This window comes from Notothenia rossii, assembly GCF_949606895.1.
Source record: "Notothenia rossii genome assembly, chromosome: 4".
Taxonomy (NCBI): Eukaryota; Metazoa; Chordata; class Actinopteri; order Perciformes; family Nototheniidae; genus Notothenia; species Notothenia rossii.
This window is the reverse complement of record NC_136902.1, coordinates 51957721-52029809: the sequence shown is the minus strand read 5'-3', so window position 1 is coordinate 52029809 and position 72089 is coordinate 51957721. Positions and strand designations below refer to the sequence as shown.

General features: G+C 39.9%; 1 protein-coding gene and 2 long non-coding RNA genes across 3 annotated transcripts; 2 read left to right on the top strand and 1 right to left on the bottom strand.

Moving 5' to 3' along the window:
• Nucleotides 1-20340: 20340 nt before the first annotated feature.
• Nucleotides 20341-53070, bottom strand: LOC307037022. The gene is made up of 3 exons (XR_013807562.1): nt 52892-53070; nt 21708-21797; nt 20341-21135 (listed from the first exon to the last, which is right to left on the bottom strand). It is a non-coding gene; the product is annotated as an uncharacterized lncRNA (long non-coding RNA).
• LOC307037221 (uncharacterized protein) lies at nt 33300-40826 on the top strand (the record flags this gene model as incomplete). Its single annotated transcript, XM_079678000.1, has 8 exons — nt 33300-33425; nt 35299-38047; nt 38620-38754; nt 38968-39102; nt 39470-39538; nt 39643-39737; nt 40025-40151; nt 40647-40826. Exons 2-8 carry the CDS (start codon nt 36866-36868, stop codon nt 40824-40826), a joined length of 1923 nt encoding a protein of 640 aa, XP_079534126.1. The 5' UTR covers nt 33300-33425; nt 35299-36865.
• On the top strand, nt 42647-44810 carry LOC307036789. The gene is made up of 3 exons (XR_013807454.1): nt 42647-43638; nt 43914-43961; nt 44199-44810. It is a non-coding gene; the product is annotated as an uncharacterized lncRNA (long non-coding RNA).
• Nucleotides 53071-72089: the final 19019 nt, after the last annotated feature.

The following is a 72089-nucleotide window of genomic DNA, read 5'->3' as shown; positions in this document are numbered from 1 at the left end:
GCAAATCCCTTAACGTTTGTATGTGTTATGAGTACGTTTGTGCTAAATTCAACACTGGAATCAAGCAAATATGAATATGTTTTGCATTATATTTTGATATCACTTAACTATACGTTTAATACATTTAAGTCAAGCTAAGGTACATGTGATGGTAGCTAGTTAGTGCTCTTACCTGTGAGGCCTCCTCCAAACAGCATAATAACCAGACTGTATCATTAAAACTAAGTACTAGTTATAGATCCTTGACTTTAGACAAACAATTCAAAAGACAACATGTATTTAAAGACCAATCCAATGTGCCTCTTAACCTGATATAATAGTTATACAGTAATAGTATTGACAATCTAAAAAAACTGAGCAACTCAACAGTCAACTTTATATTTCTTATTGTCTACTCTAAAGCATATATTATTTAAATTTTTCCCCTCTCATATTCAGTGTGGACGGATTGAGACAGCGTGGTGTCCAAAGAGCTGCAGAGACTTCAGGGAGAAACCTACGTGTGATGGATGTCCAGTCTGTTGGTTTGGAGAGGACTGAGGGTCTTTCCTCTGCGAGGAGGACCAGGCCTGATGGAGGAGCCCATGCTGGGCAAAGCTGATACCAACTGCACAGGCCTAGTCTGTCACTTTATTTGACTAAATGTGTTTACTTATACATTTAATAGGTTTACACCTTCTGTCCATATGTGCTTTTTATTTAAAACATTTGATTAAGTTTTGGTTCACATTTCAGTAAATTGTATTTGTATTTCACTCCTTTTGTCCATTATTCTTACTGAAAATGTTAGATTACACATTCACCTCTGAGTGAAGATTGATTGATTGATTGATTGATTGCACTTTAGGCAACGATCATCGAGAGGGGTAAAGTTTAACCACACCTCGGAGCGCGTTCTCTACGCCATCTCCTCCGTGTGTGTGTGTGTTGCTGCATGTAGCAGCTGCGTGTGTGTAAACTGCGTGTGTGTAAACTGCCCAGCCCCCTCGCACACAGACGGGAGAGAGATCGAAAATACTCAAAAATAATCATAGACGCATTTTGCATTCTTTTTGCATGTTAGAAACGGAGTTGGCGACACTAAAACTGCAATATAATGTTTAGCAATAATACACATGAGATATTTTTTACATGTCTCCAGTACCGATAAAAAGACCGCTAATGTCGGAGCTTAACGGTACCACGGTCTTTAATAATTCAGCCCCGGGGCCCGTTTAATACCGGGGCTCGGTACCCATCCCTAGGAGACAGCGAGTATCGTTAACTGTGCTTTATTCCCGCTCTGTACTACGTCATAACTGGTGTCATCATGGGCGTCGCAGCCATTATATGAGGGTGGGACAAGTCCCCCCAACTTTTTGAAATGATTAGTTTAGACCCCCCCATTTTTACCATGTGGAAAGTCCGTGAATCGGTCTATCCACTCGCCGCACTTTGTAGAGCGCTTTGTCAGTGCTTCACTATCAAATCCATTCCACTTGCTTATTGAGAGAATGCCCAAATCAATAAAACTCTGTATCATGTTTTCACTGGTACTTTGTACCAAGACAGATTCTCCCATAGTGCGCGCATGTTCAAGGAGTGTTGTCATAGTTGGACAGCTCAGATCTGTTGTATGAAGCGATGCCGGTAGCCGGTAAGGCACACACACCAAATGTTCAGGACATTGTTAATACAGCGAAAATCAAAGCTGACGATATCTTGGTTTGATATGTTTTCTCCCCCAGGCAACATGGACATAAGAAAAAAAATGTCAAAGAAGAGGAAAGTATAAGTCATCAGCTGGTAGCAGTTAATCAGTTAACAGTGATGGCGGCGGTGGCGGCAAAAGCCTCTCACTTCTGGAGAGGAATTTCGTCTTTATGTCATGATAGAGAGATACAAATACTGAAGAGTTTAGATGAGAAAAGGCATCGAAATGCCAGGTTAGTAGTGTAAGCATTGGGTTGAGAGGTCATGTGTTGTGAGCATGCGCAGTCTGTCCTGGTGTGGTGAAGGAGAGCGTGGTGTGACTGTACAATAATAAACGGAGGCGCTATCTGTGACGCTCCAAAAAGTACTAAGTTCCTGAGTTTTTGTTACACAGAAGCCTTAACACCTCGGATTTATCATGTAAACAGGAAACATGAATAACCCGATCTCTCTGTGCTCATGTAAACACCATGATGTCCATGTAGAGATGCAGTCAGTGTGAGTTCTTTAACTTCGGTACTCTCTCTCAAAATGGTAATGTGCATCATGTTTTAATTATACTTCTTATCATTCAGAAGATTTTTGTGTGTGTTTATGTTTTACTGAGTGCTTATAGGCAATTTCCATCCCAGTATTCAGTTAACTATTTATTTTCTGTGCACATTACATAGACTAGCTAATATTCTACCTACTGCTTGGGACTTTGAGTCTTCAAAATGTCCATTGTCACAGACTGGGACTTACTTTAGAGTCAGTTGCATTTATTCAGTATGACTTTTTATGATTCAATGTGAAAGAGTATACTGCTCAATAAATAATTACCACTTCACCACCTCTCTTGACATCTAGGCGCTTGAGAGTGCGTCAGAGTCAGAACACGGGGACAGTGGATGGAGGTTCATTGCTGAGGTGAGTGATGAAAGGGAAATGACAGTTTAGAGTCAATTGTGATGTGGACTCTCATCCCAGAATTTTAAGGAAATCAGTGGGGATATTGAACAGGAAACATTTCAGTCAAGGGGCATCATGTGACCAATATAGACGGAAGAGCAACATTTATTTGAACATTTAAGTCAATGATACCATTCCTAGGTGAACTTAACATCTGTATGGAGTCAGATCAGTCTCAATATTAATAAATGCTCACAGAAGGATTCACAAATGTATTTTGCGATTTATATATAAATGACTCTCCACAACAATATCTCTCAATGCACTCACAAATATGTATTGTTGTATATAAATGTACAAAAAAAGGGCATTTAAACTGCTTTTTATTAATTCAAAGACGGCTCTGATGTCACACTCCTAGGTTTATGTCACGGTGTTAGTGTTGTCTGTCTGGTTATGGGTTTTGTAAGTCTGTTCATTCTGTGTTTTGTCTTCCTCCTTGTGTTTTGTCTGGTCCTCATCCCTGTCGTTAGTTTCCCTGGTGTGTCTGATTGTCTCATTGTGTTCACCTGTTGCCCTTGTGTTTCTCCCTCCCCTGCCCAGCTGTGTCTTGTCCTGTGATTACCCTTCTGCGTATTTAGTCTAGTCTTCCCCTGTGTTCCATGTTGGTTCATTATTTCCCCTCCATGTTATTCCACGGTCTGTGTTCCTTGTGCTGCTCGTTTGTTTTGGATATTTTGGATACTGCCTTTTTTGCCACAGCTTTTATTATTTAATAAAGCTCGCTTTTCGTTAAATTCTGCATTTGAGTCCTACCTGCCTCACCCAACCGTAACAGAATGAACCGACCAAATTTGGACAAAGATTTTAATGTTTTGGCCCCACAGGCGGAATGTCTTGGGTACTCTCTGGGGTGCATTTTTTAAACCAGGAAGAACGCCTCATCTAGACGGGGTAAAGAGGCTGCTTTGAAGGAGGCACGCCGGGAGGTTGCTCGCAAGCCCTGGCTCAGGAGTTTGTTGCCCGAGTGGCTACAAACTTTTACAAGTAGCCCTGAAGACTTGTCACAAGCTTCTAACCCTTTCCTGGGATCCGACTACTGTCCTGTTGGAGGTCCACGGAGTCTCCAAAAAGCCTCTAGGAGATGCAGGGCCAGGATTCCAGCCCGTGCTCCAACAGCCATGATCCCGGCTTCAGATCCGGTTTCCACAGCCATGGATCCATGCACCAGTACCGGCCCGCAGAGCTATGTTTCCTTGCTCAATTACCTGGCCCACACAGCCATGGTCCAGGCCTCTGTTCCGGTTCCAGCGGCTCCAGTTTCAGCCTCAGACCTTTTCTCAGGAACCCGTCTGGCGTTTGGAGGTCCACGGAGCTTCCAAAAGGTCTCTGGAATATGCAAGACCAGGATTCCAGCTCGTACTCCAGCGGCTCCGGCTCCAGTGCCGGTCCCAGCAGCCATGGTCCAGCCTCAGTCCTGGCCCCAGCAGCCATGGTTCCGGCCCCAGCAGCCATGGTCCCGACTTCAGCTTCGGCTCCAGTGCTGGCTCTCCGGCCGACGCCAGCTCCCCGTGTCCTGTCGGCGTACCGGCCAACTCCAGCACCTCGTGTCCTGTTGGCGTACCGACCGTCTCAAGTCACCTCTCCAGTTCCCTCTCAAGTCCCCTCTCAAGTCCCCTCTCGAGTTTCCTCTCGAGTCTCCTCTCGAGTTCTCTCTCGAGTCTCCTCTCGAGTCCCCTCTCGAGTTCCCTCTCGAGTCATCTCTCAAGTCTCCTCTCCAGTTCCCTCTCGAGTCCCCTCTCGAGTCCCCTTTCAAGACACTTCTCAAGTCCCCTCTCGAGTTCCCTCTCGAGTCCCCTCTCAAGTCTCTTCTCAAGTCCCCTCTTGAGTCACCTCTCGAGTCCCCTCTCGAGTCCCCTTTCAAGACGCTTCTCGAGTTCCCTCTCAAGTCACCTCTCAAGTCCCCTGCCAACCCTATGTCCTGTGCCGTTGGAGGTTCCGTTGGGGGTCCTGCCGGCTCCATGTCCAGTCCCGTTGGAGGTCCCGCCAACTACTCTCCTTCCGGGGGTCCTGCCAATCCTGTGTCCTGTTCCTCTGGGGGTCCCGCCGACGACTCTTCTGCCGGGGGTCCTGCCAGCCCCTTTTCCTGTTCCGTTGGAGGCCCCGCCATCACCTGTCTCGCCGGGGGTCCTGCCAACTCCTGGTACTCTTCCGTGGGGGATCCTGCCGAAGCCTGTCCCACTGACTCCGGTTCCTGTTCGGCCAACACCGGGTCCTGCCCGGCCACCGGAGCGGTCTGGTCTTCGTCCTCGAGCCCGGCCCCCTGAGAGCCGCGGTCTTCGCCCTCGAGCCCGGTTCCCTAAGTGCCGCGGTCCTCGTCCTTGGGCCCGGCCCCCTGACTCTTCCTGCCGCTGCCTTCGCCCTCATGCTCAGCCCCCTGAGTTTGTGGTCTTCGCCCCTCCATGGACTCTACCTTGCCCCCGCGCCGTCCGCCCGAGACCCCCACCATGGACTCTGCCTTTCCCCCGGGCCGTCCGCCCGAGACCCCCTCCTTGGTCTCTGCCTTGCCCCCGGGCCGTCCGCCCGAGACCCGTCCTCCAGACCCCCTCCACCCACCCTTTCTTGGCCCTAGTTATGTGTAGTTACACCTGTGAGGTGGGATGGATTATCTCGGCAATGGAGAAGTGCTCACTATCACAGATTTTTTTCAGATTTGTGAACAATATTTGAGGGAAATGGTTATTTTGTGTATATAGAAAATGTTTTAGATCTTTGAGTTCATCTCATGAAAAATGAGTGTCCACTGCCTTGCGTATTCACATTCTCCCTCCGCTCTGTTTCTGAAGGGCGGGGCTCCGCTCCCCCCCCCCACACACACGAATGCACACACTCACAATCAGAGACAAGAGCGGAGGAAAGGAGAACAACTGTCTGCCCGTTTGTGTGTCCCCCCAGTTTCAAATTCGTTTATTATTTTTTTAACCACAAGCCGTTATCGTCACGGGAGAAGGACACAAACAGCCTGCCCAGGTGGACGCGCGCGAACGCGACAACGAACGTAGCGTGCGCATTCTAAAAATAGCTCACAGATGGTGAGCAGGTACCGTGGTTTTGAACTATTGAATTTGACAGAAAACAACAATGAAACGCCAGCAGAAGAATAGTCTAATGAGTTGGGTGAAAAAAAGACAGGAGATGTGAGTTGGTTTATTCAGTAAATTAGCTCAGGATAATTGGATGTTCTGTCTACACCTGTTGATGTGAGGCTAATGCAGGATTTGCTAGCTTGATGCTACCGGCATTTAGCGGCAGTGACTCAACAAATTAGCACTTCAAATGTGTCGTCAGCAATGTATTACAAGCAGACTGCTTGTTTAATGGTAGACTCACACCAATAGCTCAATATGATCATAACACGATTGCTTTCATATCAGAGATCAGATGAGGTGGAGCTGCCTTCAGCAATAGAGGATGAGGCAGAGAGAAGCAGCAGCAGCACAGGGTTGCAGCAGGTATATTATATGCTGTAGTCAGGTGATTTAAATGTATCAATGAAAGGAAGAAGTGTAGGCTACATGATAAGAAGGGAATATAGTTTGAATTAAAGTAATAAAGTACAGTGTAACACTGTACTTTATTACCTTTTAATGTACAAATACTTTGTTACTGTACGATATCAATAACAATAATCCACAGCTCCTCTCTCTGCTCCAGAGGATAAAAAAAATGTGGGTGCCCCGAACCTTTTTTTCGGGGTACCCAAGCAGCACCCTGCTAAGGCAGTAAACATAGGGGAAACACTGTAATATAAACGTAATCGAAGAAACCTGCCAATGAGAACTGTCCGCGCCTGTCGTTCACATTTGAAACATCCACAATCAGTTTGAGCGGGTCTCCTCCTGCTGGAGCTACAGCTGTCCGTCTGTATGTTTGCTGCAGGAGTTTATGGATTAATATCGGGATCGTTTTACATCTACACGTTAAATATGAGCATCGGGACGTCAACAAAGAACAGAAGACTTGAGATCTGGTGAGTCCTGCAACTGTAATGGAGCAGGGCTCGACATTAAGGACTGCCCGATGGCCCGGCGCCATCTGGTATTTAGCTCGGGAAATGAAGCCTCACCTGCTGGTTGCCCGATCGGGCAATCTATTATACCAGTATCATGCAGCTCGCGGATCCAGTAATGAGTGACCCGACAGTAAAACTAAACATATCTATAACTAGTTCCGGTAGTTTGAGAGGTAATTAAAATAGCTACGAGTGATATTCTAACCTGAAGTGTGTGTTTTGTTCCGCTCACCGCTGCATGTGATCATGTAGAGCTGCGTGTCGACTCGTCAGCAGCAGCTGATCTCTCTCTCCCGTCAGATTAGGTCCATATCGATCAGATCCAGCTAGTTCTAGCAAATGATATGAATACCTGCTTATTAAAAGACACCAAAGTATAGCGCAGCATTATGCATTTGTTTACATGCCCACCAGAACCCCGAGGCATTACCAACAGATCAACGCACACAATCAACCCGTACAGGACATCTCTTTCTCCACATTAAGTGTTAGACATTAGAATTGACTATTATTGTCTGTCACATACTCTTCTTCTCTGTCACAAGTGGCGCAACTGAAGCGGTATTGCGCTAAAGGGAAATTATTTTGACCGAAGAGATTTAGATTTGCCGGCTAACGGGAACTCCGGCGTCACCATTTTGTGTGCTTCGCGGATGCGCTCGGCTCCTCTCGACTGCTGCTCGGGTCTGCTCGGTCAGCTTCCGGATGAGGAAGCATTCATTCGACCAACTTACAGTCGATAACATTACAAACATTTTTAACAGTAGCCATAATAGTGTAAATAATGTTTGTTTTGGCAGTTATAACTGAATGTAATGTTTTCTACTTTTTTACATCTGGGAAGGCATTTGCCTTCATCAGATGGAAAGTGTCTTGACCAACAACTTAAAGGCCATGTAATGCATCTAACACAGGTGTTTTTTAACATGTAGTTTAGATATCACTAGAATAAAAATAAATAAAAATGTTTAAAGTTTCGTCATAATTAAATGACATATATGTTAAAAACCGATGTTGGTTCCGAAGTTTGCCGAGTACGCCCCCGATCACTCCCGAACGAGCGGTGACGTCACACGTGGCAAACATTGCCATTTGATCAAATCAGTCCAAATGGCAAGCAACGCGATAACTTCAGACAGCGACAGCGACAGCGATCATTCAAGCTCAGATTCGGTGGGTTATCTGGATTCAGTCACAGAAGTAGAGAGTGAACCAGCTAGCCTTTCACTTCAAGGCATCTTGCCTTATAAGTACGAGCCTCCTGCCCAGCAATCGAACAACGAGGCAGAAACTTTTGAAAGAGAAGCGGATTCCGCAGCCGGCGAGACTCGAGTCGGCAATACTGAATGGTAAATTCTGTTTTATTTAATTTGACCTGCACTAAATGTCGATCTTAATTTGTCATCTGTTCCTCACACGTCCGGCAGATATTGTTTTGTTTTTTAATGTTATGTACAATATTCAGGTGTACATGTCAATGCTGTGAAAGCATGCCCACTGCAGATGAATGTGTATGCTGCAGAGAGATCTGGCAGGTGATGGAACAAATAGACAGTTTGCAACCTACTGACCAGATAGCAGAGTCCTGCATCGGGTCGGGTATCCGCGGGTACCCGACGGGTGACCCGCAAAAAAGGTGATTTGCGGGTGGTATTTTTTCAAACGCTTTTTTCCGGGTTCGCTTCTGGGTAAAACAAAGATGATGCGGGTCCGGTTGCGGGTGTTGCATAATAAATATATTTAAACAATAATAATTTAGTTTAATGTTTAAATCCTCAGACCTCTCCTCCGCGGTACCGAGCATAATCATAACCTCTGCAGTGCATCTATCTGCTGCTGAGCGCACCACATTCTGAATGGCTGAGGTGAAGCTCTCTATAGCGGAGAATACAGCATTTTCAATAACTCTTCCTCAAGAGCGAAATCCAACGTCTGGGAGGCTTTTGGTGTCATCCTAGATGGAGAAAATAACCAACATCCCAGGCTTTTTGAGCCAAATATGCAACTGCGTGTGTTAATAATTGCACGTTGTCACTGCTTATATATCTATATGCGGGTTCGGGTCGGGTTGCGGATCATGTGCCGGCGGGTCGGGTCGGGTTGCGGAACTAATTGGCAATATGTGCGGGTAGCGGGGCGGGTTCGGTACTGCACGTCACGGGTGCGGGGTGGGAGCGGGTCTTGAAAATCAGACCCGTGCAGGACTCTGCCAGATAGAAGACACCGACGAGAACCCAAGGTGCATTATTAGCCACCCAGGCTTTAGAGAAGGCTGTCTCAGTGTTTGGACACTGAAAATAGCGTATCTTCAATACAAACAACAACGCAGAGCAGTTGATGGCCCACTACACCAGTAAGTAAATATTGATTGACCCAACTGCCTATTGCAGCTTTGCTTTCATATAATACTTTTAGTCGCTACAGATATGGTACACTTTTAAAGATACCATTAAACTCTTTCAAGCAGTCAAAAACAGCTTGGCTTTTATTTTTTCTGTGTATGCAAGTTCAATGTATGCTTGGGAAAAGAAACAACTACACATGTGAGGAAATATATAAGAGGTCTATGATTCTGTCAAGCAGTCATGTATAACCTCATATTTATTTTGTACAAGTAAAATACAAATATCATGTTATAAGCCAATTTGTAACCATTGCTACATAATAGTACTACATAACATTTTATTTTTCTCCAAATATATTTATAATCTGTATACTTTTTTTTCATTAGGAAGTATCGATATACAGCTTATCGACAGTTTGTACGTTGGTGCTGGGGTGTACTCGGCCCAAAAATCAGAGTCCCGCTGCCTGCATGTGCTGTAACCGAGATACGGAAGACTTTCCCTGAACCGGGAGGCCGCTATAAGGGATTTCAATGGCCAAATCTGTAATTTGACATAAGTCATGCAGCTGAACTGGTTAAAATGGTTTCGCATGATGTAAATAATTTACAAAGTACATCATTTACAATATTATTTTTCCAAAGAAACATGTAAATATAACAACATTTTCCAAATCGCAAATTTGTAAGATTGTATTAATTTACTGTTTGATAAATAAAAAAGGGTTCTTTTGTTAATTTTTCACTTGTAACATTTTATCTTTATTGCAGTGTACATTAGTCTATTTTGGTAGGCCTATATGTGCGAGCCCACAAATAATTAAAAGTGGGAAAAATAATAAAGATATTCAGACGTAATTCATTTTTGGCCTTACTTATTTCACTTCAACTTTTATATATTTCAGTCACTAGGCAAGTTCACTGTACTCTGGTGACATTTAGCTCAAGCTGGCATAACACCTGTAGTAACTTAATTCTGACCCGAGTTTTGTGCACAATCTTCCAGCACCCATGATCAATGTTTATAGCAATCAGGAAACATTCACAGCTCACAACTACACATCGCTTCCCCATCATGAATTGTTAGATAAAAAAAGTTTAGCGAGGTCCGGTTACACATATGTTGAGCGAAAATAGCGGAAGGATACAAAACAAACAATCCAGACGAGGCTGGTGTTTGCCACGTGTGACGTCACACAGCTGGGTTAATGGCTGGCAAGCTTTTCGCTACCGGAGCGGAATAACACGGGAAAGTGGCACACATTTCATGTTATTTGGGGGGTATTTATGGAAAGAATCATTGATGTTGATATGTCAAATGAAACAGTGGAAAGTGATGAAGCGATTTATTAACACAGAATAACATTTATTTTGGACATTACATGGACTTTAAGTATTTCTTATAGCTATGCAGGGCATGCAAGCGAGCAAACAAGAACAAACAAACAAGTGAAATGAAGAATAAAATTGAAATTGTACAATATAATATTTTGGTGGTTCATCTTATAATTCAGTCTAGAGAATGCACCAGACATCTACAGTAAGACCTGGAAAAATCTAAATGTTCTAGGGGGAGGCCCCCCAAACCCTTCGTGCCATTTCGTCCGTGCGCATTTTTCAGGGCAATCTCTATTGGGCTCAGGGCCATCTGTAAATTAGCTTAGATGGCCCACAGGGCCATCTCCCAAAATCCTTAATGTCATGCACTGTGGAGTGATACATGTATTTAGATAATCTTTAGTTTGTGAATGATTTATTTTTTAATTAAGGTTACGTTTCTTCTTCTACTTAGCTGAGTTTCTTCCCGTTAAGTTGGTATGCATCATTAATAGGTTGTTAAATGTTAAGAAGCCCTGGCTGAGATGCTGTTTCTTGCAAGATGTTGCGCCTGGGAAACCTAGCTCAACAGGTGGCTGCTAACGTTAGCTTACAGTTTATTGCAGTGCTACCCCCCCCCCCCCACCCACCCTCTCGTCTCCAACACAGGAGAATTACACATAGCGGAATCTAGTTTGTTAATGTTCAGTAGCCAACAGCTAGCATAGCATAAACAGCTAACCGCTAATGTTCGGCTAACTTGGTAGTTAGCTCTGCTCTATATATTACAAGCTAGCATGACTAGCTAATGTCACACTGTGAACTAACATAGTTTTTGTATTACTACATCATACATGCTTGGTCCAAATCACTGCTAAAATTAATTATTTTTGAGAATGTATAGTAAAGAAACACTCAGCCATGCATGAAATAACATAGCAAAAGAATACGGGTAATGTTTGACCCATGTTGTGCCTTAGAAGTGTAGTGATAAAAACATGATTTTTATTCAAAAAGTAAGAAAGGGAAAAATTAGAATTGGTGTTGATCCAAAACAGGTTAATTGAGGAATACCTGGAATCCTGAATGGTTAAAGTAATTTATTGCAAAGATATTTACAATTAATACTAATTCGGGTCACGTGTAACAAAGGGTTAACATGACAGCTGTGATGTTCACTCTTTTGACCAGTGGACAGTGAGGACTATGGAAGAGAAGATGTGATGGCTTTGTGTGGAAAGCTGCTGACTCCAGCCTGTGTCCCTCATCAGTCTCTCCAGGCAGCACCCAGCTATTCTTCCATCTTGCAGATGGAAAGACTTTGATATAACTAACTTGTGTCTAACATAATATTGAATGTGGTTTAGTAAAGTATTTAAAAATACCCCACATTGTACAGGACAATCAGACCTTGTTCAACAAAGATCATCAGACTTTTGTTTTGTCTTTGAGGTACAGCCGCAGGAGAGTCTGAGTTTGAAGAAAACACTAACATTTTATTTAGTGTTGTTTAATCAATCAATATTTACTGGTCTTGAATTTCCTCACTGGATTACAAAATGCTCGAATCTTATTGTGCAGGGACATTATGCAGATTTAATCACCTGAAGATGAAAATATAGATTCAGCGATATGTACCATTTTAAGGAAATAGACTGTTAGTGGTATTGACCGAAGCTCCACAGCTGTAGCTAGGGGCTGCTAATGAAAACTCAAGATCTCAATTTGTTGGTTTTTCTTTTTTATTAAGAATTGACCTAGCATATGTTCCTCTTCGAAATCCCAGTTGTACTTCGCTAACACACAGTGCCTGGGAGGGTGCGTTTGATTGTTCCCACCCTTACCTCATTTATGGACTAGGTCATGTTAGACAAGCAATCCAGTGGTTAGTTTTAGGGTAAGCTCCATTGTTTTATTTGTTATGTATTCACTTTAAGAGAAAGGGATTTCAGAAACAAGTCTAACAAATTTGGCTCGAGATAAAATTAACAAAAGCTAACTGTTGTTAGACTATGTTCCCCCCTTTTAAACTTATGAAATAATCAATGCTCTTGGGATGCTCTCAATAACGTGTGTGTGTGCGCTTCAAAGGTCCATCATACAAGATTTAGGGGATCTATTGGCAGCTTCTTATAATAACATCCATCTTTATGGTTTACTAATAGTTATTACTTCACTTCCTCCAGCACCTGGACACAGCAGGAACCTACGCCAGGATCCTGTTTGTGGACTTCAGCTCTGCCTTCAACACAACCCTCTGGCTGGAGGCTGCGCTTCATCAGGACCAAAACCTCTCTCCATCAGGACCAAAACCTCTCTCCATCAGGACCAGAACCTCTCTCCATCAGGACCAACACCTCTCTCCATCAGGACCAACACCTCTCTCCATCAGGACCAACACCTCTCTCCATCAGGACCAACACCTCTCTCCATCAGGACCAGAACCTCTCTCTCAATCAGGACCAACACCTCTCTCCATCAGGACCACCACCTCTCTCCATCAGGACCAGAACCTCTCTCCATCAGGACCAACACCTCTCTCCATCAGGACCAAAACCTCTCGCCACCTCAACAAGGCTCGCCCCCCCCCTACTGGCAGTTTACCTCAGCCACAACGCAGACTCTATGCATTACATAATGGAGATCATAGGATGGTAAATAATGCAATGTTTAAATATAGCTTACTGCACATATTTTATATTCTATAATTTATCGCATTCTATTTTGATGTAAATTACTGCTTTATTATATTTCTATCTTACTATATTTGTATTACACTGTTCTTAATATAGTTCGCTATCTGTGTACTTTTTTAAATTTTTTATTTGTATGTATGCACTAGGGCTGTCCCGAATACCATTTTTCGGGCTCCGGATATTCAGTAGTAATCAGCAGCGAATATTCGAATATTCGGTGCGGAGAGATCTTTTGTCATTTTTTTTACAAAAGGTTTCATAACACGCTCCGAATCCGAGACAACTGACAACACGCTGTTAAGCAGAAGCGCAGAAAGAGCATACTATTACGATTTATATTTATTTATTGTCTCAGTACTCGCATACATTAAAACTAAATGTGTCCTCTGCATTTAACCCAGCCTCAGTGCAGCGCCCGGGGACCAAATCTGATTCCAAATTCCGTCTATAACGTTTTACAACCCGAAGATACAAAATACATATTTCTGTTATAACAACAATACTTTTAATAACATAGCCGTAACAGTAGGCCTAACAGTGTAACACTTGTTACCAATACAGTAAACAGTATTTAAATAAATGAAGAACGAAAAATAAATGAACGAACCAATAAACGCCTTAGCCCCAGATGTTCCCACATTGCTCCTATTATTTTCACTATTCGGATAAAATTGAAAAACTAATATAAAACAATTGCTTGCAACGATTTTCCAAGCAAAGTAAGTGCACAATTTTATCAGTTACTGTTTAAACGGCGGATAAAGCAGCTTCATCATTGCAACTTGACAGCTAAGCTAAGCTAGGCTACTACTTACAGCATCCAGGTGACTTTTCAGAGTTGTTGTGCCACCGTGGTAGGCCAATTTCTTGTCGCATATTTGGCACACTGCCTTCTTCTTACCGTCGTCCAATTTAAAATGGTCCCACACAGCTGAAGTATTCGGCATTTTGTGTTCAGGTGTGTGAAGCGAGGTGAAGCGTGCCGTTTGCGTTCGTGACTGTGAGTGAACGCGATTAGTCAGGAGCACAGGCTGAGATCGTATATATTTCCGCATTTTAACAGTGCAATTCAAAAGTATAAATATAGTATAAGAATATGGCAATTCGCCTTTATTGATAGCATACGTTTAAGGAAAAAAAAAAAAAAAATTGAAAAGAAATAACAAAAACGAATATCCGAATAATGAAATTGAAACCCGAATAGTTGGCCAACAAACGAATAGTCTAATATTCGGGTACAGCCCTAGTATGCACCACGACACCTAGTCAAATTCCTCGTTCGTTTGAACCAGGGGCGTCGCCTGGGGCTGGAAACATTCGGGGCTTAGCCCACAGTGGCGGCGCTACAGTCGAATTTTCTACTGCAAGACTCCCCACACATACACCATTGCGCCATCTTGGTGTCACAAACGTGTGCCTGCATTAGCTTTGTTATCGGCAATGGATTGTGGGAGATTCTCATAGCACGTGAGGATCTCTTGAGGGTAAGGTGCCTGTATTATCTCGGTGGACAAAATGTATGTTTTTATTTTATAAGGACAATAACTTACTGATGTGTTTGTTTAGTTTAATGTTAATTGTTTAATGCTCACAGTCACAGCAACATGTTTTTTGTGTGATTGGCTATTTGTTTTATATGATTTATCAACGTGATCATCAATAGCTAATCTAAGCAACAGAACCCAGCTCACGTGTCCTTTTATGCTGTCCATTGAAATGCAGGTATGTGAGTTTTGTACACCAGTTTATTTATGTTTAATGTTTCACATTGCTCCACATGATGCCTCGACTACAAAGTCTTCCATGTTTCTATGCTTCTTCCTCTGTGTCACAGTTTCGGGAATATCAAGATCATTGCACAAGGCCTTGGTCTTGTCATAGACCTCATGTGCTTTCTCGTTACTTCGGTAACTTTTCACTGTGTTCTCAACTGCTGTTTTGTAATCTACTGCCTGCACCAAGTCAATTGTTTCTTTCTGCAGGTATTTGTGCAGGCCCTGAGTGGTTGAGAGCAGTGTCTGGAACATGACAAGCATGTAGATGGTACTGAATTTTCAAAGCTTGATTTCCAGTCCCTTTGCTAGAGGGGCTGAAAGGCTCCCTAAAGTCTTGATCAAAGCAGGGAGGTTTTTGACATGCCCAGCGAACAAGTTGTTTGTCCCCTAACTCTAGCTGTTTCTGAAATGTATGCAATCTCTGATGGTGGACAAGAGATGCAATGCAGCTCATGTGTCCTTTTTATATGCTGTCCATTGAAATGCAGGAAAGTAATCACCAGCTCTGAGTGATCTGTTGCCGAGGGGACACTACACCGGAGTTACATAAGCAGAGATAAAGTGCCATTTTGGGGTCCCCCAGGAAGTTTTTTTTTTTATATTGAAGTTAAAAGCATCAATCTTGTGCCCTTTGAGAGCAACATTAGGAGATAGGGATACATCTCTCAACACTCATATGTCAAAAAAAATAAAAAAATCAGAATCAGAAACGGGTTTATTATTTAAAACACTTCATTTTCCAATTAAATCATAAACTATGTCAAATTATTAGGAGTTTTTAGTAATCAGATTAAACAGAAAAAAGGGATGTAAGGAGGAAATAATAATCCCTCCTCACTTGCAGCTTCCTTCATCTCTTGCGGTTTCCCTCATCTCTTGCGGTTTCCCTCATCACTTGCGGCTTCCCTCATCACTTGCTGTTTGCGGTTGAAATGATCTCTTTTGCTGGCCAAACATGCTGGATGGAAAGCAGAGATGTCTCACTTGCATTGGCCCTGTATCTGCAGTCCCTAAATCAGTCATGTTACCCATTGACTCTTGTCTGTTCTGGTGTTCCTGTTCATTGTTGTCTCAATTGTCGTTCTTGTCTGTTGTATCTCCTTCTTGTGTGTCCCTTTCTCCTGTTCTCCTTTCTTCATCCTCTACTCTGTTTGGCTCATCTGTGGTGACTGTGTAGGTAAACACAAACAAGTATGTAAGTCAATCAGTTTCCAGCTCTGTCAAATAAATGAATTTCAAGATACACAAATTTGTCTTCATTAAAATGAGTGTCACCACACTGTCACAAAATGTAATACTAACCAATTGAAAATAGTTAAATTTACATTGGAAACCTTTTAACAACCTGTTAAGAGTAGTTATCTGCCAATAGGACAGAATCATTCCTATACAAATGCAGTTTGAGTAATTCACTTAATATATTTACTTAACACTTTAATATAGTCATTTTCACTTAGTAGTCATCTTTCTGCATTCAAAACTAAGGAAAGCTGTACAATTTGACATGATAATGAGGAAAAAAGGCCTCCGACAATGCAGTTAATTTTTTGATCATAACAATTTTAGGATGGGGGTCAAGGCTTAATATTCGGGAGCATAGTGTCCCGTGCCCCCTTTCAGGAGCCCCATTGGATTAGCTTTGATCTGAAATATTTGTATAAAAAACTTGTTAGCTGGCTGTCCATCTCATAATGTATTGTTCACATAGAAACTAGCTGTCAATAGGAAATATCAATCAGAAGAATTATAATTTAATGCAAAAATCTGTCACAAAAAGAGGTTGTAGCTACATTTAAATTCAGGTGTTGTTATGGCCATGTCAGTGGCCAAACAGCCACATTTAGTGCTGCAAATATGTTCAAACATGCAGTGGCAACTATGCCACCATTTCAGCTGACTTTTCCTCAGAAATACAGTCACATAACATCCATATCAGTGCTAGGTTGATGCTTAGCTAAGCTAACTCTGAAACACTTTAACTGAGAGGACTCAGGATCAACTGTGTACTGTAACGGTAGCTTCTAGCTTCATGTCGAACACTGACAGTAAGTCAACCTTTCCCAGAGAGCTTTCTTTGAAATCACCAGGTAACGCAAAAAAACACAACATTTAGATTGTATGACAAAGTGCTTATTTAATATATCGGGGTAGCTATAGCTACTTGCTAACGGTTTAGCTTACCCGCGCGATTCAAAGTAATGTCAACGTAGCTACAAGTTATGCTTTGCTTACATGTTTGCATAACTTGTAAGTTTACTGACATTTACATACCTTGTTCACCTGGCTCAGGTGGTGGCTCTGAGGTTGTTGTGTGAGCCACCACTTGAGAATTGCCGTCTTTTTTATTTAAAAAATGTCTAATGTCCATCTTCAGAAACTCCGCGTCCCCGGCTGACAGTTTAAAGTTTAAACACTCACAGAGGAGAGGTACGTACCTGTCAGCCAAAAAAACACGTTTATTTCCATGCAACTCTCTGATTGGTCTGGTGGTGTCTTGCCTCTGTTGCATTCACTGAACACGGGAAATTACAATTCTGCCGTCCTCTAGGTAAAGTACGGTTAATGTATTATATTATTGAGGGGGAATTTGTCCGGGGTTAAAGAAAAAACATCCGGGGCCCCAGGCGACGCCCATGGTGTGAACCTACCTGGCAATAAACCCGTTTCTGATTCTGATATTTTTGTCCTCTCTGTTGCACTGCCACGTCTACAGTAGCTCAGAAGGGACAGAGGAAACATGATTGGGCCTCAAGTTTTTTGCAGCCAATATACATTATCCTACAAACTTGGGACAGGAGGGTGTGTGAACAAGTTATCCATTGGTTGGAACCTACATCCCCATTGTTAGACGTACTAAATCCTGCACACTGCTCCTTCAAATTGACAATGTGAACATATGTCGCCATTTTGCAATTTCTGTTATTTTCAGTTGAGAATGTTTCCAAGTCATCTTAAAAAATTCAACTTACTTTTTGTTTCTACTGTTTATAAGTATGATGTTTAAATATTAAATGCTGTATTCATTAGTTGTACTATAATTCTACAAATATTTTTATATTTTAAGTTTTCAGAGTAATTGTTTCCTACAGAACATTTTGTGATGTCATTTTATTGAACCTGTTTGATTGGAAAATGTTAGAAAAAAAGCTGTAAAATAACAGTATTCTAGCTGTAGAACTTTAGGTTTTGTATTTATTTTAGTGTTTGATAAATCTAATTTAAAAAAAATGTGAAAGACTGTTTTTCTCATCAGAACTTTATTTAAGGTATTTTAATGTAACATTTTAAGACAATGGATTTTGAAAAGAGAGGAAAGTTTCCTCTAAAATCTTTAAGGACAATTTCTGTATACTAATTGCTTTTGCACTTTATTTCAGTTAAAGTATTTTTACTTTAATTTTATGGTTTTTGTTTGGCAGCCGCTGCTGCCAGTCATTTGACTGTTATTTTACAGTTTTTTTGCCCGTAGAATGTTTTAGTGCTGTACTTTTATTAAAGGCTATTGACTGTAAAAAGAGCAGATTAATCTGTAAAATTAGAGTATTTGCCCGTAGAAGTATTAGTGCTGTACTTATATTAAAGGTTATTGACTGTAAAAAGAGAGGCTAAATCTGTAAAATTAGAGTATTTGCCCGTAGAAGTATTAGTGCTGTACTTATATTAAAGGTTATTGACTGTAAAAAGAGCAGATAAATCTGTAAAATTACAGTGTTTTCCTGTAAAATCTTTAAGGACAATTCCCGTAAATTAATGGCTTATTCACTTTATTTCAGTCAAAGTATTTTACTTTAATTTAAGGGTTTTTGTTTGACAGCCGCTGCTGCCAGTACTTTGACCGTTTTTTTACGAGTTTTTCTTTTACAGTGTGGTTATGGGTTTTGTAAGTCTGTTCATTCGGTGTTTTGTCTTCCCTGGTGTGTCCGATTGTCTCATCGTGTTCACCTGTTACCCTTGTGTTTCTCCCTCCCCTGCCCAGCTGTGTCTTGTCCTGTGATTACCCTTCTGTGTATTTAGTCTAGTCCCTCCCTTATTTCAGATGAACATTGACTTTTGATTTTAACGAAATGTAAATAAGAATTTCAGTAAGAAAGGTCTCTTATTCTTAGTAATCAAATAAAGAAATGAATATCTCAATGTTTTAACTTAAATGACTGAGTCTCTTACCGTGTCCTTGTGTGTGGGGGGCGGTGACGGTTTGCAAAGTAACGTTGCGATCACTTCGGTTAGATAAGTTAAGTAGACCATGCTACACTATACAAATACTCTCTTACAAAAGCCCTGCATTTAAACATGTTAATGTTACTTTAGTAAAAGTATGCTAGTATAATCAGGAAAGTGTTGTTAAAGTATTTAAAGTAGACACAAGTTATACTATTATATTATATCATTTGTTTTATTTTTATTACCGTTGCAAGAGTTGACTTAACTGTTGTAGTTGGAGCTCATTTTGAACAATGAGCTAACTAATGATTACTTTCATAATGGTTTAATGTGTGGACTATTTTCTACATTAATAGATGAAGGTCTAGTTTGTTCAAACTCTCAAAACAGTAGGACATGCTGTCATAATTACCCAGAGTCCGAAGTGACACCTTTACAATGTTAAAGCTGTTAGATAAATGTAGTGATGTAAAAACTAAAATATTCAAGATAGTGTAGTGGAAAAGAGATAATGTTTTAAAAACATGTTACTAAAACAAAATCTCTTGTTTTGGACTGACAGTAATGATTCAAGAAATAGTAGATCAACAAATACACACACATCAATCTGTGTGCATTTGTTGTGGATGGAACACAACAAATGGTGCTCTTACCTGTGATGCCTCCTCCAAACATTATAACCAGACTGTCTCATTCAAACTCTAAGTAACAGTTCGAGCTACTTGACTTCAGACAAACAATTCAAAAGACAAAATCAACACAATTTATTGAAAGACCAATCTTTATTTTACGGTGCCTCTCCTTTTGTTTGTATTATTAAACCCTGTCAATCTAAACAACTGAGCAACTCAACAGTTAACTTTATATTTCTTATTGTCCAAAGCATCTATTACACTATTTCAATGAGGAGAGACTTCATTTTGAACAAGAACATTTATTGACACATGTCACGTGATAAATGTTAAGTCTTTGGCGATTAGACCCCGATCCTGAAATCGTATATCTAAAGGGGGAAATGCAGCCGTGAGCATATAGGGAACCCCCCAGGGTCTAGACACTGGTGATGATGCTAAAGATCTGGATTTGATGAGGAGATGGGATGAAGAGGAGGTGTGATGAGGTCTTTGGATTAACTCTCCTGGCACTGGGTATGATGAAAGGAGGTGGATGGGGAGGAGGCGGGCGGCAGCATGACAAACTGAAATCACAGCTGACTGCAGGAGAGAGGAGAACCATTTTAAAGTTTGGCTGCGGCACGGTGATTGGCTGCTGGAGAATGAGGTGAATGTAATAGGTTAAAGAGAACGCTCGTGATGAGCTGATTATAAGCAGCTGCGGACTGAATGTATACCAGTCTTCCTGAAAGAACTTACGCTAAGCTTAATTTGTTCCTCTCTCATATTCACAGGATGGATGATTAGAGACTTTGGGGGAAACCTCAGCTTTATGAACGTCCTGTCTGTTGGTTTGGCCAGAGAGGACTGAGGGTCTTTCCCTGCGAAGAGGACCTGAGGGAGGAAAACCTGCACCAGCTGCACCTACAGAACTTAGCCCATGCTGGGCATAGCTGTTACCACCTGCACAGGCCTAGCCTGTCACTTTATTTGACAAAATGTGTTTACTTAATCAATTAACAGATTAACATTTAGTGTAACTTATGTATATTATTTCATTTTTATTTAAAAGAAATTGTGGTGGTTCATGCTTGATAACTTTTGGTTCACATTTCAATAAATTGTATTTGTATTTGCACTCCTTTTGTCCGTTATTCTTACTGAAAAGGTTAAATTACACATTCACATCTGACTGAAGATTGGCACCATTTATTTGTGACGTTGCAAACTCTGCGGTACAAGGCACAAGTGATGTGAAGCTCATAAAGTGAGGCAAATGCATTTGATCAGCTGACTTCTTTTTTTGCTAAACTTTATAGGCCTGACAATAATCACACTGTCTCTGAGGTGCAACGTAAAACACAAAACAACACAGGAATTAAGTTCCTGTTAGACTACAAAACTATTCAGTGTGCAGGCCTTTGTGTTACAATATAAGTGTCTCTTATTGAATGTCCTGTGCTGCTCTTAAATCTCATCACATCAGCTTTTCCTTTCCCTCTTGGATGTTCTTCTGGACCCTCAGAGAAAGAGAAAATGGTGAACCAGTCCTGTCTCTCAGGCCTGTCCTTTCCTAACAGAAATATCAAAAAACATATTATTGCCGAACAAGTGTGTTATTTAAGATAGAGAGGTGTATTCGTTTGTTCAGGGGCTATAAATATAAGGATCTTTTTTATTTTAATGTGTTTTTTAAATCCAACAGTGTACTACAAAGACAATCAGATTATGAATAAACCGTTCTAAATTCATCAACATTGAAATAAATGTATTATTAAAATAATATTGAACTGTTATCAAAACTTAGTGCAACTTTAGAAGCTTGCTCTGTTCGGTTGTCTCACTGAAAGAATCACTTGTAACATGTTTTTTACAGTCAGTATGCAGAGACAAAGGGTCGTAGTTCTCACTATGTTCAATAATATTTGCCTTAAATACATTGAAATGTGAAAGTTGAACAAAAAAGTTATGTTGCTTGGTAAAATGTGAATGTAACCTTTTGCTAAAAAAGTACACTCAACATCACTGATGTAGGTGATCTAGTATTTAGTCATGTTTAATGGCAGTGTATTTGAGTCATTACTTTATTTTTCAAAACCAATAACTTTAAGCATTCTTTGTAAATTATGAAAAAGGTATATGTACCTTGGAATCCGTGCTGAAGTTCTCTGCTGGTAGGAATCCAGATCTGTCTCTCCTCCTCTGGTCCAGCCTGTCTGGATCACCTTAAGGACACTTTGAACAAACAGATGTAAAGTTACATGTGTGGGTCACAGACAAACAACTTTTTATCTTCTTTTAAAAACAGGTCATAATCTTATTGTTATACTTAAGAAATTGCTGGATATCACAGTCCTTATACTGTATCAGTTTGATTGAGTATTATTGTGTAGGTCCTTTTTATTTTACTTTGGATGAGTTTTTCATGAGTCACTCAAATTAATTTGTTTTCATATGCCATATTCATATGTATCACACACGTAAGGGTAAGACACAAACCTATTTAACAAATGCAATGTAATGGATAAGCTTAATGTTCACTGAAGTCACAGATAATGTCATATCTAATGTTTAAAGGTGACCCATCATGCAAAATGCACTTTTGTACGTCTTTTATACATGAATATGTGTCCCCGGTGTTCCAGGGAACTCACCAAGTGTCAGAAAACACAACCCTCACAACCCAAGTGTCAGAAAACACAACCCTCTTTTTACAACCCTCACGGACAGCATATGTTGTTTCTACACGGACCACTATTGCGGTAAGCATGTTGTAACTTCCGGTTGTTGTTGTCATCTCCGGGTATCCCGTGTGCCTGTTCTGTTGCTGATAGCTTATTATCTTAACTTAATCGATCGTTTTAAAACTCTTGATCACGGCAACTGCCTGACGTTGTAATCACACGTTACTACAGCTTAAGCACTCACAAACTCTCCTTCTCTTAGCGACTGTAACTCCACAGTTGCCTACACTCTTTTCGGGTTTGCTAACGGTAGCTACTTTAGCTTGATAGCTAGCCATGGCTCTTTCCCCACCCTCGGGTGCTATTTCCTGCTCTAACTGTCTCATGTTTGGTTACTCCCCTACCTCCTTTACTGGTACCGATACATGTGTTAAATGTAGTATTGTTGTTAGGTTGGAGGCGGGAATCATAGCCATAGAAGCCCGGCTCCGCATCTTAGAAAATAACTCAGCTACATTAAAGCCCATGTTAGCCGGTGCGGACCGGCAAAAGGTAGCTCCTCTTAGCCGTCCCCCGGCAACTCCCGAGCAGCAGGGAGAATGGGTGACTGTTCAGAAGGGGCATAACGCGAAACCCGCAGGTCCCCACCAACCCGTTCACATATCTAACAGATATTCCCCACTCAGCGAGACACCCGCTGAGAAGCCAACTCTGGTTATTGGTAGCTCTATTATGAGACACGTGAATTTAGAGACCGAAGCGTCCACAGTCACATGCATTCCGGGGGCCAGAGCGGGCGACGTTGAGGCGCATCTTAGACTGCTGGCTAAAAATAAACGTAAATACAGTAGGATTGTTATTCACGTCGGTGGTAATGATGTTCATTTACGCCAATCAGAATGCACCAAACTTAATGTGGCGTCGGTGTGTAGTTATGCTAAAACAATGTCGGACACCGTAATCTTCTCTGGTCCCCTCCCCAATCTGATCAATGATGACATGTATAGCCGCATGTCATCATTTCAGCGCTGGTTGTCTTGGTGGTGCCCAGCAAACAATGTGGGCTTCGTGAATAATTGGACAGCCTTCTGGGGAAAACCTGGTCTGATTAAGAGAGACGGCATTCATCCTACTTTGGAAGGTGCAAATCTCATTTCGGCAAACATTTCAGGGCTCTGTGGACTTAATCCATGACAAACTGGAGTTGAGACCAGGAGGCAGAGTCGCAGTCTTACACGCTTCTCTGCGCTCTCTCCTAGGCAGTCATCCATAGGAATCCCGAACCCAATAAAATACCCAATATTAACGGTGTGTGTGTCTGCCCAAGGACAATTTAAGGTAAAACCTAATAGAGGTGTCATACATAATAACCTAATAAAAGTAAATGTAACAACTACTACAGTGCAACAAAACAGGAAGATTAAATGTGGTCTCTTAAACATAAGATCTCTAGCATCTAAAGCAATACTGGTAAATGATTTAATATCAGATTATAATATTGATATATGCTGTCTCACTGAAACTTGGTTGAGACATGAAGAATATGTCAGCATAAATGAGGCCACTCCACCCAGCCATATCAATACTCATATTGCCCGAGGCACGGGCCGAGGAGGTGGAGTTGCAGCTATCTTTGACTCAAGTTTACTTATCAATACTAAACAAAAATTAAATTATACCTCCTTTGAAAGCCTCATTTTCAGTCTTACGCATCCGACCTGGAAAACTTTGCAGCCAATCTTATTTGTTACAGTGTACCGTGCACCAGGTCCTTATTCAGAATTCTTATCAGAATTCTCTGAGTTTTTATCAGCTTTGGTACTTAAAACAGATAAAGTAATTATCGTAGGTGACTTTAATATTCATGTTGACGATGATAAAAATAGCCTTACTGTTGCATTTAACTCTATATTAGATTCTGTTGGTTTCTGTCAGAGTGTAAATAAACCAACCCACTGCTATAATCACACTCTTGACCTTGTTCTGACTTATGGTATTGAAATTGAGCAACTATTAGTCGAACCGCATAATCCTGCTTTATCCGACCATTTCTTAGTAACTTTTGAAGTACTGTTACTAGACTACAAAGCATTAGCCAAAAGCTCCTGCAGCAGAAACCTATCTGTTAGTGCTATAGCCAAATTTAAGGAAGAGATTCCACCAATACTTAACTCGATAGCATGTCTGCATGTAGGGGAGGAAACTTATACAAAATGTACACCACCCCAAATTGATCATGTTGTTGATAGTGCTACAGATGCGCTGCGAATAAAATTAGACTCTGTTACTCCTTTGAAAAAGAAGAAAATAAAACAACATAGATTAGCTCCATGGCATAATGCCGAAACCCGCAAAATAAAGCAAAAGTCGAGACAACTTGAAAGGATATGGCGTTCCACTAAACTTGAAGAATCTCGTTTAATTTGGCAAATTACACTCAATGAATATAAGAAAGCACTGCGTAAAGCGAGAGCAGCATACTACTCTTCATTAATAGATGAGAATAGGAATAATGCAAGATTTCTTTTCAGCACTGTAGCCAGGCTGACAGAGAGCCACAGCTCGACTGAGCCTTCTATTCCCATAGCACTCAGTAGTAATGATTTTATGTGCTTTTTTAACGATAAAATTGTTACTCTTAGAAACAAAATCAATGACCTCTTGCCTTTAACCAGTATAGTGTTATCAACAGCTCCCGGAAACGTAAGTTCTAATATTACACTAGATAGTAAACTAGAATGCTTTTCAGCCATAAACCTTGAACAATTCAATTAAATGATTCTCTCTTCTAAACCATCAACGTGTATCTTAGACCCGATTCCAACTAAGCTGTTAAAATAAGTTTTTCCATTAATTAGCACTTCTTTATTAAATATTATGAATATGTCTTTATTATCAGGCTATGTTCCACAATCATTCAAAGTAGCAGTGATAAAAACCGCTTCTTAAAAAGCACAACCTCGATCCAGAGGTTTTAGCCAACTATAGACCTATTTCTAATCTTCCGTTCCTCTCAAAGATTCTTGAGAAAGCAGTCGCAAAACAGCTGTGTGATTACTTAAAAAACTATGATTTATTTGAAGATTTTCAGTCTGGCTTTAGAACACAACATAGCACAGAGACAGCTCTGGTTAAAGTCACAAATGACATTCTAATAGCCTCTGACAAGGGACTTGTCTCTATTCTTGTCTTGCTCGATCTTAGTGCTGCATTTGATACTATCGACCATGATATCCTATTGCAAAGACTAGAGCACTTAGTTGGCATACAGGGAACTGCTTTAGGCTGGTTTAGGTCCTATCTATCTGAACGCTCTCAGTTTGTACGTGTCAACGATGAATCTTCCATGCAAACCAAAGTTAGCCATGGAGTGCCACAGGGCTCAGTGCTTGGACCTATTTTGTTCACCCTATATATGCTTCCGTTAGGCAATATTATAAGGAATCATTCTGTAAACTTTCATTGTTATGCGGATGATACTCAACTATATTTATCAATCAAGCCTGATGAAATTAATCATCTAAATAAAATTCAAGACTGCCTCAAGGACTTAAAAACGTGGATGACCTTACATTTTTTGATGTTAAACACGACCAAAACTGAAGTTATTGTACTTGGCCCGAAGAATCTACGAAACAAATTATCTAAAGATATATTAACTATGGATGGCATTCATTTGGCCTCCAGTGAGACTGTAAGGAATCTTGGTGTTATATTTGATCAGGATTTATCCTTTAACGGCCACATAAAATCAATTTCAAGGACCGCCTACTTCCATCTACGTAACATTGCAAAAATCAGGCATATCTTGCCTCAAAACGATGCAGAGAAACTAGTCCATGCATTTGTTACTTCAAGGCTGGATTATTGTAACTCCTTATTATCAGGGTGTACCAAGAAGTCAGTCAAATCGCTTCAGCTGATTCAAAATGCTGCAGCTCGTGTACTAACCAGAGTTAGGAAAAGTGACCACATTACTCCTGTTCTGGCTGCCTTACACTGGCTCCCTATAGAACACAGGATAGAATTTAAAATTCTTCTTCTCGCCTACAAAGCCCTTAATGGGCAGGCGCCATCTTACCTTAAAGAACTCATTATACCCTATTGTCCTACTAGGGCATTGCGTTCCAAGAATGCAGGGTTGTTGGTTGTTCCTAGAGTCTCTAAAAGTACAATGGGAGCCAGAGCCTTTTCTTATCAAGCTCCACTTTTGTGGAATCAGCTTCCAGTTTGTGTTCGGACGGCAGACACCCTATCCGTTTTTAAGAGTGCGCTTAAGACCTTCCTTTTTGATAAAGCTTATAGTTAGGGCTGATTAGATTCAGCCCCTAGTTTTGCTGATATAGGCTTAGTTTGTCGGGGGACATCTTACTTCTTCCTTCTCTCTGTCTATACCTGTGTACTCTCATGTTCCGATTAACCCAGCTTCCCCAATTGTCTTTCTTTTTGGTGTCTATATACGCCGGGATCCGGAGTCATGGATGATCCTGCGGTCCTGTGTCATGGATTGCGAGTCCTGGATCTTGAGTCGTGGCTGTGGTCCTGGATCATAAGTCCTGGATGGATATACTCATGGATTCATCTTCCTATTATACACACATGCATTTCCAAACATTTGGACTACCTATGTTGCAAATGTATTATCTTTTCAATTTACACACGGCATCTATTGCACGTCTGTCCGTCCTGGGAGAGGGATCCCTCCTCTGTTGCTCTCCCTGAGGTTTCTCCCATTTTTCCCTTTAAACTGGGTTTTCTCTGGAAGTTTTTCCTTGTACGATGTGAGGGTCTAAGGACAGAGGGTGTCGTATTGTCATACTGATATTCTGTACAAACTGTGAAGTCCACTGAGACAAATGTAACATTTGTGATATTGGGCTATATAAATAAACATTGATTGATTGATTGATTGAACCCTCTCTATTTTCCTCCATACCCAAATCTCTTAAAAAGGGGCTGCAACGGATCTGATACAGACTGATCCAGATTTGAACACTTCTGTGACGTCACAGAAGTGGCGCTACGGCTATTGGGCTAACTCCACCAATCAGGAGGAGACACCCACGAACATTGCCGTTCAAAAGCGCTGGAGACGCTGTAGTACATATGTCAGGCCTGTAGATGGTGCTGTTCTCACAGAATCAGCCCATGAAAAGACAGTGTTAAACTGAGCTAAATGAGGAATGGCTAAAATGCATGATCTGTTTGGTATTTTGAAAAATAAAAAGTATAAATATGCCTTATATAGGTATGGTCCTACACTATATGATTCAAATATCATGATAGGTCCACTTTAAACAAACCATTTCCTTGTCACTAAAGCATTGACTACGCTATTCATCGTCCTTAAATGCAGGCATTAAAGAGCAACTTCCAGGTTAAAGACACCTGTGAATAAATGTGTAGGAAAATGATGAATACACTAGATTTTCCAAAAATATATACAGAAATATACACTACAGTGACATCTGGCATCGTTTTTGAAAGAAATGTTCACTTCCTTATAAAAAAAGCCTCGGCACGTGACCTCCCGCGTGTGACATAACACGGGGGACACAAGGGGGAGAGCGGCCGGTGTAACGTATTAATAAACATGGATCCCAATGCTAGTTTCGACACAGAAGAAGTTGAACATGAATATTCGAATGCATATGACGGACCACAACCTTATAATTATGAGCCTGCTCGGCGTCCAAGAGACCAGGAGCAGCCAAGGATTAGAAGAAATAACGGCCATCGGAGAGAAATTGAGCTGGGGTGTGAGGAGAACCAGTGGAGAACTGGGCAGCTATCTTGGTGAGTGACCGGCGTTAGCTACAGAATGTTAGCTAACGTCACATCACAACATTGTAAAGTTAGCTATCATATATCAGGCTATAACTAAAGTAGCATTGATAATATAGTAACGTTCAGTGCTTGAATTGGAATAAAAAAGGTGCCAGTACTCTAAATCAGCAACAAGTATTTCGCACAAAGTCATAGTATATCCTATAATGCTGGTGGGTTTGTCTCTTTACTGTATATTTTAGAAAGGCTCACTGTACTTAAACAAAATGACTCAGGGTGCATCTGAGATTAGAGGGGGTGCAGTGGTAAAGTGCTATTTTTATAAGTGGGGAGTGGACCTGACACCCTCTAGTCTAGGGGGGGGGAACATTTTTTTTTAAATATTGAAGTTAGATGCATCAATCTGGTGCAATTTGAGAGCAAAATGAAGAGATATATGGATACCTCTCAACATCCATAATGAAACAACTGCAAACAGATTTACTTTTTCTTTATGGATATAAAAGAAAGTAAAGCTTGACTCCTACTGGCTGGTTAAATGACTCCTCGTCCCTGAGGCCACTACCAGTTTTTTGTGCCATTTTGCTGGACTTATTTGTCAATAGCGTTGCTGCACAAAGTGATAGCCCTCTAGTTTAAATCTACGACCCAAAAAGAAACATATGGAGATGGATTACTATTTTTAAAAAAATGCAAATCTATTTGGGAACAGTGGGGCCGGGCCTCAAATCCTATAGGGGGGTCCGGGGGCATGCTCCCCCGGTAAGATTTTTTTTTAAATGTTGGACTTAAATGCATCAATCTGGTGCATTTTGAGGGGGAAATAAAGAGACTACACCCATATGAAACAAAAATGTATACATTTAAATAATCATAAAATCATAAGTATATGGCCATAACCAATAACATACAATATCCAATATGAAAAAACATTGAAACTTGTTTATTTATTTGTTTTTGGTTCATTTATAGTTGTGAGTGTGTCTGGGCTCCTGAATCGGCCTCTCCTGTCTCCCTCCTCTCCCCCCTGCTCCTCTTTGAGGCAACAGCAAAGACTAGTTTTAGCTCTCAACAAGTTTATCTTACCTTTTTTCACCTAGATAACTTTTTGACCGCGGTGAATTTAGTTTTAGGTTGGATATTCGACGGACATTCGAGGACCCGCCAGCAGCGTCAGTTTCCCGGACCCGCCGGCAGCGTCAGTTTAACGGGGAGATCTTCTCCGCGAAACGAGGCTTTCACTTAGGGACCATCAACAAATGACATTTACAATTACACAAGAAAAATGTTCTTTTTAATAAATCGACAGCTTCTCGATCGTGTGAATGTGAAGCAAATTCACCCTAGTGCATACATTTATTGAACAAACCTCTTTTTATTGCATTTTAATACTTTAAATAGGTTTTATTAATATTTTTGATGGAAACATTTGCTTATTTCTTCAATAACTTCCAGGTCATGTGACCGATTCACTCAAAATCAGTGCTGGGGCAAAGAACTACACTGGCTGCATAGGACACACCTCTTTTTATTGCATTTTAATAGTCTAAATATTTTTATATTAATATTTTTATGGAAAAATTAGCTTATTTCTTCAATACCTTCCAGGTCATGTGAACTAATCACTCAAAATCAATGCTGGGTCAAAGAACTACACTGGCCGCATAGGACACACCTCTTTTTATTGCATTTTAACACTCTAAATATTTTTTATTAATATTTTGATGGAAAAATTAGCTTATTTCTTCAATACCTTCCAGGTCATGTGACCGATTCACTCAAAATCAGTGCTGGGTCAAAGAACTACACTGGCTGCATAGGACACACCTCTTTTTATTGCATTTTAATAGTCTAAATATTTTTATATTAGTATTTTGATGGGAAAATGAGCTTATTTCTTCAATACCTTCCAGGTCATGTGACCTAATCACTCAAAATCAATGTTGGGTCAAAGAACTACACTGGTTGCATAGGACACACCTCTTTTTATTGCATTTTAACACTCTAAATATTTTATATTAATATTTTAATGGAAAAATTAGCTTATTTCTTCAATACCTTCCAGGTCATGTGACCTAATCACTCAAAATCAATGTTGGGTCAAAGAACTACACTGGCCGCATAGGACACACCTCTTTTTATTGCATTTTAACACTCTAAATATTTTTTATTAATATTTTGATGGAAAAATGAGCTTATTTCTTCAATACCTTCCAGGTCATGTGACCGATTCACTCAAAATCAGTGCTGGGTCAAAGAACTACACTGGCTGCATAGGACACACCTCTTTTTATTGCATTTTAATAGTCTAAATATTTTTATATTAGTATTTTGATGGGAAAATGAGCTTATTTCTTCAATACCTTCCAGGTCATGTGACCTAATCACTGAAAATCAATGTTGGGTCAAAGAACTACACTGGCTGCATAGGACACACCTCTTTTTATTGCATTTTAACACTCTAAATATTTTATATTAATATTTTAATGGAAAAAATTACCTTATTTCTTCAATACCTTCCAGGTCATGTGACCTAATCACTCAAAATCAATGTTGGGTCAAAGAACTACACTGGTTGCATAGGACACACCTCTTTTTATTGCATTTTAACACTCTAAATATTTTTTATTAATATTTTGATGGAAAAATGAGCTTATTTCTTCAATACCATCCAGGTCATGTGACCGATTCACTCAAAATCAGTGCTGGGTCAAAGAACTACACTGGCTGCATAGGACACACCTCTTTTTATTGCATTTTAATAGTCTAAATATTTTTATATTAGTATTTTGATGGAAAAATTAGCTTATTTCTTCAATACCTTCCAGGTCATGTGACCTAATCACTCAAAATCAATGTTGGGTCAAAGAACTACACTGGCTGCATAGGACACACCTCTTTTTATTGCATTTTAACACTCTAAATATTTTATATTAATATTTTGATGGACAAATTAGCTTATTTCTTCAATACCTTCCTGGTCATGTGACCGATCCACTCAAAATCAATGTTGTGTCAAAGAACTACACTGGCTAAATAGGACACACCTCTTTTTATTGCATTTTAATACTTAAAATATTTTTATATTAATATTTTAATGCGAAATTGAGCTTATTTCTTCAATACCTTCCAGGTCATGTGACCTAATCACTCAAAATCAATGCTGGGCCAAAGAACTACACTGGCTGAATAGGACACACCTCTTTTTATTGCATTTTAAATACTTAAATAATTTGTATATTAATATTTTGATGCAAAAATTTGCTTATTTCTTCAATACCTTCCAGGTCATGTGACCGATTCACTCAAAATCAATGTTGGGTCAAAGAACTACACTGGCTGAATAGGACACACCTCTTTTTATTCCATTTTAATACTTAAAATATTTTTATATTAATATTTGAATGCAAAATTGAGCTTATTTCTTCAATACCTTCCAGGTCATGTGACCTAATCACTCAAAATCAATGCTGGGCCAAAGAACTACACTGGCTGAATAGGACACACCTCTTTTTATTGCATTTTAATACTTAAATAATTTGTATATTAATACTTTGATGCAAAAATTAGCTTATTTCTTCAATACCTTCCAGGTCATATGACCGATTCACTCAAAATCAGTGCTGGGTCAAAGAACTACACTGGCTGCATAGGACACACCTCTTTTTATTGCATTTTAATAGTCTAAATATTTTTATATTAGTATTTTGATGGGAAAATGAGCTTATTTCTTCAATACCTTCCAGGTCATGTGACCTAATCACTGAAAATCAATGTTGGGTCAAAGAACTACACTGGCTGCATAGGACACACCTCTTTTTATTGCATTTTAACACTCTAAATATTTTATATTAATATTTTAATGGAAAAATTACCTTATTTCTTCAATACCTTCCAGGTCATGTGACCTAATCACTCAAAATCAATGTTGGGTCAAAGAACTACACTGGCTGCATAGGACACACCTCTTTTTATTGCATTTTAACACTCTAAATATTTTTTATTAATATTTTGATGGAAAAATGAGCTTATTTCTTCAATACCTTCCAGGTCATGTGACCGATTCACTCAAAATCAGTGCTGGGTCAAAGAACTACACTGGCTGCATAGGACACACCTCTTTTTATTGCATTTTAATAGTCTAAATATTTTTATATTAGTATTTTGATGGAAAAATTAGCTTATTTCTTCAAGACCTTCCAGGTCATGTGACCTAATCACTCAAAATCAATGTTGGGTCAAAGAACTACACTGGCTGCATCGGGCACACCTCTTTTTATTGCATTTTAATACTTTAAATATTTTTATATTAATATTTTGATGGAAAAATTAGCTTATTGCTTCAATGGAGGATCCTTTGACCTAAGATGTTCATCGTCATAACCACACTGTAGCTATGTTCGTATGACAAATAAAAACCTTGAACCTTGATTCATGAATTAAAGTGCTACTTGTTGTTTTGCCCGCTGACCGGCTGGTCCTGTTGCTCGTCTTTTTTTTGTAACTAGCTGATGCTCAATCTAATCCTGTTCTTCAAAGTCACTGTCGGACTCAGAATTCTCAGAAATGTGACCCACACATTCTGATACACCTTCCCCTTCCTCTACATCATCGTCAAATGGTTCTCTCTCTTCCAAAATCATTTGCAAGGCCCTCTGAGCAGAGCATAATTTGGCCATCTTGATCAGTTGTGATAAGACACACACACACAAACACACACACACACACACACACACACACACACACACACACACACACACACACACAATTTCCACATTCGTGTTAGCCCCGAACCTCCTGTTTGTAATATAAATGTGTAGTACAGTGGGTGGTCATTTTAAATGTGTTCTGATATAAGTTCTTCACAGAAAATTAGCCAACGCCATTGAGTGTGAGGTTGAACAAATAATGTATCATATCATTTTTGTTGATTTATTTATATAGATTTTTTGATTAGATCATAGATACGTCCATGAGTTAAGACCATGGTTAAGACATGATATGATGATTCACACTCATGTACAGGTGGCGGTATGCACCTTTAAAGTTGTTTGCAATACGCCAAACATCGAGAGAAGAAGAAGAAGAAGAAGAAGAAGAACACGAAGAAGACATTTTAGAAACCAGATCACATTGTTTGATCTAAAAATGGTGCGCTTCAAAAAAGGCAAGACAAAGAAAGCTTTAGACCTGTGGCAACAAGCAGGAGGTAGAGATTTCATCACCAGGTCTTTAATTTCTCATGGTTTTAGTGAAGTTAATGTTACAAGTGAGCAGTGGTCCTCAGTTACACTTACAGTGTTTAAAGGTAATAAGAAAGAGCATCTTAAGTGGTTGAGGGTCATCTGGGGTGAAGACCGACGTGGAGTCCGGACTGAGGTGCTTCAAGCAGGTACTGTTAAAAAATAATTTTGATGAGCCCCAGAGCAGAGTCCCGCCTCGGATACCCGGCGGATAACCCGCAAAATAGTTGTGTAACGGGCAGACCCGGCGGCAGACATACGTCTCTGGGCGGGCATTTGATTTGCCAGGGCGGGCCACCCCGAAACTTACATTTCCCGGCAAATCTGAATTGTCAACGGGGGTGGGGACTTGGGCAAGCACGCAGGCAAACTTGAGGAGCGTACACAGGGTGGAGTGAGGTTGAGCGATAAAGAGAAAGGGGGAGAGAGAGAGAGAGAGAGAGATTGAGCGAGGGGCAGATAGCGTGTGCAGCGGTCTGTTTGCGCACAGAACCGGAGTTTGTGAGAGAGCCGGCTTGAGAGTCAATTTCTCTGAGTTGCCATATTCCTTTCATGAACCACTTCCTGATATCCATTGTTGCAGATAAATATAAATGATAATAGACAAACTAACCTAGCAAGAGTATACTGTCAGGCTGCTGTGCCGCATCTCACTCAAACACCCACATGACTCAACCCAGCGAAAAACCAGTCTCGCGCGCAGCCTTTCATTCAGAATTTCATTGAGAATTTCATAGCAAAATAAAAAAATGATATTAAACTAATCTTTCAACATAGTTTAAAACAAAAATAAATATTAGGACAGAGCCCTACAAATAACAACCATAAACATAATAATAAAACAATTACAATGTTGTATTCAGCCCTGATTAAAACTGCGGGCCCAAATCCTGGATGGGCGGGCCCAAATCCTGGATGGGCGGGCCCGGCCCCATGGGGCTCGCCCATGACGCCGGGTCTGGTAACGGGCAAAACATACACGTAGGCCCATATCCAGGGGTGCACATAACTGGTACGCAGGTACGCATGCGCGGAAACAATCTGAATTGCGTACCGTCACTTGTGTCACAAAGTGCATTTGCGTACCGTGGTACTTGTGAAGCTTTTCCAGAAGGCGGTTCGATCACCGGACGACAGAGTCGGTCTCCGTGTGCACAGACGGGGCTAATGTTAACGTCGGTCTGTACAACGGAATTGTGCCAAAAACTACGCCAACCGGCTGCGGAGGGAGACTCACTGGAGAACTGCGCTAAAACAGCTGATCACAACGTTCACGCTCTGTGGTCACGAAGTACTCCACTAGCCCCCCCAAAAATTCACAACGGGTCGGGTCGTGGGTCTTATATCAACAGGTCGGGTCCAGATTTGACTTGAAGATAATTGCGTGTAACGGGTCGGTTCGCAGTTGCTACTGAGCTGCGAGGGTTCGGGTGGTTGCAGATTTGCAAAACTGGACCCATGCAGGACTCTGCCCCAGAGGCTTTTAAGTTGAAGCTTAACCCTTGTGAATCCCTTTTTAAAAACATTACTCTGAAAACACTAACGACAAAAATGTCTGCATCTAAAAATACTGTAATAAAGATATTATAGGCTATGTTAATAATGTTGTTCCACTTTCAATTACTTACATTTTTTAACCCAATTCAGTGCTGATCATAATTATCAAATGTTCATTCACTTTTATTTTTTTCGCTAGGGATTTGAAAGTCACTATTTTGATTACACATTATTAAGAACATGTTTCCAAAACACTAACATCTTTACCAAATGCCGTGTCATATTCTTAACGCAATCAGAATGCTCGCAAAATTAAACAGTAGCCTGGATAATACATTTCATTAGGGAGGCATAAGGGTTAATGTTCTTATTTAATTAAATACTACAGCCATCACAGTAGGATGTTAACATAATTTACTGTAATTGACCCAAGGATGGCAGATTGCTTAAAGTTGCATTGTAGTCTTGCAATAAGAGATACAGTAGTTAAATGAGATTTTTTACTTTTGTAATGTTTGTATTTAGGAAAATATGTCAGTGAAAGAGGGAGAGATGGACAGCACAGTATCAAGAAACAGTCTTACAGCGCACCTACGGGTGAGGAAGACGAGGACACAAGTCAGGATGAAAGGGAAATAAGTAACGCACAGCCACAGTCTGAGATAGACACAGAAGAGTCAGACCAACAAAGTACAGAGACAGACACCAAAACGACAACAACAATGAACAGAAAGGGACAAACAGGCAAGGACAAGAAAGGGCCAGAAAAGGATAAAAAAAGAAAAAGAAACAAACGAAAAACAGGGACAGAGCCTGTGGGGAAAGATGAAGATAAGAACGATGAAGAAAAACAGTCTTACAGCGCACCTACAGGTGAGAAAGACGAGGACACAAGTCAGGATGACAGGGAAATAAGTAACGCACAGCCACAGTCTGAGATAGACACAGAAGAGTCAGACCAACAAAGTACAGAGACAGCCACCAAAATGACAACAACAATGAACAGAAAGGGAAAAACAGGCAAGGACAAGAAAGGGCCAGAAAAGGATAAAAAAAGAAAAAGAAACAAACGAAAAACAGGGACAGAGCCTGTGGGGAAAGATGAAGATAAGAACAATGAAGAAAAACAGTCTTACAGCGCACCTACAGGTGAGAAAGACAAGGACACAAGTCAGGATGACAGGGAAATAAGTAACGCACAGCCACAGTCTGAGATAGACACAGAAGAGTCAGACCAACAAAGTACAGAGACAGCCGCCAAAATGACAACAAAAATGAACAGAAAGTGCAAAGCAGGGCCAAAAAAGTTCAAAATTGCCATGACAAGAAAACAATGGAACAAAATTAAACCTAAACATTGCAAAAAAAAACTCCGTCCCCCCTGGACTGATACATTTTATCAGGAATTTTTGAAAAATAATCCATGCTGCACACTTGCTTTCAAATACCAGCATGTTAAGACAAATGATAGCCGTAAAAAGAATTCGCCATTTTTCTGTGCCTCTGCAAAATGCACATTTAATGGATGCAACGCTGTCTACAGTTTCTCAAAAAAGAACAGGCCAAAATCAACGGATAAAAAAATATTTAAAGTCATGCGCATTGGTGAAGTTATACACCATAAAAATCAAAGGCGATTTAGACCAGCAAAATACACGAGAAGAGGAACAATTTCCAAAGCCTTAACCAGTGGTGTCAGCAATTATTATTACACTATGTTGAGACAGACACCAGTAGAGGAAATAATGGCTGGTAACATAAGCAGAAGCCTCACCAAAGACGTATTAAAGAAAATATCCTCTGAAGTGAAGAAAAGTGCAAGGCTCCACGATGACATGATGCTTGAACTCATGTTGACTCAAAAATAATCAAAGAGAGCAGCAGTCATGCATCATCAAAAGGCTATCTTCAGCACCTACAAATTGATCCGTTTGCTGTGCATTTATACACAGATGCTGGAATAAAGATATTGACTGAGCACTTGAAAAAGCCAACACCTACGGCCCTCTACCTTGATGCCACAGGCAGCGTGATACAGAAAATTCCTGATCAAAATAAGCGGGTCTTGTATTATGCTTTGGTTTTGCCCGGAATGGGTAAGGATAAGCCTCCCTTGCCTGTCACAGAACTGATCACCAATAGCCATTCCATTCCATCTATTTCCCATTGGCTCATGGAATTTAAGAGAAAGTTGTCTTACACAACAAAAAGAAAGATAGCACAGGTTGAGACAGATTATAGTTGGGCTCTGATAAACAGTGTGCTTCTGTCTTTTAACAGGGAAAATATGTCAGTGTACCTTGACAGAGCATTTGAGATAGTGTCTGGACAAACTGAACTGATTCCTAACTTCACTGTGCTGCATCTGTGCTCTGCTCATATCATGAAGGCTGTGTCACAAGCATTTGGAAAAAAAACTGTAGACAGAGGCACACAGGAATATGCAACATTCTGTTTCGCGTACATCCTGAACTGCACAAGTATGCAGGAAGCCTTTGATGTTTTTTATCATATGTGTGTGCTTTTTGATGCAGAGGAGTACACTAATTTGGTGAAACAGAGCAAAATGTACCTCGACAAGTGCATTTTGCAAACTCGGGACGTGAAACTGAAGGAAAGTGGACATGTAATGGGAGAGGAGGAAAGCAAAATGGAAAAAAATGCTCATAACATTATTGGAAAGTCCCCTTTTACACAAGCTTTTCAAATCAGACGGGACCAAGCAGAGTGTGACATTCTCTCTGACGATGCTGTTCATGTAAAAAACCACTACCTCTGTCCTGGTGCCATTGATGCACTGTTAAAAAACTACATGGGGATCTTCCCATTGTGGAGTGGTTTGTTGCTTGGGGATCTGTCGCGACATAGAAAAGGTACCTCTAAAAAAGATGGAAGTCATAAAACCAGGGATACCAACTGCCATGTTGAGCTCTGGTTTGGGTTGGTCAAACACTCCATCCTTTTAAAAAAAAAGTACCTGAGACCAGCTGAGTTTGTCTCCAAAATGTATGCCTCAATACAAGGAAGATATATAGAGCACATTGAGCAACACAATCTGCCAATGCATATTCTGGACAAAAACTTTGGACATCCTAGCAGGCCAGATGATGACCACGAGGAACAGTGGAACAAGCGGGAAAGTTCTGCTGGTCACACCAAGCCCAAGTCCAAGTACTTCAATCCACCAAAAACACTACCCAACCCCAAGAGCCCACCTGCCACAAAGGTGAAGAAAAGAAAAGTGGACCAACAGGAAAAATATGCACAGGGAAATGTGAGTTTCTCTAAGACTTACTATGTTCAGAGTGTGTAAATTGTTCTCCAGCATTTTAATTGTAACAATGGAATAAGTAAATATTGTCAGAAAGTAAAGCATGGACTAAATTGGTGAGTGAGGTGAAGGACAAAGGACATGAAGTATTATAACCCAATATGATTAGGTGCATGTTGTAGGGGGAGAATATGAAGATGAAAAATGTAAATACAGCATACAAACTTATAACAGAAACTAGATTTCTAAATCAGACTTTAAACTGCAATTACAGTTTCTGTTCCTGAGCAGCCTGTTTAATGTCATTTAGTGAAAACTCTAAAAGGGACTGAGGTTAAATGCATACACATGGACAGTTTAATTATATTTTGTGTATGTAGCTTTGATGGTGCATATACAAAAACAAGGCCTCCACCCAAACATTCAAGATTTTTAACCCTCTGGTATCATTCAAATGCACTACCCTAATTAGTCATTCGGGACAAAAATGTCCAGAGTGATACCGGAGGGTTAAAAGATTCCTCAAGTGTCCATATTAAACAGAATGCATCTATTTCCCCTCAATCTTGACTTAGTTGACCTGGCTGTGGAAAAAAAAGGACACCGAGGTGGTCGTGGCAGTGCTCCCCTCACAGATGAAAGGACGCATCTTACTTATCCGCCACTGTGAGCTATGCTCACTTCGACCCCACCAGTGGTTGACAGGGGAGGTACGTTACTACATGTTTCAAGTGTCTGAAGTTTCACTCTACACTGTGTCATTTTCTTTATCTAGCATTTAACGATTTCTGCCCAAAAAGTATCTGAAAAAAATGTCTAGATACTTTTGTCAGTCACAAGATTCTCAAAGTTGCAGGGAATGAAAGTTCAGTATAACTGGGAATATGCATTAATTGGCAAATTGTTATGATTTTTTTTGCCAGGTAATTGAAGGCGTGTTTCATGTTGCTGCCGACAAATTCGGCGTTGTGAACAAAATGTACTTGCTAAATCACTACACAGCAGGTGTCATTTTGTTCGGGGACAGAACTCAGCTAACATCTCACAGTTTACCAAAGGTAATGTGTGTGGTCTGTGTATGTTTATGTGTGTGGTGTGTTGTGTTTGTGCATGGTGATACTTTAGGGGGAAGTAGGTGTGGATTTGATTTGTGGGCTCACACTCACCCATTAGGTACATGGAGTGAAGCATTGGCTGAGATCTTAAATAGGAAATTAACTGAGATTATTTTACTGTATCCTCTCTGAAACTATAGTCATTAGTTAAATCACCTGATAAATCTACTTACTTTTGAATTTCCATACCAACACTTGTTTTAAGCACGACAAATGAATGGCACAAGAACAAAATTGTCAGACTAATGTTGTTGTTATTTTTACCTTAGCCTTCAAGTTTGTTTTAATCCTTTATTTGATGGCATTATAGGTAAAATTTGACAACTATGAAGCTGTCCTGTCCTTTGTACTTGTCAACAACAACCACTGGAAGTTGCTGGTTTGTAATTATTTTTGTTATTGTATTATTTCTGTTAAAGCACAAGACTTACATGGTGAAACCAAAAATCTTTTTTGATGAAAAGTGCTTTTACTTTTTCACAGTACATTCATGCCAAAACCAGCACCGTATTCCTGGTGGATCCAGCTCAAAGCATCGAAGAGCTTGATGACTCCGAACATGCTGCCAAAAGAATACAGTAAATCAAAATTCAATAGATATTTGAAAATTCAAGGAAAAACTATATTTAAACGTAAAAAATGTGTCACATTTAGTTACATTCATACTCACAGACAGCATTGAAAGCATTTTAAACAGTCTGATACAGTCTTTGTTCAGACAGTGATATCTATAGCTGACCTGTGGCTGCCCCTTATACAAATAAATGGTCATATGGTGAATACAAACAGTATGAATTTCTGTTACATTATCTTTAGGAGCCACATAATTAGAAATGTAAAGTGTGTTGACATTATCCTTTCTCAGGGAGTACTTCAGGATGAGGAGGACACGCCACAGCATAACAGACTGGGTGGATGTTAAGTGGAAGGGAGGCGTTATGGGTCACCCACTTCAAAAGGATGGATGTAGCTGTGGTGTCGTTGTTGTGAAGGTGAGTTGAAGAGATTCTGTTTTCATCCAGTTAACAAGCAGAGTTTTTAATGTGAAAGACAGTTTAATGCAAGGACGGATTTAAAAAAGCTGTCAAAAGTAGTGGTTGACCGATAAAGGTTTTTTAAAGGCCGATGCTGATCCCCATAATATTTAGCAGGCAGGTTGGCCAATGGACAATATATAGTATAATGCCGATATCATGTTGTTGTTTATTGTATTTTTCACAACTGACAACAATTGGATTATGACACAACATTGTTGAACTTAAATTAGTATTCACTTGAACACAGAAAGTTTAATTGACAAAACTTTGCTTCTGAATATCTCAAAATTCCAATAATAGGACCGGTCTATATCAATAATCAAAGGTTTTGGGAGGCATTCTAGTCAAGGGTGGATGTTTTCTATAATGTGTCTCATGTTTTTGTCTGTATCTGTATTACTATACAATAAAGAAGAAAAACCCTCCATAACATAAGTGTTGTTTGTTTAGATGGCAAAGGCAGTCATGGAATCCTTCCCTCTGATCCCGAATGTGAATTTCGAGTGTTCAAAGAAATACATGACACAGGAGAGGAGAGAACTGGCTCTCGAAATCCTTGAGGCACCAGGTCAGGGCCGGCCCAACCCATTAAGCGACATAAGCGGCCGCTTAGGGCCCCGCAGCCACTGAGGGGCCCCCTAGCAAAAAAATTTTTTTAATTTTTTTAAATTTTTTTTTTTTATCTCAGTACACCGTTGCTCTACTCTAAAGTCGCTTCTAAAACGCGATCTGATCTAGCTGTGTATATTTTGTTATTTTTGATTGTTATATTCAATCCAGTGTTCGAAATGGGGGGGAGCCAAGGGGGAGCTTGGCTCCCCCGAAGAGGGAGGGAGCTCCCCTGAAGGCCGACTTTGAGATAAATAGGGGGAGCTGCATATTTGTGTCACACAGATTAGAAATGTTGAGTTTCTGTAAATAAAAGTTCTTGAAATAAATAATAGTCATTGTTCATTACAGTTTCTGAATATTTGTTTTATATTTGTGAATATTTCTGGGTGTTGCCATCTGTACGTGGCGGCGCTGCATTCTTTACGCTACTTACGTTGCTATGGTTACGGCGGCGATGCCGGCGGCGTATTTGAAATGTTCATAAAAAATATGGCGAAACGAAATCAGCCAAGCCTCGCAGCTTTTGGATTCACAAGCAAAGAAGCGAAGGATTCTAAAAATGACAACGTGAACGGAACAACTTTTAGCTAGCCGGCTTTAAGCGGCGTTAGGGTCGCGTTTGACAGCTCCACACCGAGGGAGAGGCTTGCCGATGCGGAGCCTGAAGAGGCTTCAACAACGGCCACAGCCGCCGGCGCCACCTGCACTAGCAAAACTGACGATGCCCATGACCTGCCTTTTAACTGGACACAGAAAAGATGGAGTGAGTGGAATGAAAGCTATCCATGGATTTTCATTCCACTCACTCGTATATTGATCTCTCTGCCGCTCGCAGAAAAATCCACCGGAGTGCACCTTTCACAAGAAAGGATTCAGGGAAAAGTCAGCAGTGATTAAAAGAATAACCTGCGGAAAAAGATTTATAATCACCATAAGGGCCAGGCAAACGAAAAAGCGATCGAGATTTCGGAGAGGAGAAAAAAAGATGTCCTACCAAACAAGCTATTGGCGATCAATGTTGACCTAATGCAGGAAACATATAGATCTTTCAGGTCTGCCTATATGATTAGCAATAAAATAAATAAATAGGGCTCCCCCGAAAGCAAATGGGTAATTCGAACACTGATTCAATCTCATTAGCTACAGGCATTTGAAGCTTGTAAAGGGAGGATGACAGCTCTCACTCGCCACTCTGCTGTTCCGCAGCGCCGCTTCCCCTCCCTCCGCTGAAATGATGAATGTAAGGTGTATAGTAATCATAGATAACACGGCAGGGTCCGTTACAGTTTGTTTTCATCTGATTTCAAATAAACAAAGTATTGGCTTTCAGAATATTAAACTTGTTTCGGCAAATTCAGATGATAAATACAACTTTGAAGCTTGTAACGGCATAATTAAAAGCGGAGAACGGAGTAACTTGACGTCACAGCAGGCATAACAACAGCCGGTGTTTCTCGAGTGTTTTCCCACAATACACACAAATGCAAAAATACAAAAACACACACACACACACACACACACACACACACACACACACACACACACACACACACACTCGCGGGCTTCCCCCAGACCAGTAATCCAAACGAAAATATCTTCCCTCCGTACTATTTTGATAATTTGCTCTGCTAATAATCAATCAGATCGATCCAGAGAAGAGGAAACTTTGAAGGCCTTTTTCTCAAAATGATGACTCTGTAACAGTCATTATATAATGTGACATATTTTGCTTAATATTTGGAGTACAAAAACAATCGTCGTGGCGTAGGTGTTACTCTCATCTATCTCAGATAGAAGATATGATTGGAGACGACCAGCCAATCAGAACTGACCTTCTCGAGTTCTCCGATTGGTTGGTTTTGTGGCACATTTGTAACGCTGTGACAACTTGAGCGAGCAGGCAGGCAAAGCTGAGCGCTCAACTGTGGTGCCTTCAGTTTGCATGATGTCTGGCAAAAAAAGGACATACGCCTCTGGTGATCAAAAACGAAAAAATAGAAAACTTAATGAAGAAAAAAGGCAAGACAATAAAGGTATGTAACTTCATATTATGGCTCTGTCTCCTGTCCTGTGTCCCACTAACAATAGTTGGATAACTTGGATTTGGGAGTATTCTAACTTACTTACTACTACTACTTACTTTCTAGCTAATGTTACAGCTAGCTAACTAGCCAAGTTATCATTATTATCTCAGCCTTTCTGTAGAATAATGCGATGCTATTAACGTTACTGATTAATTTACTTTAGAAAAATTTAGCTCAGGCAGCAAGTCACACTCGTAGCTAATGTTAGCTAGGTATATGTGCTTGTTTCATATTTTGACCAAGTAAACCAATTTCCCCTGGGATTAATAAAGTACTATCTATCTATCTATCTATCTATCTATCTATCTATCTATCGAACTATCCAAACATCATTGTGTGGGTTCTAAGTTCATGTAAATGCAAGTATTCATTGGCTGAATATTGAATTAGCTATATAAAGCTAGTATGTTCCATTTGATGTTCCATTTCAAGTCTGTTTCCATAAAGCTTAACTCTGTAACATACTCTCCTCAGGAGCACTTCTGAAGTACTTTGGAAGCCCACAGCAGGTGCCAGCACACACCACAACGTCCACTGAGGACACTGTTGGTGAGTTCAAATGGGCCCAAAGTGAGAGCTTTCTGAATTTGGAATATTAAGTCATTACATTACGAATCATATATTTCTTTATTCCATAGCAGGTCAATCAACCTCCACCGCTGCTGTTGGTGAATGTGAAACCACAAGGTCAGCTGTTGGCACCAGTGACTCCGATGTCATCCAAGAAACCGCCTCAGACAATGCTGGTAAATGATGTGTTAAGTGTATAGATTAAGCCCATAGAGCTAGCTACAATTGCCATTTGTCGAAGTTCTATTGAGCAAGCTCGCTGTTCATTGCTTATAATAAATATCTGTCATGCATGGGGCAGGAGTTTGATGATACCTGTTTTTAAGGACTGATTCTGGATCAGCACTTTGGAGCTATCTCAAAAGCAGCGCCATAGTGGTGAAAAGACAGCTGATCTAGAGACAGTCCTATAGTCATATATTAAACAATGATATACTTCTTTATTCCATAGCAGTTCCATCAACTTCCATCACTGAAGAAACCACCTCTGACAATGCTGGTAAGTTTAGGCCTACATCAAAGAGACCTTAACTTTGTTTGTCAAGAAAAGCAAAGCACTATATGTCCAATCAATCATGGTATTATTATTATTATTATTATTATTATTATTATTATTATGAATATTATTATTACTATTGTGTTCAATCATTCAACTGTGTTGTTCATTGCCAGGAACATCAACTTGTAAACATGTCAAGTAACAAAAACTTATTTTTTTAAATTAATTTCCCTATAGGTATTTCTGTACCCATTGAAGTTGAGAGCAGTACCATTACGCCTACTACACCTACCTCTGTAACTTCTACTCCTTTTCTCTCTGGTTCACCAATGGATCCAACTGGGTGGCCATCAGTACTTAACGATCACGTACGTACAGATCTGGTGATTAGGGGGCCAGTACAGGTGGACAGAGATTTTGTATTCCCGAAAACACCAAACAACAGAAGCTTTCATTATCATTACATGTTTAGAACACTTGTAAATGGTGAGAAAGTTAAGCGAAGCTGGTTAATATACTCCAAGAACAATGATTCAGTCTACTGCTTTTGCTGCAAGTTGTTTTCCAAGAAATCATTAAAGCTCATAACAGAGGGACAACAGGACTGGGTGAATATTGGCGCATTACTGAAGCTACACGACAACAGCCCAGATCATGTGAAAAGTGTGTTGACTTGGAAGGAACTAGAGCTCCGTCTTAGAAAAGGGAAGACAATAGACAAAACAGAGTTGTACCTCCTGGAGGCAGAGAAGAAGAGGTGGAGAGAGGTGCTCATTCGGTTGGTTTCCATCATCCAATCTCTAGCAGAGAGGAACCTGGGACTTAGAGGGACTGTTGACACCCTGCATAACCACAACAATGGGAATTTCCTCAAAGAAGTTGAGCTAATTGCCAAGTTTGACTCTGTTCTGAAAGAACACATCAGACGCATTGACAGTGGAGGAAATTACACTACATACTTGGGTAAAACAATCCAAAATGAACTCATGTCCTGTATCAGTGACACAATACTTGCAGCAATGGTGGCTGAAATCAAAGAGTCCAAGTATTTTGCCATCATTTTGGATTGCACCCCAGACGTCAGCCACCAGGAGCAGATAACTGTTGTGATTCGAACAGTGAGTGTGAAGAAAAGGACTGAGATCAGGGAGCACTTTCTGGGGTTCATCATAGCCCCTGCATCCACAGGGCTTGGTTTGTCTACACTCATTTTGAACAGGCTGGAGGAGCTGAAGATCCCCTTTGAGGACTGCAGAGGACAATCCTATGACAATGGTACAAACATGAAGGGCAGAAATAAAGGGGTGCAGGCCAGGCTGTTGGAGAAGAATCCTCGAGCTCTGTATGTTCCTTGTGCAGCCCACACACTGAATTTGATGGTGGCGGATTCAGCCAAAGGATCAATAGATGCTACTTGCTTCTTTGGTAATGTTCAGAAGCTGTACACCTTGTTTTCAGGTTCTCCCCAGAGGTGGACCATCCTAAAAAAACATGTGTACATCACTCTCAAGTCCTGGAGTGAGACGCGGTGGGAGAGCAGAGTGAATAGCATCGAGCCGTTGCGCTACCAAACGAATAAGGTCAGGGAGGCTTTGCTAGAGGTGAGGGAAAACGCAAATGATCTCATGGTCAGAATTGAGGCCCAATCCCTGGCAGAAGAAATTGGATCATTTAGATTCCAAATCTGCACTGTTGTCTGGTATGATATTCTGTCAAAGATCAATACAGTTAGCAAGCTCCTTCAGTCTGTCAACATGCAGCTGGATGTTGCGGTCAGTCTCTTAGACAAAACCAAAGCATCGCTGGTAACCTACAGGGCCACTGGGTTCACAGATGCTCAGGCCACAGCAAAAGAGCTCTGTGGAAATATGAATGTTGAGGCAGTGCTGAAAGAAAAGAGGCTGCGGAGCAAAAAGAGGCATTTTGCCTACGAGGCAGCTGACGAGGCAGTGGCTGATGCCATGACGAGACTGGAAACAGGATTCTTTAATGTTGTGGTGGACTGTGGCATCCAGTCTTTGGAGGACAGATTCAAGTCCCTGGGGGAAGTAAGAGACAAGTTTGGAGTGCTTCACAACTTCCATAATCTGGATGATGAGTCACTTACAGACCAATGTGCCCTGCTGGGAAAAACATTGACCTGTGGCGAAGAGGCAGACGTTGACTGGAGAGAGCTAGCCATGGAGATGCAAAGCCTTCCAGAGCTTCCCAAAGAAGATATGACCACATTGGAGATGCTCACCTTCTTAAATGAAAACGAGCTGTGTGAGATCTATCCAAATCTTTGGATAGCGCTGAGAATAGCCTGTACCCTTCCAGTGACAGTGGCGTCCGCAGAGAGATGCTTCTCGAAGCTCAAACTGATAAAAACATACTTGAGGTCCTCCATGGCCCAGGATCGCCTGAGTGGAATGGCAATAATCAGCATAAACCACCAGATTGGCAGCCAGATCTCCTATGATCAGGTCATCAATGACTTTGCCTCCAGGAAAGCAAGAAGAGAACAATTCTGACTGTACGTACGAGAGGAACATTTGTATTTGCATTTGTTTTTTTACATTTCATTTCATTGTTAAGCAGTTTGTTTTGCACATATTATTTAATCCTTTAAAGGTATTTTTGGATCTATTTATATATTCTATTTAGTGTTGAGTGTTTTTTATTAAAAATATCTATCTTTGAACAGTGATGGTCACTTTGTCAGTCTTTTTATTCTGTACTGTCAGTTCATCAGTGCTATCTGATATGACTACTTTATTCAAGTTTATGTTCATTTGTCAGAGTACTTTTGATCCCCTAAAATGGGGGATCAAATGTAATATTGGACAAATGAACATACACTTCAACAAAGTAGTCATATTTAATACTTGGTCAAAGTATGCACTTTAACCTCATAGTCCTTGTTTCATTTCAAATCTAATGTGCTGGAGTACAGACTCAGAGCCACAACAACAAAACATATGTCACTGAGGACTGAGGAATTTCTATATTTCTGTTCACTGAGTTTATATAGTCATTAGTTATAGCCTAGGTAGTTATTTGTAGTCAATTTAAAGACTGTGCTGCTCTTCTCAGGTCCCACTTTAGTGTTTACATGCTTATTTGTACAATATGTGTGCTCATACTAACATCATAAGACAAAAGTTGGTTCCGTGTTGTGTGTAGTGAGAACGCGCTAGAGTGAAGGGGGCCCCCAAACAAAATCTTGCTTAGGGCCCCCAAAAGTCTAGGGCCAGCCCTGCACCAGGTAAATAAATATGAATATATGTATATGTATATATGGGTGTCTGTATGTATATATATATATATATATATATATATATATATATATATATATATATATGTATTTATATAGAAGCTGACATACATGTATTGTTATCTTGTTTCAGTCTTTGATGAGCACACTTATTGTGCTATGTGTGCTGCCTTAAGGCCTCCAGGATCTGGATCTCCCATCACAGACTGGATGAGCTGTTGTGAAGAAAATGTGTAATTGTGATGTCTACATTTATTTATTTATTTAACAGGGACAGTGCACATTAATGAACATTTCTGTAAATATGCCAGAGTTAGCCAAGAGGCTATTTTTCATCTGTAGTCCCTGGACAGATTTTAAAAGTCAACCTAAAACACATTTAATTTTAAACAACTAAATACAATACATTTAAAAAATGCAACACTCACTACTGGAATACTTAAATCAAAAAATGTAAAAGACAGAACAATAAAACAAAAAAAATAAAACAAAACAATAGAGCATGTTAAAACACAGGGAGTGGGTTTTAAGGAGTAGATGATTGTGTCAGCTGATTCCTCACTAACACTTGAGTATTAAGACAACTGAATGGTAATCTAAGGTACAAATATATTATAAATACATTATTTATTTCACTTCAACAGGTTCAGTGTGATGACTGCTAACGATGGTACCATGCCCAGTGTCTGGCAATGGACAGCAGAGACCTTAAAAAGGCAGAGACAGGATATTGGAAATGTCCTTTGTGCAAGTAATACTTGAAATGTGCTCAATGATGACGATTAGTAAAACATGTGTCCTGTGTAGCCTTGTTTGTATTACTTTCTGATCATTAATCACTGGGTCACATGACAGGGAAGCTATAGAAAAAACCCTGAATTTGTAATAGAAATATTAATATTAAATAGAGGATGTAATATTATCCGATATAAAGAGCTGTTTCTATTGTGTACAGACTAGTATTCAATTAATAAAGTGATTTTGAGTCATTAGTTATTGAAGAAATAAGCTAATTTTCACATAAAATTATTAATATAAAAGTATTTAGTGGGTTAAAATGGAATAAAAAGAGGTGTGTCCTATTCAGCCAGTGTAGTTCTTTGACCCAACATTGATTTTGAGTGATTATGTCACGACCTGGAAGGTATTGAAGAAATAAGCTAATTTTTCCATCAAAATACTAATATAAAAATATTTAGACTATTAAAATGCAATAAAAAGAGGTGTGTCCTATGCAGCCAGTGTAGTTCTTTGACCCAGCACTGATTTTGAGTGAATCGGTCACATGACCTGGAAGGTATTGAAGAAATAAGCGAATTTTTCCATCAAAAAATGTATATAAATATATTTAGTGTTAAAATGCAATAAAAAGAGGTGTGTCCTATGCAGCCAGTGTAGTTCTTTGACCCAACATTGATTTTGAGTGATTAGGTCACATGACCTGGAAGGTATTGAAGAAATAAGGTAATTCTTCCATTAAAATATTAATATAAAATATTTAGAGTGTTAAAATGCAATAAAAAGAGGTGTGTCCTATGCAGCCAGTGTAGTTCTTTGACCCAGCACTGATTTTGAGTGAATCGGTCACATGACCTGGAAGGTATTGAAGAAATAAGCTCATTTTTCCATCAAAATATTAATAAAAAATATTTAGAGTGTTAAAATGCAATAAAAAGAGGTGTGTCCTATGCGGCCAGTGTAGTTCTTTGACCCAACATTGATTTTGAGTGATTAGGTCACATGACCTGGAAGGTATTGAAGAAATAAGCTAATTTTTGCATCAAAGTATTAATATACAAATTATTTAAGTATTAAAATGCAATAAAAAGAGGTGTGTCCTATTCAGCCAGTGTAGTTCTTTGCCCCAGCATTGATTTTGAGTGAATCGGTCACATGACCTGGAAGGTATTGAAGAAATAAGCTCAATTTCGCATTCAAATATTAATATAAAAATATTTTAAGTATTAAAATGCAATAAAAAGAGGTGTGTCCTATTTAGCCAGTGTAGTTCTTTGACACAACATTGATTTTGAGTGGATCGGTCACATGACCTGGAAGGTATTGAAGAAATAAGCACATTTTTGCATCAAAGTATTAATATACAAATTATGCAAGTATTAAAATGCAATAAAAAGAGGTGTGTCCTATTCAGCCAGTGTAGTTCTTTGACACAACATTGATTTTGAGTGGATCGGTCACATGACCAGGAAGGTATTGAAGAAATAAGCTCATTTTTCCATCAAAATATTAATATAAAATATTTAGAGGGTTAAAATTGAATAAAAAGAGGTGTGTCCTATTCAGCCGGTGTAGTTCTTTGACCCAACATTGATTTTGAGTGAATCTGTCACATGACCTGGAAGGTATTGAAGAAATAAGCTCATTTTTGCATCAAAATATGAATATACAAATTATTTAAGTATTAAAATGCAATAAAAAGAGGTGTGTCCTATTCAGCCAGTGTAGTTATTTGACCCAACATTGATTTTGAGTGAATCGGTCCCATGACCAGGAAGGTATTGAAGAAATAAGCTAATTTTTCCATCAAAATATTAATATAAAATATTTAGAAGGTTAAAATGGAATAAAAAGAGGTGTGTCCTATTCAACCAGTGTCGTTCTTTGACCCAACATTGATTTTGAGTGAATCGGTCACATGACCTGGAAGGTATTGAAGAAATAAGCTAATTTTTGCATCAAAATATTAATATACAAATTATTTAAGTATTAAAATGCAATAAAAAGAGGTGTGTCCTATTCAGCCAGTGTAGTTCTTTGGCCCAGCATTGATTTTGAGTGATTAGGTCACATGACCTGGAAGGTATTGAAGAAATAAGCTCAATTTCGCATTCAAATATTAATATAAAAATATTTTAAGTATTAAAATGCAATAAAAAGAGGTGTGTCCTATTTAGCCAGTGTAGTTCTTTGACACAACATTGATTTTGAGTGGATCGGTCACATGATCAGGAAGGTATTGAAGAAATAAGCTCATTTTTCCATCAAAATATTAATATAAAATATTTAGAGGGTTAAAATGAAATAAAAAGAGGTGTGTCCTATTCAGCCGGTGTAGTTCTTTGACCCAACATTGATTTTGAGTGGATCGGTCACATGACCAGGAAGGTATTGAAGAAATAAGCTCATTTTTCCATCAAAATATTAATATAAAATATTTAGAGGGTTAAAATGGAATAAAAAGAGGTGTGTCCTATTCAGCCGGTGTAGTTCTTTGACCCAACATTGATTTTGAGTGAATCGGTCACATGACCTGGAAGGTATTGAAGAAATAAGCTCATTTTCGCATTAAAATATTAATATTAAAATATTGTAAGTATTAAAATGCAATAAAAAGAGGTGTGTCTTATTTAGCCAATGTAGTTCTTTGACCCAACATTGATTTTGAGTGATTAGGTCACATGACCTGGAAGTTATTGAAGAAATAAGCAAATGTTTCCATCAAAACTATTAATAAAACGTATTTAAAGTATTAAAATGTGTATTCAATAACTGTATGCTCTGGAGTGAATTTGCTTCATATTCGCATCATGATCGAGAAGCTGTCGATTTATTAAAAATAACATTTTTCTTGTGTAATTGTAAAAGTCATTTGTTGATGGTCCCTAAATGAAGCCTCGTTTTGCAGAGAAGATCTCCCCGTTAAACTGACGCTGCTGGCGGGTCCGGGAAACTGACGCTGCTGACGGGTCCGGGAAACTGACGCTGCTGGCGGTTCCGCGAATGTCCGTCGAATATCCAACCTAAAACCAAATTCACCGCGGTAACATTTTCTTTGTATTATTCATGCATATTTTACTCATCACTACCCCCTCAAATGGAAATAATGTGTTTACATAGATGGTGACCGAACCGTTTGAGACCAACTGAGATAACTTAAACTAAGTTAACTATCTAAAGACTCAAGAGAGTAATTTACCTCACCAGAGCTGTAGTTATCAGCCTCTCAGTCTGACAGCAAAGGACTCTGCCTCCACCTTGTTGTTGAAAAAGCTCCTTATATCCGTTAGCGCAGCTAGCTAGCACCAGATGCTAACAACAATACACGTAACCGGTGCGCGCGCTTTCTCGCTCGCTCGCGCCACACATACACCAACACACACCCTCCCGAGCTTGAATGACACACAGAGACCAATCGAGGGCATTAGTATAATCTGTATGAAAGTGGCAATGTCGGCAGGCCACGTCATGTAGACAGCCAGTCACCCTCTGTGAGGCAGAGTCAGACCCACATTTGCGCTGCGTTGCGTTTACAATATATACGTATATTGCCGGCGGCTGAGTACCGGCATTTTACTGCCGGTACTCAGTAAGAAGTGCCGGTACCACATGGGTAAAAATCAGAAGTGCCGGTACTGCGTACCGGTGAGTACCGGCCAAATTCAAGCACTGGTAACGTTACTGGCAGGACTGTTGATACTGATCCATAACAGAAACTAATGCGCAAGTACAGTATCAGCCGTATCTCGCGTTACCTAATGCAACTCCACACTACGGTGCTGTGTACCGGAGGAGAGACGCGAGATACGGCTGATACTTGACGATCTGGCGGAGAAAGGTTGTGGAGCCTCCGTTGATATGTCGTTGTAAATGGCTTGATGGAAAGCAGGTGTGTAGTCGGGGAGGGTGCACAGCTGATTGCAGCAGGTGAGTGGAGGTTGAGCCAGGAGCCAGGAGTGACAGCCACCACGCACACACAAACAACACAGTACCGGAGGGGAGAGAGAGAGAGCAGCGAAGGGGGGGGGGGGGGGGGGGGGGGGGAGATAGAAGTAATACGGTTTCCTGATAAAGCTGTGGAGAGTATGTGGTGCAGGGAGGTGGATGCACAACGCACCCAGGAACGAACGCTAGCTCCGGTCCTTTTTACTGTGGACTCGATGTCCTGACAGGCTGGTATTTGTGCAACCTGCACAAACACAATACTGCACCATGATTACAAATGGTGAAATGCAATGTAAAACTACCGAAAAATACCAGCTCCTTAAAACACAACCGCTCTACTCAACGCAACTCTACTATACCCGCGGTCAGAGAGCGGAGATGTGTCCCCTGTGTGATGTAATATGACGCGTTTGACGTATGACCTTAAAAAAAAGCCGTTTTTAAGAGCAGAGCTCAAAATTGCTCCTTTCCCTCTGAATTCCTGCCTTTATGTCTCGTAAAACATATCAAATCGTGCATTCACTTTTTTTATTGTAATTTTCAAGCAAGTTTAAGCATAAATGTAGAAAAAATAAAAACCTGCAAGATGCTCTTTAAGTTACATGTTCCGTTCTACAGCCACGATAAGGCTGTTTCTCAAGTGTGATGATAATACAATACGTTGACGTTAGCTAGTCTATTTTATGCTATAGTAGAGCTAGCGAATTTAAATGAACCTTAACAATGCATACAGTAACCTAACTAGCAAACTAACTATCTAACGTACAAGGATGACCTTATTTTACCAACCTCGCACAGAAGCCTTTTGGTATACAGTAGCATCCCACTTAATGTTTATTACTTCACTATTACGTTTAACTTATACGCATAGCATCGTTAGCACAGATGGAGCTACCGATTGCTTAAATGCTAACCCAACTCTAAACATTCATTAACGTTAGCTTAATAAAAACACCAGTAACATAACATAAAGTATGCAGGGTTGACTTACCGAAGAAACTGCATTCATGGACGGTCTGTTTTAACCGCAGATAAATCCTATATTTGCATGACGAATGGTCCACCAGGAGCAGACACAACAAACACGGCCGAGTTCAAGTACTGTTCTCCTCATGAGCTGAGCCGCTGTAGCATCACGAAGCCAATTGAGCTAACGGAGCTAGCAGTGAAACTGAGGAGCTAGGAGCAGCAGTCCCGTTGTCATGAAGGGGGAATCTAACTATATACAGAATGTTTTTTTTTGGATCCAGGTTAGAGACATGTTCATTTTCTGATGTTAAGTTGGACATTTTAACATAGGGTCTACGGGAATTGCTCCCATCTGCATCCTTCGCCTACAGTTTGCAGCATCGGGCTTCACCGCACTGTCCCAGAGTTTTCCGCTTGGCTCTGATAGGCCAGAAGTCGGTTTGATTGCTTTCGGGCTCCATTGCTTATCCTGTCTGAGTAGCCCGGATGATGCTGCATCGCAATTTTTGACGTCGAATTTTAAACACCGAAATTGTCCATTCGAATTTTTTTCACTTTAATTTTTGGGATCTGAATTTGAGCATTCGAATTTGTTTAACTTCAATTGTTACACTTTTATTTCACATGGATAAATTCGGAGCAAAAACATTCAGACACATGATTTTCAAAGTAATTATTTCCAATGCTATTAATTTGGTGTCTGATAACAATCAAATACTTCTGTCTCTTGTTTGCTTCCATACTTCTGAACACTTTTTTGGTTAGGAATGTCTGGGTAGAAAATGGATGGACATGGCGCAGATTACACCATTGTCATACCTGATTGGTAATTGGTCACAAACATCCAGGTCTCTGGCTATTCCTTGAATTGCTCTGACAATTTGAGCTCAAGCCCTCAGGGACAGAAGGTCTGTTTGTGACTTTATTCCGGCTGTAAATGACACAGCTCAATTCACAAACAGGGTCAATCAGACATTACATAGAGTTCTTACTTGAGAACTTGCAGAGTAAATCTGTTTAATTTTCGGTCCAAATGATTCTCCACTTTGAGTTCTCACATACTGCTTTTTATGTCCATATGTTCAGGGTTGCAATGCATGTGTGAATGGAGCTATAGACAACTAGGTTGCATGCACAATGACTTGAAAATTATACCTTGAAGAAAAAAAAAACTACATGTGTTGTTTATGAGCCAGCATTAATACCAAAAAGAATGAAAATATAATGTCTAACAAACAAAGTTAAAATAATGAAACCCATGGTGTAATCCTATAGTGTCTTTAACTAATCACATTCAATTAATAAAACTGGTTATGCGGAGGGATGCTGTAGCAACTCTACAAGAAAACACTTCCCCATGCAGTCCTCTGCAGCTCAGACTCGTGAGCGAGGGTCCCTGATAGAGAGGACAGTCAGATCAGAGTGTGTTTGCTGGTATTGTCCATAGAGCTTCACTGTGCTTTACATGGAAACATATGGAAAAGCCTCTGGACAATGGAGTTCTTGTCATGCTGGCCCCAACAAAGAGGCCAAGACAGGCTCAGACAGGGGGCTGAAAAGCATGCTGGTGTGTGTGTGTGTGTGTGTGTGTGTGTGTGTGTGTGTGTGTGTGTGTGTGTGTGTGTGTGTGTGTGTGTGTGTGTGTGTGTGTGTGTGTGTGTGTGTGTGTGTGTGTGTGTGTGTGTGTGTGTGTGTGTGTGTGTGTGTGTGTGTGTGTGTGTGTGTGTGTGTGTGTGTGTGTGTGTGTGTGTGCGTGACAAACCAAAAACAATTAAGTCTACAGTATATTACACAGTAATTCAATATTTAGTGTTTTTTTATTTGAAGTTTGGTTATGTTTCCATTTCCCTTCTAGGCCTTTCTGTTCAAACTGATTTACATGGGGATTGCTAGGTTGGGAGAGTACGTCAGAAAAGTGGACCATTCTTATAATTTGCATGATTAAGGAAAAGCCAAATACTGCTATATCTCTTACAATTCAAACTCACTTGGTCTTTTCAGATCATGTGTGTGTCGTCTGTTTAATATCAAATGTAATATTCAGTTTGTCAGCTGTATGAACTGACAGCATCACATCTGTCTACGTCAGTGGTCACCAACCTTTTTAAGCCCAAGATCACCGACCTCGGCCTAGGTGAAAGGCGAGATCTACCTAATGCAGAATTGAGTGAAATCGACGGCCCAGACAATGCTTCCAATTTGAGGCCTTTTATATAGGCTAATTGCATCTGAATTACTGTCACAATGAAGGCTCCATAATTAGCTCACAGCATATAGGCAGAGGTAAAGTGCAATTGGGGGGCGGACCTCACCTTCTCAAGGGGGGTCCGGGGGATGTTCCCCCGGGAAGATTTTTTTTTAAATATTGAAGTTGAAAGCATCAATCTGGTGCACTTTGAGAGCAACATGAAGAGATCTATGGATACCTCTCTCAGCACCCATATGAAACAGAACTGTAAACAGATTTTCTTTTTCTTTATGGTTATTTTACAAATCACATTAAACTGTATTCTTGTTTTACTGCCATATAGTAGGCTATTTCATACCTGTTTTTCATTTATTCTCTTATTGTTTGTATAACTATAATGATCATATGAAGGTGTGCCGCGGAAATAATCTTTTGAATAATTTGTGACAAAACTGTTCTAAACACTCAAGAGTCCTTTAGCTCACCTGAGACCCTCAGTCTGAAAGGAGAGGACTCTCCTCCAGCTTGTTGTGGAAACAGCTCCTTATGTCCTTTAGTGCAGCTAGCTAACCAGATGCTAACATTACGGTCCCCGCTAGCACCGGTCCCTCTCTCTCCCTCACTCCCTCTCTATCACACTAAATGCGCTATCGCCACACACACACAGAACCGAGCTTGAATGACACAAGCACACATGTATTTCCATGCAACTCTCTGATTGGTCTGGTGTGTTGCCTCTGTTGCGTTCACTGAACACGGGAAATTACAGTCCTGCCGTCGTCTCTTGTGTCATGATGAGGTTCACGTAAAGCACGGTTAATGTATTATATTATTGAGGTGTCTCAAATATACGTCAATCAAGTGGCACCTGCTAACGGAGTGGTGGATGATAGGTTTACATCTAAAAACGTATTGTTCAAACATTATTATTTTTATTTTATTTTTCTTTCTTTTGTTACTTTTTTTTTAACGGTCCGCGATATACCCGCACCACACTCGCGATCGACCGGATCGACTGTTCTACGTTGTCAACAAATGGCAAGCCTCTGTGAAGCTGCTCCTCCCGTGCCTCCACCCAAACCTCTGCAAACTGACAAGGCACGTGACATTTGTCAGCCAAAGTTAAAATAAACCTCCATCTTGGTATGACTGGCAGCGATGTAGACATAAAGCTGTGGTGCTGGTGAAATGTTTCCTTCAGACCAGGGGGGTATACTATGAATCTATAGTTCAACCTATCCTGGATATGTTTTGAGTTATCCGGTTGAGTTAATCCAAAACAAAGCCGCACTCACTAAACTGTTGACGCTGGCTATGAACTCGTTTGCTCAAGCCAGCCGTGTCCTATCTAGTCAACACACTCTCACTCCATAATGGTCCAGGAGCGACGCTTCGTCAGGGTCCTGTGGCGTGCAGCTGTGACGCTCCTAGGCTCCTTCAGCTTCATAAAGGGACGCAAATAGCTTTCAACTGATTGCAATGTATTCCCATCTGCGGCGGGATTTGACGCTCATGGAAGCACGGCACTCGTTTGTGTCGGCTGCCCTTAAAGGCAATGTGAGCGTCCATTCCCATTGGATAACAGAGAATTGTACACCCGGAAGTAAGTATTCCCCTGACTGTCGATTGATTTTACAGTGATATCTGCACTACTCATCGACTAAAAAACACCAGATTATCCTTGTTAATTACACAACATTGATTGGTTTAAATTGTATGCAATGCTTTTGTATTTTTCCCCTTCGATTCGGAGAAATAAATATTTTTTCGGAGTAAAGGATGGCAGAAGACACTACACTACCCAGAATCCCCAGCTATCGTTTAGGACTACACCATGTGCTCTGTTTGACAAAGCCTGTGATTAGTTCTCAAGCTCTGTGATTGGTTGACCTCCAACTGCATTCCATAGGAAAAAAAACGTTTCGTAAAAGATAAAATCATACTTTATTCAGCAGTGCTTGCTTTACTCTTTGAAAGTCATCTCATGAATGCATTGTAATAAATGGTTCGACTGCATTAAATATATTAAACATCTGTCGTAGTTCTTTATTTTTATTTATTTTCAGAGATCGGGCTCAGAATAGACCGGAAACTATTATTTTACCGTTCAGTTTGAATTTCACAATAAAGTTAGTAGTGATATTTTGTTTTGATATTATTGTTTTTTATTAACTACTAGACCGCTGGGTCATGTTAAGACCATCTTTTCTGTGTTGCTGTGGGTTTTTTCCATTACTTTTGTGTTACAAATATCAAAACAATAACTAAATATATCCGTCGTAAACTAAACCAGAAACAGCAGTATATTTTATTTTGTTAACACTGTAAACTTGACAGCTTTTTAACCCAAACCACCTACTGGTTAAAGCACGTTATTACACGTTTAGAGTAATGCAATGCAGGTAGATTTTGTTGCTTTTTAATGACTGTTTAAATTGCCTTTTTCTTAATGTCTTTTATTATTATTAACTACTTGTTACTTGTTGCTAGGGACGCTGCTATCGATATTGTGTTTCGCAACATGTTCTCTCCTGGGAGTTGTAGTTTTAAAAGACCCATAATAAGAGGTTGCCAGTATACTGTGTACATCCCTGGAGGTTTAGGGGATAGGAAACCCTCAAATTTAAAACAAATAATTAATAAATGGGTGAAAATTGATTGTGCCCATAATGGGCAGCATTAATATATATACCCACATGCCAGCTAAGGTCAGAAGAGCTTTATTTAACAGCTGGTCTTATGTTTGTGACCCCTCCTGTTGTTAATTGATAACATTACATTACATTACATGAATTGAGAAGCCTAAAACATGCACTTGTCAAGGTTCAGAGGCAAATTTTGCAAATATGGCAGTAGCCATCGATCATCTTAAGATAAGATATACTTTATTGATCCCAAGTTGGACACATTTGCGTTACATCAGCATGTGTAACAGTTGTAAATATGCAGTGGTGTTTATTTGTAAATCATTTAGTATAATCACACAAATTCTGTGTTTTATACTTAATAATTCTTTGTTCTTTATTTATTGATTGTTCAATACCTGACAAGGCCGGAGATGAAAAACTTGGGTCGCAGGTTCCTCAACAGTGCATCACAAGACATCTATCAATATTTGTGTATACCTCCACCATTAAATCATATTCATATTCTTCACATTTCTTATACTATCTACATACATCCTATATAAGAGTATAATACGTATAATATCAGTTAAAATAAGTGATTCAACATAGTTAACATTGCTGGAGGTATACACAAAGTGTTTCATTCATTGCATAACTACACCGTTTGTGTCAATAAACCTTAGAACATCTTGAAATCTTGAAAGGGATGTGCAAAATAGTCAATACAGTCTTTAATTAACTATTAGTAGAGAATAACGAGTAATGAATATACTTTATAGGGATCCTATTAATATCTAATAATAAAAATAATGAAATTCAATAACATGCTTTAACCACCAGGTGTCCCTTTCTATCAGCTGTGCACCTTTATGGTGTAAATACAGCCTATCTACCAATTGGATCAAATATAAAAGTCAGCCGAATTAGTGTTGATCCTGCGAAGAGAGGTATTGTGTGAAAAGAAATGTAAGATGTTGTTTAATTGCTGATATATTTATGATCCACGTCACGTTTTCAGTGTTGGCGGCAGTTCCTCGTGTTTGTCTAGAAGTCTTCTCATCAGGGCTCTATAAATAGAGAACTACAGCAGATATGTAATATTTAATGCAGCCGAACCGTGTATTACAATGCGATGTGATGACTTTCAAAGAGAAAAGCAAGCACACTCGGAATAAAGTATTATATATTTTTTTTTTAAAATGTTTTCGGTCTATTTGTTAATGACGATGTGATGTGAGATGTGAGACTGGAATTGCACAGGGGAAAATAACGTATCTTTAGATGCGGATTTTGTTAAACTAATACGTTTGCGCTGTGGACCAACACATTGACGGGGAAGGGGGTAGCAATAAAGACAACACCATTAAACAGTTACACAACATAACAGAAATAATATCAATAGCAGCGTCCCTAGCAACCACCTTGGTAACAATTCAAACGTTCTATGGACGCAATTTCCTGAAGTAATCTTCGTAATAACTAGCAAACTAAAGATCATGTACATCCACTGCACACATAATCTGAAATAACAACTCATATTTCTCGCATCAAATGACATCAAAACGCATTTTAATGGCCAAACTACCTTTAAAATAGGCATTTTCCACCGAGAATAAAACGAAGTTCAGCCATGTTTTTTTTTTCTGCACGGAGAAATTTGAAGATCACGTGACATAGACGCCAGCCATAGAGAGGCGAAGTCCCTCCCTTTCCGGGGGAGCTCATGGGACCCCGGAAGCGGAAAATTATACATTGAATTCAATGGAGAGAGAAAACGTATCTTTCGATCCCGTTTGAATTGTGCCACGAACTACACATATGATGTTTGTCAATTTAAAAGAAAATTTTGCAAATCAAAAAAGTAAAAATGTGTCGTAAAACTGTGAAATAACACATTTTGTTGTGTTAAGCCGCTCAGTGAACTACATGTCTCTGGTCCCGCACAATACGCGTCACCAACATAAAGATGGCCGTCACGTTGGCACATTTCACCTCATTCTTTCAGAATGAGAATAAAAGTATAAAACGAGGTGAAAATCACTACAAGTCTGGGCATGTTGAGAGCTGTACATACACGAAAGGGGAGTTAGTCGGTTCTGTAAGAGCCAGCATGCGGGACCGGCTTTACAAGGTTTCGGTGAGTAACATGAGTGCAATGTTTAACATTAATGTCAGTCAATAAGGAGGAGAATGAAAAAGAAGATGATGAACCAAAGACCCGGCATATAATGACTGCAGTGTGCAGGGCTGTGTTAATTTATGTTACTGTTATCAATAGCATTAGTTGACTGAGAAAACCGTCAAGAAAAAAAGTTTAGCGATGTTACGAGTCGACTAGTATAATATGCCCACGGCTGTGATTGACAACCTGGACAGCCATTCAGAAGCTAGAATGCCAACCTAGAGAGCCAATCAGAACCTAGAACGGGTGTACTGTATACGGGTGTGTATGCTATGGATAACATTAGTGTTCACAAGAACAAGGTACACTCCCGTGTTTTGTTTTAGTTGCTCTTCAGATTGAAGCGGCCAGTTTTATATGGACTATATGTGTGATCTCCTTTTTACATCTCGTTGTGTCATTTGAGTTTATTTGCTGTGTGTAGATTCAAGGATTTTGGTTATCTTGTCAATTTGTTTGGTTATCTAGGCACAGCTGTGTGTGACTCCCTCTGGTACACTGGTATGTGTTTTCCTAATGTAGAGAGCATTGATTAATTCATAAACTACACACTGAGTCTAGATCCTGACCAAATCCTTTTTTTTAATCAAATGTTTTTCAAAAATGTAATACACATTTAAAAAAATACAATGTACAATCACAACCAATACAACACAAATTACAAAAAATACAGAAAAACAAACAATAACAACAATCAGACAAGAGGACAAAACTATGGAAAAATAAACCCTCCCACCCCCAGATCCGGACCATCCTTGTATTGCTTATTCAATCTATTATAGAATGTTTACAAACATGGTACTTACTTTATTTGTACAGATCAACATGGGAGAGGATGGCACGATGCAGAGCGCTGTCTGTGGTTGTGCACGGGGGATGTACAAATGCAGCCACGCTGCAGCATTGGCAATATTTGCCATGTGGCAGATCAGCTCCACAGAAGTTGAGTGCCAGTGGAGGAAGCCTGGCACTTCAAAAGTAGTCCAGCCGGTGTCTCAACTCTACCAACAGCAAGAGGAGACATACAACCCACTGGCCAGAGACATCGCCACTGAGGAAGTAGACTGGTTCAGGTCTGCACTGAGGGGTGCAGCGTGGCATGGCATGGCTTTTGTCACCTGAGCCAGAGCTGCAGCCTCAACATCAGGCCATTTTCAACGTGCCGGAGCTGGTGAAGGAGCATGGGGGTCGTGGGCTTGAGGCAATTCTTGCCTCAATGCGACTGAGCAGAGATCAGCAAGCTGCCATCCAGACAGCCACCGTAGGACAGCGGACAAATCCTCAGTGGCAGTTACACAGACAGGGCAGGTTGACAGCCAGCAATTTTGGTGCTGTGCTGAGGTCGGGACTTTCATCCACTCCATGCGCGTCCCTCATGAAGAGGGTGCTTGGGGGGTACAATTTAGACAGAGTCATGGCTGTCAACTGGGGAGTTGTAAACGAGGTGTGTTTGGCCAGTGTGTTTGGCCTTTTAAGTGTGACACATATGTGTTGATAAATGCTTCACTTGACCACTGTTCCTAAATAAAAAAAAGTTTTCTGCATCGTCAGTCATTTTTTCCAAATAATTACCAATATTTCACAAATTCTTCATGTCAACTTAAGAGCACAGCTGTATGTTGAGTGTCAGCTTTGCTTGGTTCATCTTACTGGGGGCAGCTACATGGATGTTGGTGCAGTCCACAATCATTTTGCAGTTGAAGGCAGAATGAATTTATTATTGAATCAGAATGAAGCACAACTTCATGTCATACAATACATTGACTTTATTTGTAATTGTGTAAAAAAATAAAGCATTGATTAGCAAGCAGGACCTGCAGGAACAGAGAACGGTGATAGATGGAGCTGGGAAGAGAGAAGAATAAAGAAAACAGATCAACTTTATTGTCGGATATTAAAAATTCAATTTCAAAACAAGTTGCCGCTCCTACAGTTTTCTAGTATGTAAAGATGATTTCACATGACCTATGCAAAATATCACACTCAATACATGTGTGTCTCTGGGGGGGGCATTGTGCCTTTGATGTATATAAATAATATACCATAACCAAATACTATTACGTACAGTGGAAATCAGGTTGCCAGAGCAGGTCAGTGTGCATGTTCCTCAGGGTCTCAGCAGTTACAGGTGAGGTAAAGAAAATAAAAGAGAAAAAGGTCAGTAACAACACTTTAAAGTAAAAACACTGAATAATTATCTCTTTTAATAATTTTCTCTCAGTAATCACTCAACTACTGTCTTTCCAACAAACAGATTGACTCACCCTCACTGTCATCACAATGACACATGTCCAGAAGAATGTCATGCAAAGCTCCCTGCCTGCCTGCCTTCCTTCGACTCTCCCTGAACTGCTTCCTTAGCACCCGGTGGAGGGCGCAGTAGCCTACTCTTCAAATGTTTCACGAAATACTTACCATGATGACTACTCTTACTGTTTAACATTTTGGTGTACTTCATGTAATAAAATAATAACTTCATGGAAAGGCTACTAAAAAGAACAAGGCTAAGTAATGTAATGCTAACCAACGTGCTCGCTACTCGTCGCTACTAGCTAGGTAGCTAACTTGACTATGTTCCATGCACAACATGTATATTACCTATGATATTACCTGATATGTCTGATCCAGCGACTCCTGGTCCTTTCATCAGACGGGAAGCGATAGAACGAGCAAGTGGTATGATCACTTTTGTGATTACAACATGGTACAAAGCACACAGGCATCTTGTAAAAGTGAATTTATTGGAGCAATCTCTTATATTTATTGGAGGTAATAAATCAGTTATGAAATCTTCTTCTTCGCTTTAATTACGAGTCTCAACCACTTGGAGCATTATCGCCTGTGACATCACATACGCGACCCAGAATGGGATTTGGGATTTGTAGTCTTTGTAGTCGCGTATCTTTCATAGTCTTATATTTCAACAGTTTTACGACAAAATGTGACTTTTTTGACATGGAAATGATTGTTTAAGATTGACAAACATCATATGTGTAGTTCGTGGCACAATTCAAACGGGATCAAAAGATACGTTTTCTCTCTCCATTGAATTCAATGTATAATTTTTCGCTTCCGGGGTCCCATGGACCGGAAGTAGATGGGCGTGACTTCGCCTCTCTATTGGAATGAATGGTGAAAAAAAACGGGGTTTGTCAAACAGAGCACAAGGTGGAGTCCTAAACGATAGCTGGGAATTCTGGGTAGTGTAGTGTCTTCTGCCATCCTTTACTCCGAAAAAATATTTGTTTCTCCGAATCGAAGGGGCAAAATACAAAAGCATTGCACACAATTTAAACCAATCAATGTTTTGTAATTACCAAGGGTAATCTGGTGTTTTTTAGTCGATGAGTAGTGCAGATATCACTGTAAAATAAATCGACAGTAAGGGGAATACTTACTTCCGGGTGTACAATTCTCCATTATCCGGACGCTCACATTGCCTTTCAGGGCAGCCGACACAAACGAATGCCGTGCTTCCATGAGCGTCAAATCCCGCCGCAGATGGGAATACATTGCAATCAGTTGAAAGCTATTTGCGTCCCTTTATGAAGCTGAAGGAGCCTAGGAGAGTCACAACTGCACGCCACGGGACCCTGACCAAACGTCGCTCCTGGACGATTATGGAGTGAGAGTGTGTTGATCTAGTTAGGTGCGCGTTCACATAAAAGGGGTGGTATCTGGAGCATTCGACCAATCACAAACATGGAGAAGCGTACTGACAGCGCAGCGTCATACTTACTGAATGAAAAGTCAACTATAATATTAGTCAAATATGAAGAAGTTAAACTTTAAACATCCATGACTTAAATACTTTATCCAGGATAAAAGCCACATAGCTGCACCCTGCAAGGTGAATACAGCTGCTAAAAGAAAAAGTGTTTGAATGCGTACATTAACAGGTTTATCATATCACTGCCAAGACACGATCTGACTTTAATTACATTTGACTTGAGTGTTTCGTCAACTTAATGTGTTGCTTAAAATAATACTTCTGCATACAGTATGTGACACTGTGAGTGTTGCACGGCCAGATACGGCTCGGCTGACTCAGATAAGGAGATATATGATCCATTATGATGTGATATGATGTGATATGAATGATAATGGGACACATCGACGTCTGCACTCACAGTGCCGCGGACTGTTGGCTACGTAATGTTACTTTGATCCGGTTACTTATGTTGTGGCAAATATTTAATTAAGCTTTCTTAACATAATAGTATAATAATAGTTATAGTCCGATTGCTCTGAAGATGGGAGGTGATATTCTATTCAGTTTCACGTTCACACAGTCGGTGATTTTGGCCGGCCGTCTTTCCTGCAACGGCAGTTTAAACTGTATTTCCTCCGCACACTGAACTCTGATTGGTCAGCAGGCGTGGTGCTTTCACTGTGTTGATCTCTTATCCTGGAACCTATCCTGCTTCGGAGCACAGACTATGTTCCAGGATAAGTCACCATGGAGATCTAGCCCGCTAAAAAGTGAACCAGCTTCGTAGTACCGGAAATCCCAGAAGTTATCTCGCTAAACGAAAATCCTGCTTCGTAGTATTACCCCCTGATCAGAGCCCTGCTTGAAATGCCTTCCTCCAACAGGTGATACGGCGTTCTGTGATCCAGTTATGGGCAGAGCTAAGGTGTATGTTTTTGATGCTGGAGCTAATTAAATGTTACAAGGTGTTGCACAAGGAAAATAAAATACTTCTATGTCTATTTGTTTGAAAATAGACATGAAAAGAATTGGTCGTGTTCCTTATTTTCTTCTCAGACCTAACTTAATTTGAATTTTTGCTATTGTTAATTTAAAACCGTATTTGATTAAAAAAAAAAAACACAGATTAAAGTAAGGTATCAAAAAGTGTGCAAGTAAGCAATATTTCTGGGAACTTTTTTTTTAATTTCTTAAACCAGTTAAGCCCCATGCCCCCGCAAAAACAGCGTCTGAGGGCTTCTTAATATTTAATAAACTATGTATGTGTCATACCCACTTAACGGGAAGAAACTCAGCTATCAGACAATATTAACCATTTTTAGCTAAACAAAACATAAGGGTAATAACAAAGCCTCTGAATTAGCCCTGAGTGAAAAAATGCTTAGCACAGAACTCACGTTAAAATACCCTTATTACTTATCGTATCTGCACAAATAAGATATCAATTAGCAAACTGAGATTCCACAGATTCCAGACGTATAAGGATCACTGAGTGATCAGAACTTGCGGTGAAATGACAAACAACAACAAAATTAGCTTTTTACGGGACCAAATTGGAAAATAAGTCTTACCGTTGCTGTTTTCTGATCAAAAGTCGTGTTCAATGGCATTAAAACGATAAAAACGCTGCTAAAGGTTAATCTAGAGGTTAATCCAATGTGTCTGTGTCACTTTGAAATGATTACTGATAATCTATCCTTCCATTTTTATGTCAATAACGGAGTTTTCATATAGAGCTGCTACGATAGCTACGAGAGTGTATGACAGCTTCCGATTCCGGGGCATTCTGGCTACGCATCACTCCTCCTTCAATGTATAATGTTTAAATGGATTTTAGGAACTTCCCCTCAATTGCATTGGCTCTAACGGTTATAAAGAGGTGTCAATCATCAAAATCGACCAATGGGTTCCAGAGATATGGATAATGCACCCAAATGACCCCAGAAGTGGGTATTTTTTTCTAAATCTCACTAATAAGGTCAAATGTCGCTTATTTTGCATCAATCTTGATACATGGTACTTATTATATGTTATAGTGTGGATTCCTAAAGCTTTTAGTCTACTATCCCATCATTCAAGGGTGGTTTTCACTAAGTAATGTTTTCTTTTTGGACGGGCACTATAATTAAAAAAGATTTACTATGTTCAATCTGAATTTACTTTAAAATAAAAAAAATTCTATATGAATTCTGACTCCTCTACATCAAACTCACAGGTTTATCATTGCTTTAAGAAAAAAGATCATTAATTTACCCCTTTTCGAAGTGAAAATATAGTCATTTGTTCTGGGAATGTCATTTTCGAGCCTGAGGCCTGAAAAACAGGCTCGGGGCTTAACAGGTTTAACGCATTACAGCACTGTCCCTCACCAACTCATCTGTCCCTGTGCCAGTAGACCAACAAGAAGAGAGGTCACTGTTTCCAGAAACACATACAATACACCATACAGGTAGAGGCTGACGCACAAATGTGTCTTTCATTACTCGACTATGTCAACCCTTTTTTCTACAAATTAGCAAGGTGATTCAAGAAGACTATGACTAGAAAGGAAGAAAGAAAGTGTAGACACGAGGAAAGTTAGAAGAGAGACATAACGACAGTCAGTCTGTTACCAAACAAACCCACCGCAGGGAGGAAACCACACTGTATTACAGTTATTTAACCCTAAACGCACACACTCACACACCGCTGTAATGTGTGAGTGAGGCGTTGTGATAAGGAATGTCTGTTATGTGTTTTACAGTTTGTCTTAGCCTCTTTGAAATAAACTGTCACTCAGTTATTTTTGCTGTGTTCTGTAGATCTCAGAAGTCAGAAATCAAATTAAGAACGACGTCAGACTGTTCGACTGTTGGCTTCAACAACCATTATTTGCAATACCTGTTGATAAAAGTGCATTAGCATTTCCACTAATAGAAATGTTGTTTTTTTGTTAATTTGTTTTATCGTTTTATGTCTTATATTATGTTGCATTGTTGGAGGAGCCTGGGACTTCAGATTCATATTTACACTGTAGCTACTGTGCGTCTGAAAATAAAGCCTTTGAATCTTTGAAAAATTGGACAAAAGCGTGTGTATTAATGATGACACACAAATGAGACAAAAGGGCCAATAAACTCTGTCTCAGATCTGGAGGATGAGGTTTGTGGGGTTCTCTCGACTTTCGAGCTGGAAATCCAAATCCAGTTTAAGTTTTAGACTCGGGACGGGGAATTCAAAACTCCAAGTGGAAAGCATCAGTACAGCCACAAAGTATCTGAACATATGGCGGCTCGGGTCATTTATACATGGAGGATAAATACATATTTGCCTAAGTAGCACTTTCTCTTTTTGTTTACAAATCAGTACACCAGCTACATTTAAAAATGTGATACTAATGCATATACACTCAAATATGTCATTCATTTTCTTATTGTATAATTTCAAAGTATATTTCAGTATTACAAGCTCCCAAAATACAATAAACTGCAGAGTTTCCACTTCCTCTGTGAAGCTACTGGACTTCTCAATGGGCCAAGCCACCCGACGACAACATTAACACGTCGGAAACGTGCTGTCAGCTCCACACAGAGACACAATGCTCTGCACTAACATCAGACAGTCAACACGTTTGAAATGAATTGTGCTCTCGCACTGCATACACACAACAACCGCTTCACACTTGTTGTGTACTCAGTGTGAGTACTCTGAGTTTCAGTGAGAGTTGGGACCTAAACTAAATATTGTTCTAACAAACAAGTTACACACTCTTAACTCTGTGGACAGGCCGTCCGTTTTCAAAAAAATGCACGTCCTGGTTTATTAAAAATGTTAGAGCAAACATGTTCAATTACCATACCTCCACCAGGGCTGCTCAATGCTAAAAGGGATAGTCCGGATGTTAATGGTTTTGGGTGGTTTACCCATAAATGAATAATTAACTCAATACTGCATGCACTCTACCCACAGTAGATGGTTGCCGATACCTTATACCTTATACCGGTACCTTTAAAAAAAAAATAAAGTATTTCAATGCTAAACTACATTTTTGCATTTAAGCATGAGACTGTTTGAGAGAGGACATTCAAAATGGCAGAATTGAGATGACCAGAGGCCTGTACTACGAAGCCGGATTTTTGCTTAGCGGGCTAACTTCAGGGAAAACTTGGGGTTTCCGGTCCTACGACGCTGGTTCTCTTTTTAGCGGGCTATATCTCCATGGTAACTTATGCTGAGCGGCTAACCTGCTCCGGAGCAGGTTAGTTTGCAGGCTAAGAGATCAAGTCAGTGAAAGCACCGCCTGCTGACCAATCAGAGCTCAGTGTGCAGAGTTTAAAGCAATCAAGTCATATTACAGGATAAAAGAAATACAGAAAAACTGGCGTTGCAGGAAAGAGGGACGGCAAAAATCAACTGACTTTGTGAACATTAATAGAATATCACCTCCCATCTTCAGAGCAATCTGACTATTATAACATTAGCGTTAAGAAAGCTTACTTAAATATCTGCCACAACACAAGTAACCGGATCAAAGTAACATTACGTACAGTCCGCGGCACTGTGAGTGCAGACGTCGATGTGTCCCTTTATCATTCATATCACATCATAATGTATCATATATTTCCTTATCCGAGTCAGCTTCTTGAGCCGTATCTGGCCGTGCAACACTCACAGTGTCACATACTGTATGCAGAAGTATTATTTTAAGAAACACATTAAGTTGACGAAACACTCGAGTCAAATGTAAATTCAGATCATGTCTTAAGGCCCTGACACACCAGGCCGAAATCGGCCGTTTTCGTTAGTCGGACAACAAAGCGTGCCCTGTCGCCCAAACTCAATTTGGTGTGTTCCGCACCGTCGGCCGTGATGCGTCTTATTTGGCCTTTCACAGGCAGTCGGACAAAGAAATCCCTCTGATTGGCTGTTCAGCTAGCGAATCAGTGCATGTGAAGCGAAACGGTAGCTTGAGAATGTCTTCCACAAGCAACACTCCAATGGCTGATAGCTCGAGTACTGCACAAAACATGTTTTTGATGGACGAGAGTGAAAATGGAACGCACACGCTATTTGTTGTTTGTTTCACGTAGTCTCTTCTTTTTCTCTGTTTTCCGGTTGTTGCCTCTTTTGAATGACGAATACACACTACCGCCACCTGCTGGTGAGGAGAGTTATTGCCACTCATGCATGCGCAGTTCGTACGTGCTGAAGTCTTTGCGGTGTGTTCCAGTGCGACACATGGCCAAGACGCAGGAGAACACGCCAACGCAATGGTCGTCGTCGGCGAGTTCTCTGGTGACTGCATGGTGTGTCAGGGCCTTTAGACGGGGCAGTGATATCATAAACCTGTTAATGTACGCATTCAAACACTTTTTCTTTAACCAGCTGTATTCACCTTGCAGGTGCAGCTACTGTATGTGGCTTTTATCCTGGATAAAGTGTTGAAGTCATGGATGTTTAAAATTTGACGTCTTCATATTTGTCTAATATTATTATTGACTTTTCATTCAGGAAGTATGACGCTGTGCTGTCAGTATGCTTGTCCATGTTTGTGATTGGTCGAATGCTCCAAATACCACCCCTTTCATGTGAACTAGATAGGACACGGCTTGCTTGAGCGATCCACTTGATAACCTGCGTCGTAGGACCGCTTAGCGAGAGCGCGTATGTTTTGAATTAGGCCAACCGGTTAACTCAAACATATCCAGGTTAGGTTGAACCGGCTTCCTAGTACAGGCCTAAGGTGTTTAATAATAAATCAATAAATACCCTGTCTATTTCAGAACAGTGTGGGCTCCACGTGCTGTTATTGCTGACTTTTTGAGACTAACGTCAGGGGCACAATCATGGAAGTTGGAACTCTCTTGTTGACCCATTCAAACCACAGCGTTCTTTGTCTGTCCCATGTGTTACTGTGGAACAATCAAAAAAAATGTCCACCCTGCTTGCTTTGAACCCTCCTTAATGACCTCAATTTGCATTTGAACACAACAATAAGCTTTGTAATGACAAACCGTGACGATGAAGGACTGGATCACGACTTACCCACGAGTCGGGACGTGTTCTTATCTCTCATAACTGTGAAGCAATGAATATAATACACACTGAGATAACAGTGAAATATAACGTTTTTAAATACTTTGATGCTGTATTGTGCTTGGAAGGTCAGACATTGTAGCTAATGTAACTATTTGTGTTGGTACAATGAATTTAACAAATCCAATACATAAAACACCTTGTCAATGTTATACCCTTTACATTTTCTTTATATCAACCAATATCATCTCTGAGCCTAAGGCCTCTCTGACCCAGAGCTAACACTTTAATCACTAACCTGGGAGTGGTACGTCTAACACATTCACACTTCATTTACACCTGTGGGAATTTGGTTTCCAATCAACATGTGTTGGAGGAAAAGAAGAGAACTACTGGAAGGCATGTTGAAGACGTACAAACTCCCCACAAAAAGTTTTCCAGAGGATTCTGACCCAGGCTGAATCACCAACTCACCTTTGTTAGAAAGCTAGTTTAGACTAGTAGAAACAATTTAATCTAAGTTAGATTAAAGACCTAAATGATTTGAGATCCGTCCATCGATTAGGAGAAACAATTTAATTTAATTTGTATTTGTCCCGCTCATGGTACGCAAAACTCACTGTACAATAATTGCCAACAAAACTTGTCTCTATTAACACAACATTGAACGGGAAGGAGCAGGAAGAAGAAAAAAATCTTATATGAACTGCCCCTTTCTAAATAAACAAAATAAATAAAAATAGATCGTCTGCCCTTCATAATACATTTTCTTTCTTTTTTCACAGCCAAACATAACAGTGTCTTAGTATACTAAGAAAAACCCAAAAAATACTTATTTCCCACTTGACGGTTAACGGAAAGAAACAAAACAACAACAAAAAACAACAACACCAAAACATCACATGTATAAGGAAAAGGAAAAGTGCAACACCCTCATCTGAGTCCTACTGGAGAAGAAGGTGGAAAGCGGCGCATAATAATAATAATAATAATAATAATAATAATAATAATAATAATAATAATAATAATAATAATAATAATAATGATAATAATAACAATAACAATGGGACCTGCAAATGAAGAAAAATATTTAGCAATGCAGGACCAGAGTTCACATTCTGCTTCATACTGTATAGTCCCATTTTTCTTAATTTATACAATTTCTTTAACTGAAAAATACATATACAATTCTTTAGATCCTTCTGTTGAGGATTCCACAATTTTACACCAACCACCGAAATACACATTTGCTAAAGAGTAGTCCTTGCATAAGGATGCTTAAAATTAAATGTCCTTCTGTGGTCTTCCTTGTCTGATCCAAAAACAAACAACTGTTGTAAATATACTGGTAACATTCCGCTTTTTGCCCTGTGCATGACTAATAATGTCTGCAGCTCAGCTATCTTTTTGAGTTTCAAAAGTCCTGACTTAAAAAACAGTCTGATGGTGTGTCCTCTTGAATCAGCTTTATGAACTATTCGTACTGCCCTTTTCTGTAATATTGACAATGGCTTTATGTTGCTCATGTACGTGTTGCCCCACACTTCTATACAATAAATGAAAAATGGCAAAATGAGTGAACAGTACAACATTCTCAATGCCTTGTAATCTAGCAAATACTTTGCCTTGTTTAGAACAGAAATATTCCTAGACACTTTCGTTTTAACATGTGCTATGTGTGATTTCCATGTCAGGTTTTCATCCAGTGTCACACCTGAGAATTGAAATTCAGAAACCCTTTCAATAGAAACTCCATCAATGGACAGTGAAATGTTTTCATATTTTTTTCTATTAGCAAAAACCATAAACTTTGTTTTATTCAAATGTAGGGTTAACTTATTTTCATCAAACCATCTTTTAAGTTTAACCATTTCATGTCCAATACACTTTGCTAAAATGTTTAAATCATCTCCTGAACAAAATTAATTGGTGTTGTCTGCAAACAACACAAATTGCAATAATGTTGAGGTTTCACATATGTCATTGATGTACAAAATAAAAAGTTTAGGCCCTAAAACCGAGCCCTATGGGACACCACATTCTATGTTCATACACTCCGATGTACTACCAGCATATTTTACATATTGTTGTCTGTTATCTAAATAACTTTTTAATCAATCTAGAACTACTCCTCTCATTCCGTATCTATGTAACTTTGAAATAAATAGGTAGTGGTCTATGGTGTCAAATGCCTTTTAAGTCAATAAATACACCTATTGTGTATTTCTTTCTTTCTATAGCTGTTGTAATTTCTTCTGTTATTTTCATTAAAGCTATAATAAGCTACAATGTCACATTAGAGACCATAACTCTTTTTAACATACCAGTTTGTGCATACTTGAAGTACTAGGCAAGGCAAGGCAAGTGTATTTATATAGCACCTTTCAACACAAGGCAATTCAAAGTGCTTTACAAAAATGAAAGACATTAAGAAAGTGGATATCATGTGCTGGAAGTAAACTTTTCCATCAAGTACAAACCCAATTCAGTGGGAAT